General features: G+C 45.7%; 4 protein-coding genes and 2 non-coding genes across 11 annotated transcripts; 3 read left to right on the forward strand and 3 right to left on the reverse strand.

Moving 5' to 3' along the window:
- Window positions 1-6,663: 6,663 nt before the first annotated feature.
- On the reverse strand, window positions 6,664-29,478 carry PNLDC1 (PARN like ribonuclease domain containing exonuclease 1). Of its 3 annotated transcripts, none has more exons than XM_008007733.3 (19): window positions 27,597-29,478; window positions 27,136-27,193; window positions 26,784-26,857; window positions 24,572-24,611; window positions 23,792-23,915; window positions 23,246-23,334; window positions 21,816-21,916; window positions 19,107-19,183; window positions 18,766-18,909; window positions 17,812-17,881; window positions 15,748-15,833; window positions 13,779-13,834; window positions 11,418-11,482; window positions 10,900-10,953; window positions 10,389-10,431; window positions 8,702-8,801; window positions 8,230-8,405; window positions 7,999-8,097; window positions 6,664-6,914 (listed from the first exon to the last, which is right to left on the reverse strand). In XM_008007733.3, the coding sequence occupies exons 1-19, from the start codon at window positions 27,670-27,672 to the stop codon at window positions 6,851-6,853; spliced, it is 1,596 nt and encodes a 531-aa protein (XP_008005924.2). In that variant the 5' UTR covers window positions 27,673-29,478; the 3' UTR covers window positions 6,664-6,850. The 3 variants fall into 3 exon arrangements, with proteins under 3 accessions (XP_008005924.2, XP_072878397.1, XP_072878398.1); XM_073022296.1 differs by lacking the exon at window positions 6,664-6,914 and adding an exon at window positions 6,922-7,081; XM_073022297.1 differs by lacking the exons at window positions 6,664-6,914; window positions 7,999-8,097; window positions 8,230-8,405 and having other exon boundaries at window positions 8,705-9,671.
- A 65-nt stretch (window positions 29,479-29,543) lies between these two features.
- On the reverse strand, window positions 29,544-35,675 carry MRPL18 (mitochondrial ribosomal protein L18). 3 transcript variants are annotated; one of them, XM_073022298.1, is made up of 4 exons: window positions 34,841-35,675; window positions 34,355-34,541; window positions 30,616-30,698; window positions 29,544-29,929 (listed from the first exon to the last, which is right to left on the reverse strand). In XM_073022298.1, exons 1-4 carry the CDS (start codon window positions 34,887-34,889, stop codon window positions 29,862-29,864), a joined length of 387 nt encoding a protein of 128 aa, XP_072878399.1. In that variant the 5' UTR covers window positions 34,890-35,675; the 3' UTR covers window positions 29,544-29,861. The 3 variants fall into 3 exon arrangements, with proteins under 3 accessions (XP_072878399.1, XP_008005923.1, XP_008005922.3); XM_008007732.3 differs by having other exon boundaries at window positions 30,467-30,698; window positions 34,951-35,586; XM_008007731.3 differs by having other exon boundaries at window positions 30,467-30,698; window positions 34,841-35,574.
- Window positions 35,676-35,799: 124 nt separating this feature from the next.
- Window positions 35,800-47,033, forward strand: TCP1 (t-complex 1). The gene is made up of 12 exons (XM_008007728.3): window positions 35,800-36,071; window positions 37,322-37,407; window positions 37,593-37,721; window positions 39,461-39,558; window positions 39,960-40,070; window positions 40,596-40,777; window positions 41,368-41,494; window positions 44,398-44,573; window positions 44,952-45,075; window positions 45,425-45,617; window positions 45,719-45,882; window positions 46,273-47,033. The coding sequence occupies exons 1-12, from the start codon at window positions 36,008-36,010 to the stop codon at window positions 46,487-46,489; spliced, it is 1,671 nt and encodes a 556-aa protein (XP_008005919.1). The 5' UTR covers window positions 35,800-36,007; the 3' UTR covers window positions 46,490-47,033.
- Window positions 39,726-39,865, forward strand: LOC119625517 (small nucleolar RNA SNORA29). Its single transcript, XR_005241710.1, has one exon. It is a non-coding gene; the product is annotated as a small nucleolar RNA SNORA29 (small nucleolar RNA).
- Window positions 45,137-45,268, forward strand: LOC119625510 (small nucleolar RNA SNORA20). Its single transcript, XR_005241702.2, has one exon. It is a non-coding gene; the product is annotated as a small nucleolar RNA SNORA20 (small nucleolar RNA).
- On the reverse strand, window positions 46,483-60,631 carry ACAT2 (acetyl-CoA acetyltransferase 2). Of its 2 annotated transcripts, none has more exons than XM_008007729.3 (9): window positions 60,450-60,631; window positions 59,539-59,673; window positions 55,898-56,079; window positions 54,539-54,656; window positions 50,261-50,404; window positions 49,299-49,421; window positions 48,080-48,234; window positions 47,250-47,360; window positions 46,483-46,873 (listed from the first exon to the last, which is right to left on the reverse strand). In XM_008007729.3, the coding sequence occupies exons 1-9, from the start codon at window positions 60,502-60,504 to the stop codon at window positions 46,703-46,705; spliced, it is 1,194 nt and encodes a 397-aa protein (XP_008005920.3). In that variant the 5' UTR covers window positions 60,505-60,631; the 3' UTR covers window positions 46,483-46,702. The 2 variants fall into 2 exon arrangements, with proteins under 2 accessions (XP_008005920.3, XP_037857103.2); XM_038001175.2 differs by lacking the exon at window positions 60,450-60,631 and adding an exon at window positions 59,813-60,033.
- Window positions 60,632-60,948: the final 317 nt, after the last annotated feature.

Consider the following 60,948-nt stretch of genomic DNA (forward strand, 5'->3'; position numbering starts at 1 on the left):
TTAAACCAGTTTGAAATTACACCATATATATTCACGATAGACAACTCCAATATAAAACAACAACAAAAAAAAATAAGGAAATTGAAATAACTCATGACCCCGCAGGCAGTGTGGCACCAAGAGAAGCTGCCCACCTCCAGCCGGGGCATGCCGAGGCCAAGCACCCACCCTGTGGGTGTCAAGTGTCTCTGTCCTATGCGGGCACAGTGATTGTACTTACTTGGAAGGTCACTGGGCAGTTACCGTATTTACTTGGAAGGTCACTGTGAGAAGCACATAAATTAATAACCACAGAGTACTTTATTCAGCATCTGGTGTGCAATAATTGCTCAGCAATGTCATCCCCTAACATTTTGGGGTGAACCTTCTCAGGGTTTTCCAGTGTACTCATGATCACACTGTATATGGTTGATACAGTTTGAATATTTGTCCCCCCTCAAATTTCACGTTGAACTGTAATCCCCAATGCTGAAGGAAGGTGGGGTCTAGTGGGAGGTGTCCGGCTCATGGGGCAGAGTTCTCATGAACGGCCTGGGCCATCCCCTGGATGATGAGTGAGCTCCGGCTCCGAGTTCACCCAAGATCTGGTTGTTTAGAAGTTATGTGGCACTTTCCCCTCCCCACCCTCTCTTGCTCCTGCATCCACCATGTGAAGCCTGTTCCTGCTTCCCCTTCCGTCATGAGTAAACGCTTCCTGAGGCCTCCCCAGCAGCAGATGCTGGCACCACACTTCCTGTACAGCCTGCAGAACTGTGAGCCAATCAAATCTCTTTTCCTACAAATTACCCAGTCTTGGGTATTTCTTTATAGCAGTGGGAGAACAGACCAACACAGTGGTTTTCCTGTGCTGATGACAAAAACATCCTCCCTGTCACTCATCCTTAGGAACTGTTCTGGATTAGACCCTTGGCAGGGATGCCCCAGCCCCTCCCTAGCCAGGACATGCTGACTTTTATAGCCATTGCTTGTGTACTGTCACCCCACTAGACAGTAGGCAGGGACTGGACCAGCCCCAGGCCCTCAATGATGCTGCCAGCCCACATGAGCAGGAGGCGCCCTGCTCTGGAGCGAAGCTGCATTGTAGAGAGGACACACACTGTGGAGTTAGGGACACAAACCTACCACTCTGTGTTATAAGCACTTGAAAGTACAAGGGGACAGAAGAGAGCTGATTGGCTCTAACCGATGTGAGGAGGCAAAGGAGAGGACGAGAGTCTGCAGACTGCCTGGCCCTGGCTCAGGCTCCTGCTTCTCGTCCACCACCACCAGCATCGTCCTCGTAACCCCCTCCTCAGGGTAAACCGCCAAAAACTAGACTAGGAGTTGCAGTGGCAGCAGAAAGGACACCCCAGTTTTGCCAAAACTGTCCTGCAAGTTAACCCACCGTGACAACGCTTGCTTCCCATGTTCAAGTAGTTTCGGGTGGTTTTTAGTTTTTTAGTTGTAAGTAAGCTTATTTTTCTGTATTTCACCCATTCCAAGATGTACTTTCCCTCCATTTCAACATCTTTGAGATCAGGATGTATCTTAGGATCAGGCAAAAACCTGCCCAGCAGCATTTTTCCCTTAGTGGAACACAAAACGGTGGTCACTCTCCAGATATCTCAGACAACATGAGATTCGGTTGCACCAAATCAATCAACTATTTCATTACCACTTGAGGCTTTTGTTTTCTGCTTAGAAAGCCTTTCTTCATCCCAAGATTAAATCATTTCATTTCATTTTATATGATTTGCCTTTTTTAACCTTAAGTATATGATATGTCTAATTTACTCTGGTGTAAGGACTAAAGAATTGGCTTTTTTTCTAAATGCCTCTTTGTCCCAGATTTCATATGTCACCTTTATCACAGAAAAATTCCCAGACACAGTCTATTTCTTACCTATATTCTATTACTATGCCAATCTCACAATGTATTAATTATAACTTTCTGCCAGTTTCATCAACATGCAATCACAGAGGCACCAGTTTGTGCACATTAAGAAAACACCAATTAAATTAACACACACCATTGACTAAGAAATAACCCAATCTCAGCGATGTGAAAATGGTAGAAAACGCACAGCTTTGATCAATGTACTGCCATACAGCAGGTGGTACAAGTCATCTTCGTCACTTTTCTTTTTCAGAAGTTTCCCAATTGTTATGTTTATTTTTCCCAAATAATTTTTTTTTTTTTTTTAAATGGAGTCTCACTCTGTTGCCCAGGCTGGAATGCAGTGGCATGATCTCAGCTCACTGCAACCTTTGCTTCCCAGGTTCAAGCGATTCTCTGGACTCAGCCTCCCGAGTAGCTGGGAGCACGGGCATGTACATGTCTGAGTAATTTTTATTTTTATATTTATTTTTGAGACGGAGTTTCCCTCCTGTTGCCCAGGCTGGAGTGGAATGGCGCGATCTCGGCTCACTGCAACCTCTGCCTCTTGGGTTCACGTGATTCTCCTGCCTTAGCTCCCTGAGTAGTTGGGATTACAGGTGCCCGCCACCATGCCTGGCTAATTTTTTGTATTTTTGTAGAGATAGGGTTTTACCATGTTGCCCAGGCTGGTCTTGAGCTCCTGACCTCAGGTGATCCACCTGCCTCGGCCTCCCAAAGTGCTGGGATAACAGGTGTGAACCACTCTACCTTGCCTTGCTTCCAGCTAATTTTTGTAGTTTTTGGCAGTGACAGGGGTTCAACATGTTGCCCAGGCTGGTCTCAAACTCCTGACCTCATGTGATCCGCCTGCCTTGGCCTACCAGAGTGCTGGGATTACAAACGTGAGCCACCATGCCTGGCCCCAGATAATTTTTAATTTGGCAAATCACCACCACACACAAAAAATGAGGTTTTAATTAGTATTACAGTGGATTTTCAGACAAACTTATAGAAAATTATACCAAGGATTTTAGTGGTTAGAAAGGAACAGCCTTTTTTTCCCCTTAGTCAGAAAGTATCTCAAAATTTACAACCCCTACCACATATTTCATGCCAAGAAAATTAGTATTGCTGTCTCATGAGCTAAAAAGACCACAGAGAAAGAGAAAAGCTTTCTGTAGTAACAATAAGTGGCATGATCCTCTGTCAACCTCTGTATCTTTCAGAGAAAAGGAAAGATACTTGCTATGGACTGAATGTTCGTGTTTCCCCCAAATTCCTAGGTTGAAATCCTAACCCCTAAGGGGATGGCCTTAGGAGGTGAGGCCTTTGGGAGGTGATGAGGTGATGCAGGTGGGGCCCTCTTATTGGATTAGTGCCCTTATAAGAAGAGATGTGAGACAGATGTTTGCTGTCTCTGCCACGTCAGGACGCAGCAAGAAGGCCACTCTCTGCAAGCCCAGGAAGAGAGCACTCTCCAGGAGCCGGATCAGCTGGTGCCGGATCTCAGAGTTCCCAGCCTCCAGAACTGTGAGAAATAAGATTCTGTTTTTAAAGCCACCCTGTCTATGGTTATTTTTGTTACAGCAGCCCGAACTTAGTGCTTGAAGGATGTAAAGAGAAAGATTCGCTAATTTTAAGATCATTTAAGGCTATTTCTAGTCACTTCTTTCTTATACCAAAAAATCTCATGGAAATAATTTAAACCACAAACAAGAACTAAAATTAGAAGAACAAGGACATGAAATCACATCACTTCTAAGTGATCAGGCTGTGTGGGTCAGTGAGAACACCGTGGGCTGGGGAAGATTTGGAGGCTGCCATTTGTCTTTTCCCTCTGCCGCAGAAGCAGAAGCACATCAGTTACTCAATGCCATTTTCAAAGCACCTCACCTGAGCAGCAGCAACAAACGCAAATCCCTGTCGAAAAACGCAGCAGAGGCTCCAGCCACGGGGAGCACTGTTTTGTGAGGATACGGAGAGCCCCTGCAGGTTCCAGGACTCCAGTGCCCGTCTGTGCAGGGCCAGGCCAGGGGACATTGCCACACAGCACCAAGTACCCCAGCAGGGACAGGCAAGAGACACTCAGAGGCAGGGTGAGCCCCCGACACCTGACAGGTGCAGCAGGCGACAGTGGCCTAGAACCGAGAGGAGATGTCTGCTGAGCTGGGTCTTGAGCAGTGGGTGACTCAGGGAAGAGGAAGAGAAATAAACAGTGAGCCCAAGGACAGACACCCGTGGGGGACCAGAGAGACGGCAGGACCCCAAATGCAGACAGAAAGGGCTTGTGGACTTGGTGCAGAATCCACAGAAGGACCTTGGGCAGGAGAGATGACCAGATTTGCCTTCCGGAGCCCACTTATGTCCGTGAGGGCCACAGCAGCAAAGGGAGACGAGGAGGCAGGCAGGGCTCTCCCAGAGAGGAGAGCCCTGAAACCGTCTCGGTAATGTGAAGGGGGTCTGGACAGCCAGCAGGACTGCAGGAAGACAGAAGCTGCCAGTGAGTGGCTGCTTAGAGGAGGGGCAGGGATGGGGGGAGAGTCTAGGAGCTATAGGTGGCTGGCTGCTCAGAAGCAGGGCAGGGAGGTGGGGAGAATTTAGGAGCTGGAGGCTACAGCTGGGGAGATGCTCACAACCTCCATCAAGGCAGGTGACTTGGAAGGACAGTGATCCATCCTGCCTGTGTGGAGCTTGGCATGTCTGGGAAAATCCAGAGGCTCGGTAGGTGACCTGGGACCCAGGAGACAGACGTTAGCTGAGAACAAACTTCAGAGTCATGCTAGGGCCTGGCACTGTCACGGCAGACGGTGCCAGTTCCTTGAATATCAACATCTAAAGGGCCAGGGGAAGAGCTGAGGGCAACCGAGAAGAGAGTGACCAGAGACTCGGGGAGAACGTCCAGAGCAGCTGCACCATCCAGGGCCGTAGAGGAATAAGAAGGAAGCCAGGGGGTCCTAATGGCTGGCATGGGCCCTGGGCACGCAGGGGCGGGAAAGATGGAAAGCACATGCTCGAAAGCCTGAATGGAAAGGGAAGAGCAGCTGGGCCACAGGGAGAGGGGACAGAGTTAGGGAAGGAGAGAAGAACGGCTGGCTTTTTGCCTTGTTTCGGTTTTATTCATTTAATGATGGGAGAGAGACCTGCAGGTAAAACACAGCCTTGAAGAGCTAGGGGAGCGGGGAGAACACCTTGGGAGAGATTCAGAGCCTGCCTCGTCCCCCTACCACCACCTAGTCAAGGCAAGAGCTGCTAAGGGCAGGGGGCCCCAAACCACTCAGCAATTCTGAGCAGTGCCCTGGTCAGCAGTAAACTCAGAAAGTAAACTTGATCAACAAAGCCTGGCTGTGGCACAGCTTCCAGCTCTTTCAGCTCAGGGGTGCCCTAGGGAGCAGCAGGTGCGATGCAGGGCTGTGGGGTCAGCCAGGTCACCACAGACATGAGGACCCTGCCCACAGTGTGGTGCACGGAAGGGCATACAGCAGGTGTCCAGTGAAGACACGCTGGACAGAGAAGAGGTGAATGAACAAGGCCTTACAAAAGTGCTGTGTGCCTCTGACTCCAGAGCTCAGTGGAAAAGCTTAACGTGCCCGACCCTGCTCCACTGCTGGGATGCCAAACAGCCCTCAAGCCAGGCCTCTGAGAGGGACTTGCAAGATTACTTAATGCAGGGCTTACCCAAACAGTCAAGCCCAAAGTCCAGGAAAGAAAAGTGGAATTACCTTCAGCAAAGCTATATTCAACCAGCCTGGCGTGGTGGCTCGCGCCTGTAATCCCAGCACTTTGGGAGGCTGAGATGGGAGGATGGCTTGAAGCCAGGAGTTCAAGATCAGCCCGGGCAACATAGGGAGACCCCATCACTACGAAAACAATTGTTTTAGATGAGTCATGTGTGGTGGTGTGTACCTGTGGTCCCAGCTACTCGGGAGGCTGAGGTGGGAGCACTGCTTGAGCCCTGGAGGTAGAAGCTGCAGTGAGCCACAATCGTGCCACTGCACTGCAACCTGGGTGACAGAGACCCTGTCTCAAAACAAGTCACATTCAGTGAAAAAAAACCCCAAAAAACAAAAACACCGACACCCTGACACTGCCCCAATGATGCGGTTTGAGCAGGTGAGGAAGCAGCTGCTGTTTGGGGTGTGGCATGGCTGGTTGGATCACGAGCTGCAGAGGATCCTGTGGGGCCACTGGGCCCCTCACCCCTCAGGAAAGGGGTGTGACCTCTGGAATAGCAGTTCCCAAACCCTCCTGTGGACAGCTACCACCACGAATGCTTGTTTGTCTAGAGGAAAAATGTCTTCCAGGCTGAACTTAAATCAGCTTTGCAGAGCCCTCAAAAGTGAAGCTCCAGGCTGAGCAAAGAGTCCAGCCGAGTGTAGATCCCCACAGAGAAAAGCTACTGAGAAAGCTGAGTGTAGTGCAGACCGCTGCGGAGGAGACACAGCGTCCGATGGTGCCGGCATTGAAGGCGCACACTGGGGCTGCCTGCGGGTCACTGTTTCTAAATGCATGTGAACGTTTTACAGTTTATAACGCTTATCAAAAACGTCCCCACTGCACACGACTTTCCCTCTTCCGAGCTTTACCTCCTTCCTTTACTAAACTTAGGAAGGCCATTTCTCAGAACTAAGTCAACAACAGCCAGTAATAAGTCATTAGTTTTTCTCCCAGAAATAACGTTGCCTTTTCTTCATCTGGTGTTCAGCTCCTAGCACAATGACCTGCTTGTGAGACATGAGCTTAAATCCCAAGGTGCTGACTGCTCTGCCTGCATTTACAGAAAGAAAAGTTCTGGCCACACATACAGGTATGATACCCAACTGCTGATTTATCATTGAGAGTGCTGACAGAATTTCGTGTTCAGGGCATAACAGAATTTCTAGAAACAACCAAACAGATCCATCTGCAAACAGAATCTGATTTACACAAACACAGCCAGCACACCTTCCAGAGAACATGGGGACCTGAGGGTGGCCGCAGGAGGCCTCGCTGCACTCAGGGACCAGATCTTCCGAAGATGAACGCGAGAAGGGCCCAGGCAGTCACTATGCCACAGACTCTGCAAGACAATGACACGTATCAGCGGCCGGGGCACCCAGCAGGCTCAGAGGCACCGACGCAGGCTCGCCCCTCTTCCTTCCCAGCCCTGTGCACTCAGATGTTCTTTCTCTTCATCACTCTCCCGGTGCCAACGCTGAACTTCTGCCTCTCAGGGTTAGGCTGGCTCTGGGATGCAAACCGCAGGTTGAAAGAAAAAGGGTTTGCAGCGGACGGAGCTCAGTGTGCTTCTTCAGCAATGCTGTTTTCTAATGGATGTGGCCCCTAACTCACAAGCCAGAACCTCACCAAGTTCAACTGACAGCAACTCTGCCTTTCCAGTTGTTCAGGACCCGAACCCTGGATTCCCACTTGATCCTTCTCTGGTCTGTCACTGACTCCACCCCGCTGCCCCTGGCTGCACTGAGCTGTGACCCAGCTGAAGCATCTCCTTCCTGACTGCTCTCACGGCGTTGCCTCTATGGTCTACCCCACATGGAAGACAACCTGAGTCGGGTCATCGACCTTCTTGCCGTAACTTCCGCGATTCCCTCTCTCCTGAGAGAAGCCCAGTCCTCCCTGGGTGGCCCCCACCTGGGGGGCCCTGGTTCCTTCTCCTGTGTCCCCTCCTTGCTATTCTGCTCACAGCAGCCTCTCCCTGTGACTCTCCTGGCGCCTCCTGACTGAAGGCCCCGCCCCGCTGTCCCCTCTGTCTGGCTCACTCCAAGTCTCTAATGAGGACCCCCATCAGCTCCTCTGAACTGCAGCCTGCCACCCACCCCTGACCCTTCTCTCATTTTTAATAAACACTTGTCACCCAATATGTTACAGGGTACACTTGTTTATCCTGTTTATCTCCCCCAGCACGTAAACTCCATGAGAGCGGGGATCTTCTGTTTCACTGACGAGGCCCCAGAACTACGACGGTGCCCAGCACACCGGTGCCCCACAGACAAGCGGTGAGTATCACTGAATGACGTTCAGGGCACCACGCTTGTCAACAACCCCCTTGGCAACACACACCAGTGAGCGAGCTGTGCTCGAGTCAGACCACGCTGGGATGCTGGGACCCCGGGACAGGCAGGCGGCCTCAGCCCAGCACTTACTGGAGCATGCAGTTGACGTCTGGGGAGTGCCTCCAGTAGCGGTACAGGGAGATGCACAGGGTCGGGTGGCCCCGGTACTCCTTCAGGATGTTCCGCGCGCTGCCAAAACAAGTTTGCTGTGGTCAGCCAGGCAACAGGATCGCGCCGCCTGCTGTGATCAGGCGGGTGGAGTCAGAGAGATACAGGGATGAATGCAGGAGGCGTGGGGGACGCGGACTTAGAGGCACCTACTCCTTAAACTTATTGGTCAGGAGTAAGAACTGGCTTCTTGTGAGTCGCCTGACATCAAACTTGCAGAGATTCTGAAACTTATGGTAGACTTGCTGCTCGCTGACCCCGGGCCACCTTTTGATGCTGAGGATGAGGATGGGAGGTCGGATACTGGGATAATCTAGACCAGAAAAATTCTAGAAAACATGCAGAACACAAGAGATTTGCCATAGTGCTTCCTGACTTCTTATCCAGTACGAAGATCTCAAGAGAAACTAGGAAAGGCTCTGCTTGGGGTGGGGTGGGGAGGGGAAGAGAAGGAAGAATGAGTCCATGTTGGCTTTGGTGGAGAAACATGAGAGGAAAGGAAAAGCCAGCTCTTATTTCTTCAACCACTGAAATCCCTCTCACGAGTCCCAGAGAGCACTGGCCGCTTCTCAGCGAAGGCTCTGAACTCTGAACAGGGCAAGGGGGCTAAATGAGACCGACTCACGATCTTCGGGACCCCCGCGCGGATGAGGTTCACTTGGTTCACGTAAGGAGCCAGCACGTCGAGGTACTGAGGAAAGGACGACTCGGGCACGGGGTCGATGCTGCAAGGACAGAAAACCCCAAAGCTGTCGGGCACATGGAAGTTCATCCATTTCCTCGGTCACAGCCAAGAATCCGGTGACAGAACAGGAGAAGGACACTGCCTCGGACGGCTCTCTCTCCCTCCCGCCCTCACAAGTCTTGGGGCTCTGGTTGGGTGCTTCCCCAGCTGGCCGACCTTAAAGCATTCTCAGTGGCCCACATGGAAGCAGAGCTTCCGGACAGTCACCATCTGGTGGTGATGGCTTGGTGAGGGTCCCACTGCTGACAAACAGCAACAGGCTCAGAGAATCAGCGCGAGACCACGATTCAGAGAAAGCCCCATGCTGTCACCACTTGGCATGACATCAACCTTGATTCCAAAAGGGCATCCCTCATCCCACAGCCTCCTCCCACTGCCAGCGCCCCCTCTGTCCAGGGAGCACACACGCCCGAGCACAGGCCTCAGCAAAACCACGGGCCACACAGTGTCCAGGGAGCACACACGCCTGAGCACAGGCCCCAGCAAAACCACGGGCCACGCAATGTCCAGGGAGCACACATGCCCGACCACAGGCCCCAGCAAAACCACGGGCCACGCAATGTCCAGGGAGCACACACGCCCGAGCACAGGCCCCAGCAAAACCACGGGCCACGCAGACAGGCAGGGAGGGCTTTTAGGCCATGGGGATTAAAAGAAATAGAAGATGTGTGACCCGGGGCACTGAGGTGCTCCACTACTGCCAGCTCCTTCCCTGTCCAGCACACACATACTCACCACGGGGCCCGTAAACAGCCAAACCACAAGAAAGAGGGTGAGGCTGGCGCATTTCTTATTTAAGAAATAAGCTTCCCATCCATGTGTCACAGAACGTTTGTATTTATAACATCCACTGCCAAAATGGACAAATATAGGCAGGACCCAAGTTAATAGATTATAATCCAAAAAGATGTTTCTACATCAATCCCAAAGCACACATTAGAATTCTGACTGGCTCCTTCACCTGGCTGGCTAAGTCCTACATAACAAACGTGCATGCCAAGGACAGTGCTGTAGCGTGTACACTGCAAATGTGTTTCTGGTGCCTATGTGCCCAAGGCTGCAGGCATCAAGGATGGTATTGCCATGGGGAAAGGCACAGAAGATTCCAATGTGGGGTTCCATTCATCTCTCCCCAGCCTATGTGCCCCCCAACAATGGATATGTCATTCATTGACCTGAACACTTTCTCCTCGTACCTCATTGTTGCTTACGTGGCTATAAGAAAACAAGTGAGAAACAGATCAAGCACACACACCAGGCTGGGAAGGACTGAGACAGGTGTCAGAACCTAAGCCTAACCCCACTGCCTTGGCCTCCTGACACCTGTGGGGATGAGGGGCCACGACTCATACAGGCAGGGGCAGGGGTGGTAGGAAGGGCTACTCCTGTGGCACAGGGCCATTTGTGGCCTGCTCTCCAGTCAGGGACAAGATTTCTATACCAGTGACACTTCACATTCTCCATTCTTTGGTAGGACCCTGGGACTGGGGAGGTGCTGGCTTCCAGCAAAGGCTCCATAAATCCTGACCACTGATTGAATAGCAGGATGAAAAGAAAGAACACTTACCCATGTATCTTCTGTAGAATCAAGTGTGCCACTTTCAAAAGAACTAGGACGGAAAAAAGAAGTGCAACAGAGCTTATCAAAATGTGCATGCTCATGCTTTCTCTCATTATGTGCAAGCCAATCTGAAATAAACGCAGAATCCAGGGACAGCAGGGGCATAGTGCCAACAAAAAGTAAGTTTCCAGCTGGGTGTGGTGGCTCATGCCTGTAACCCCAGGACACTGGGAGGCCGAGGCAGGCAGATTGCTTGAACCTGGGAGTCTGAGACCAGCCTGGGCAGCATGGTGAAACCATCTCTACAAAAAATACAAAAATTAGCCAGGTGTAGTGGCATGCACCTGTAGTCCCAGCTACTCGGGAGGATCGCTTGAGCCCAGGAGGTAGAGGTTGCAGTGAGCCGAGATCCTTATCACAGAACTCTAGCCTGGGCAACAAAGTGAGACTGTCTCAAAAAAAAAAAAAAAGAAAGAAAGAAGGACACGTTTCCTTTTAAAGGAACCACAATCCTTACCTGACCCACAGAGGAAGGCATCATACGCAGCTTCGTGGGGGCACTTTGTCTTAACTGAGGCATTTTCCACCAGGAGGAGAGAGAGTTGAGCAGTCATGAGAAACACACCCCATCCTAGCTCACTATCCACGGCAGCGGCAGCTCATACAACCTCCCCATGGTCCTGCACACCCTTCTGCGGGCCCGCACACCAGCTTCACCTTGGTCCTCCCCATGGTGGAGAAAGCCCCAAGCTCAGAGTTGCCTTGTAGACTAAAGACCATGTTAAGGAGGAAACGGACAACTCCCAGGGCTCTTGGATGCATTCTGGGCTTGCTCATTTGGGGCAGGAGTTACATGGAGTAAGCAAAGGAAAACCCCACACAAACCTCCCACTCCATTGCTGTCTGGGGTGGGGATGGGGTGGGGGTGGGGGGCGAGGGGGTGGGTGGGGCGGGGGAACCAGGTCCAGGACAAGCTCAGCTGAGCACCTCAGCACTCTGCCGACCGTGCAAGGAGTGTGGCTCATGGGAACGTACCGTATTTTTCACACCTGCTTGCGTGAACAATCTCTGGTCCAGAATTCTTGGTGGGATTCAAGTCACTATTAGAAAAGAAAAATAGAATAAAAAACAATTTGCTGAAAGTAATCCCTTGTTTTCTCCTCAGTCCCTCAAGTTAATATAAATTTTTTTAAATGTACTGGGGACATATCTTCAAGGTGCGAATCTAGGCATGGACAGGTAACGTCTTGGTAACTGGGCAACAGAACAGGGGAAAGAACAATGGTGCAGGAGGGGCATTTATCAAATGCTTCCCTTGAGCTCAGGCACCAAGACAGACAAGACACTGTCTCCGTCCTCCGGAGCTGTCCAGTGGCCCGTCCAGTGACAACTACAGAGACAATTACGCCTGTCTCTTGTAAACGCAAGGCCTGAGGTATGACAGCCATGCCAGGACCCTGCAGGCTTCTGGAAGCAGACAGCACTCATGGAGATTCCCAAACCACAGGAACCAGCGGGGTTCAAGAAATGGGAAGACAGCAGGCATTTCGAGCAGGCAAAGACAGTGAGGAAAAGAAGGACGTCTGACCCCAGGAGCTGTGAGGTGAGAAGTGGGGCTGAAGCTTCCGTGTGAAGGGAGGGCCAGAGGGTGGGGAAGAGCCCCTACCACAGACAGGAACTTCAGAAGCCACAGAAAGACTCTGACCAGAAAAAACGGCCCATTCACATTCACATTCTAGATCATCATTCAAGGGGTGGTGTGGGGTACGAAGAGGGCAGGCCACAAGGCTGGGACACCACTCCGGGGCTACTACCACAGTTCCATGGTTGGAACAAAAAATAATCATCCTGAGAATGCAGAGAAAGGAGAGGTTTGAGAGATTTACAGGGTCCAGTCCATAAAACTTGACTCAATAGACGTGAGCAGCTCAGCTCTGTGACCGCTTCTAGGTCTTGGCTCCGGGGCCTGGGTGAATGGAGATGGCGTATGACAAGGAAACCTTCATTTCACTGGTTTTCAATAAGATGTTCTGGAACCTCATGCGCTTAGCCTCCTGGAGCCCTAATGTCCCCATCTGTCAAACAGGCATTGTTGCCGTGGGTGTGGCCTGAGCTGTCCGTTAGGATCGGGATAGTTGTCAACAGCGGTAGCTAAGATTCAACAGACCTGGACTCCATGCCAGGGGCTAAGTCCTTCCACATCTACGAATTCATTTAATCCTCACGACAACCTTGGAGTGACACGCGATTTTCTCATCTCACAGATGCTTAAACTGAGGCACAGAGAGATTGAGAAATTCTCTCAAGGTCACTCACAAAACCAGTGAGTGGCAAAGCTGTGATTTAAACCCAGGAAGTCTGGAATCAGAGCCTGTGCATTTACAACGAAACTCCCTCTGCCCTTCACCCTCTCATGCACACACAGCCCCCAGTATCACGCCTGGTACCATCAAGACTTCCAAGTTTCCAGGCACTGGAGTGTGCCTGAGGGACAGACAGGAGTGTCAGGTTGAAGGTGCCCATAAATCATGCAGGGTGGGAGCATCAAGAAGACAGCTGTAAACGCAGTGTCCTAGATGCTGAGGTCTGGACTGCAGCCACACACAGGTGCTGGGAGTTGAAGCCCAGCGGGTGGACGAGGCCACACGGGAGCCTGGGAATGAGCAGGAAGAGGGCTGAGGAGGCGCCCTTAAGAGAAAACTTAGGAGACAGGTAGAGAACACGAACTACAAGGAATGGGTTTAAAAAAATCGCACACACACATCCGGAACAGGGTGCCACCCCTGTTCCAAACGCCTCTCGTGCCTCGTCCTGCTGAGTGGGGACAGACTGGTGGCTCTGGGTGCCGCTGCAGAGAGCAGAAGTGAAGGAGACAAGCCCCTGCCTGCCACAGGCTGTGGGGAAGAGGAGCACGGAGAGTTCAACAGGTTTTGTTGTTAAGTTAGGAGAACACTTGTTGATGTGGAAGGAAATGAGAGGGAGATAAAAAGAGGTGGAGACACCCCAGGAAGGGGCAGGTAGGGGTGGGGAGCCACCAAGCAAGGGTGAAGGTGATGAGTAGGTGGCAGCGCCTCCTGCCTGGCCTCACACAGGGAAGGTGCCCCATTTGCTGGTGACAGGGGCGAGACAATGAAAAAGGGGCGTGTACAACTGTTTGAGAGGCAGGGGTTGAGAGATGTCCTGTCTCTGGCTCCTCTCTCTTTGGAAACTGAGGCAAGAGGGTCATCGGAGGAAGAGGGCCATGAAGTAGGAGGAGCTGGAGGAGACCAAGTCCCAAGCAGGCATCACTGTGAAGGGTGAGCGCGCCTAGAGAGCTCAAAGCCCTGTGGGGCACACGGAGGCCGCCACAGCTGCAGACCCTGCTCCATCAGCAGCTCCAGGAATGGCCGTCCTCACCTGTTCAGGACTTCATAGACTTCAGAAAGATTCGACACCCTCGGGAAATTCATCTCCTACAATGATGGAAAACAAACCAGAGGAAGACATTTGCGCTTTTGTTATTCTCTATTTCAGGCAGGACCAAATGGTCATTAAAACAGCCTGGAAAATGCTCGCTCCTACAACCTCCTCTTTCTCTTCAAATAGTGCAACTATCCTTATTCCTTAGTTAAGAGGTCAGGGTACCCCAGTATCCCTGGGTTTCCTAGAAGGGCTCCCAAAAACCCAGGCTAGAAAAAAACTCTACACACACCATCTCCCTCAGAAGATGTGTTCAAGAGATTATCTATAAACAAAGGAAAGCAAGGCACTAGGACAAAGACCAGGGACATACATGTAGAATACAGTCATTCTAAGGCCTCGAGGGCCTAGGGGCAATGCCTAGTTACTAAACCCTAAAAGTTCACAGTAGCTGGAAATATGCCAAGTACAAATAACAACAGCCTCTGGGCAGACACAGACCACATACCCGACTCCCATCTGTGTGGCTCCCTTCCTGGATAATTCACTCTAAAGGATCACCCTAAGGCTTCACAACATTGATCTGATGCCCCCTTCTCTGTTCCTTGGTTGTTTTTTTTTTTTTTCCCTTGAAACAGGGTCTCCCTGTTGCCCAGGCTGGAGGACAGTGGTGCAATCTCAGCTCACTGCAACCTCTGCCTCCTGGGCTTTAAGCGATCCTCCCACTTACGCCTCCCAAGTACCCAGGACTACAGGCGTGCACCGGCATGCCCCGCTAATGTTTGTACTTTTTGTCGAGATGGAGTTTCACCTACATTGCTCAGACTGGTCTCAAACTCCTGGGCTCAAGCCACTCACCCACCTCAGCCTCCCAAAATGCTGGGATTACAGTTGTGAGCCACTGTGCCTGGCTATTCTCAGTTTCATTTCTAAGCAGCATGTAAACCAGTTGGGTCTCTCTTGTCTACACATGGTGTGTAGCCTCGACCCCACAACAGAATCACCGGGGGAGCTTTAGAAATACCACCTGGTCTCACTCTAGGTCAGACAAGAAGCTGCCAGTGCAGCCTGGCTATCAGCATTTTCAACTTCCCACGTGATTCTAACATGTCGTCAGGGCTGAGAACCCATGACTGGGGGGCTCAAGAAAGAAGAGGTTTTCTCAAGATTCTTCAGGAGGGAACCCCCACCCCTGTGCTCTGTACACATGTCGCAAATATTCCCAAGGCATGCATCAAGTTCTAAAATAAGTTTTTCTGTTGTCTGATCTAAACACAGAAACTCTATACAAATAAGTCAAAATGTGGAAACTGGAATGAGAGGAAGGGAATAAAAGTCATACATAAGCTAATACAATGACCCACAGGTGCCAAAATACAAAAGGCAACTGATACTGGTTTGAAGACAGAAAAGCATCAAGGAACAACTTTAAAAAACACAAGTGGCTGGCCCAGCACGGTGGCTCACCCCTGTAATCCCAGCACTGTGGGAGGCTGGGCACGGCGGCTCACCCCTGTAATCCCAGCACTGTGGGAGGCCGGGCGTGGTGGCTCACCCCTGTAATCCCCGCACCGTGGGAGGCCAAGGCGGGCGGATCATGAGGCCAGGAGATCGAGACCATCCCGGCTAACACGGTGAAACCCTGTCTTTACTAAAAATACAAAAAATTAGCAGGGCATGGTGGTGCGCACCTGTAATCCCAGCTCCTCAGGAGGCTGAGGCAGGAGAATCGCTTGAACAAGGGAGGCGGAGGTTGCAGTGAGCCAAGATCGCACCATTGCACTCCAGCCTGGGTGACAGAGAAAGACTCCCTCTCAAAAAAAAAAAAAAAAAAAAAAAAAAAAAACCACAAAAAAACAGAAAACAAAATAAAACAAAAACAAGAAAAAAAAACCCCACAAGAGAAAGCCAAGTGTTACTGGTATGGAAAAAGCAGTCCTTAACCCGAAGCAATTCTATTCATTACCTTCCAGATATCCTTTGTTACATTCTTGGTATCAATGAGAACAGGAAATAGGCTGTGGATATTCTGCTTAAATTGATTGTAGCTTTCTGAGGGGAAAAACCCAGGTAGTCAAGAGTGAATTTGTTTGTTGGCAAAAATGGGAAGGAACGTCTTGAACCTAGCTAGCTTGCCACTGGCGCTGATTAATAAAGCAAACTGATACAAAACAGGAATTGAAAACACCATTAATCCTAGCCACTAAGGATTTCTAAACTCAGATTAACCGGCCATCACCACTTTTATAGTAAAGGCTGAATGGTTTTCTTTTAAATTCAGGATGCGTTCTACTGCCAACCTTAACGTAGTTTGCGAAGTTCTAGCCGATGGGATAAGACTTAAAAATAGAAGTATTATCAGAAAGGCAGACATGAAATCCTTTGTAAATAACTGCTCAGAGAAAAATCCAAGAAAAAAAATCAAGGAAAAATTATAACTAGCAAAGTGTCCTGATAAAAGAAAATTTATGTAAGAACTCAGTTGGTAAAATTATACCTGCATCTAAAGAGGGTTATTGCAAAACACACACTAAAACAAACACACAACCCTGTGTTCTCTTCCCACTACTCTCCCATTTCCTACTCCCCAAAGGCAACCACTTGCCGTTCCTTTTTTTTTGGTATTTATTCCCATCTCTCCAGCACAAGCGTGGTGCAGCGTCAGACACCTCACTCCTGACCTCCCACCAGCTGACAGGGTAATGACCCCTCTCATTCCACCTCCAACCACGTGCCCATCTCTGACGCCCCCACGCACGTCATTCACAAAAGGCTCTGTGGTGGCTACAATGACTTCTCCTTTCTTGCACAGCTTTTGTTCTCCCAGCGATTATTTTGTCGTACTTAGTTTTTTGGTGAATGCATATTATTAATTTCACCGCTAATTCTCCTCCAACTCTCTCAATATGCCTAAACTCAGGTGTTTTATCGTTTCTTGGGGAAATGTCTCCTAAAACTTTCTTACCCCTTTTAATCTAGATTAGTGTTCTTTGTATATTAATCCATTTAATCTCACAACCACTCTGATATTGGCACTATTATCCCAATCTTACAATTGAGGTAATGTCAACTCGCTGGTGACTACACACGTCGTGAGTGTGCGACGGAGGAGACCACCAAGGCTCGAGTCCCCACTTTTACCCACTAGGCTGCACCACTGCATGTCCAGTAATGGAATCAACCATGAAAGAGCAGGGGACAGCCAGAAGACAGTGTCACATGACACTGAAGCAGCATTTATTAGGTTTTTTTTTTTCATTTTTTTTTTATTTTTTGAGATGGAGTCTCAGTGTGTCTCCCAGGCTGGAGTGCAGTGGCCAGATCTCAGCTCACTGCAAGCTCCGCCTCCCGGGTTCCCGCCATTCTCCTGCCTCAGCCTCCCGAGTAGCTGGGACTACAGGCGTCCGCCACCTCGCCCGGCTAGTTTTTTGTATTTTTTAGTAGAGACGGGGTTTCACCGTGTTAGCCAGGATGGTCTCGATCTCCTGACCTCGTGATCCGCCCATCTCGGCCTCCCAAAGTGCTGGGATTACAGGCTTGAGCCACCACACCCAGCCTATTAGGTTTCTAACAACATAAAATAATGTTTTGGGTAAGTGAAAAAAAGCCAAACAAAAATCAAATCTTTACATACATATTTACATTTTTACATACATTTACATATTTACATACAGTGTAATCAAATATGTAAAAAATTCAGGATACTAGCAGATTAAAGGTGACTTCTGACTTCACGCATTTCTGATTTTGTCAAGTTTTATACAGTAACTCTGAACAGCTTCACTAATGGGGAGAGAGGTATCAATTCAAATTTAATTTTTTTTCCCCTTGACAAAGTCTCCTGGTTTTCCACTCTGTGGAGACAGTAACAGATCAGAGTACAGGCCTCTGCCTGAACTCTCCAGAAACCTGCAGACACTGGGGAGGAATGTACATTTTAGGGGCTGCCTCAGGAGTACGATCCTGGACCCGTCCCTCCGCCAGATGGCAAACTAGCATGAAGGAAGAGAAATGACAGGTTTGCCCCTACCTGGGAGGGGTCTGAAGAACTTCTCATGGAGGTGCAGCAGGTCCATCATCATATTATGTCCCACTAAGGGCTACTTGGGAGTAAATCAACAAGTGAGAGAAAATAAAAAATGTAATACAGACACTACAGACTAACAGTTTCTTGCAAAAGATGTAGCATTAGAACCCACTGCAATTCTGATCACTTGACAGTTCCATCCTAACCTTCCTTTGCCTCCATGAAAGGTAGTTCAACCGCTTAAATGCCAACAAAAAGAAAAAAGAAAATAATTCGCAAGTAGGAGGCACGTAAGGCAGGGTCTGCGCTGGAAATCTATACTGTGAAGCAGGCGCTTGCAGTTTCCCAGGTAGTTTTAGATCAGTTAGTACTGAAATTCCTGCGTTACGGAAAGGAGCAAAGGAAGTAGTACTGTTTCTTATGGATACTCTTGCCTCAAATTAACCTATCATGATTTGGTGAAAGCAAGGTTAGATCCACGAAGCTAGTTATAAATAAGAAGGAAGGCCAGGTGCAGTGGCTCACGCCTGTAATCCCACCATTTTGGGAGGCCAAGGCAGGCAGATTACTTGATCCCAGGAGTTCGAGACCACCCTGGGCAACACTGCAAGATTCCGTCTCTACAAAACAAAAACAAAAACAAAAACAAAAACAAAACAAAAATTAGCCAGGTATAGTGGCATGTGCCTGTAGTCCCAGCTAGTCGGGAAGCTGAGGTGTGAGTCTCACTTAAGCCTGGGAGGTCAAGGCTGCAGTGAGCTGTGTTCGTGCCACTGCGCTCCTTCCTGCCTGGGTGACAGGTGAGACCCTGTCTGAAAGTAAAACGTGAAAAACATTAATGAGAAGGAATCACTTATCTTAAGGAATTTTATCGTGTTGTTGAAGGAGCTTTCAGTATCTCTGACCAGAAATACAGAAGACTGCCTTTAGGCCGAGAAGAGAGACATGTTTTCCTACCTTCTGGGCTTTCACCAGCATTTGGAAAAAGACAGAAAAACCCCTTGCAGAGAGAAGAATCTTTTCCTTCCAACAGCTCTCTCGGTCACAAGAGGTGTTCTGAAGATACCAACGATGTTGTTTACTCACTTTCTTCACTACCACCTGAAAAGCAGGGACAAATGCCCTGAATCCTGGGTTACTGGGAATGAGGCCCAAAGAAACGGCTCTGCATCTCAAAACAAAAGGAAAGGGGGAAAAACTAGCAGCGTGCAAGAGAAAAGCTTTTCAGAGGCCAGATTTGGCCAAATGAGAGAGAAACGATGGAGCCACTGATGCTCTGGTCTCAGGTGAAAACTCACCCCCTCATCTTTCAGCACCGTCCAGATGTCGGGGAGGGCCTGCCTCAGCACCAGTTGGACCTCAAAGGCCTGGAAGCCTGCAGCAGGGACACACAGGGGCACACAGTACCTGGAACCTTGTGGCATGTTCCCAAGAGAAGCCCCGGAGGAGCAGGAGCTGAGAGATGGAGGGGTCAAGTGGAAGGGCAGCTTGAAGGGTGTCTAAGCCCACGAGCCATGTGGCAGGGCCTGGCCTGTCATGACGGGACCTGGGGCAGCATTCTAAGAGTTTTTTATCTCAGGGCCACTCTTAAGTAGGGGATGCCATAGAGTCTGTGTTTATGTGAGTCACAGCTATTGATATTAAGCATGTTAGAAATTAAAACTCTTACATTTAAAAAATGTTTTTTAAATAACAAAAACCCAGTATACAAGAACAAAAGTAACACTTATAAAAAATAACTATCTTCTAAAACAAAAACTTTAGAGAGAAAAGTGACACTGTTTTACATTTTTGCAAATCTCTAACATTTGGCTGGAATGTGATCGTTGAAACAGAAGAAAATCTAGCCTCAAGGCTGGGCGCGGTGGCTCATGCCTGTAATCCCAGCACTTTCAGAGGCTAAGGAGGACAGATCACCTGAGGCAGGAGTTCGAGACCAACATGGCCAACGTGATGAAACCCTGACTCTACTAAAAATACAAAAATTAGCCAGGCATGGTGGCGGGTGCCTGTAATCCCAGCACTCAGGAGGCTGAGGCAGGAGAATCCCTTGAACCTGGGAGGCGGAGGTTGCAGTGAGCCGAGATGGTGCCACTGCACTCCAGCTTGGGCAACAAGAGTGAGACTCCATCTCAAAAAAAAAAAAAAAAAAAGAAAAAGAAAAAGAAAAAGAAAATCCAGCCTCAAGCAGATATGTAGGTGGAAAAGGGAACAGAATTCCAGCCTTATCAAATGACTTTGGATATTCTTTAAAACTGTACCAAATTCAACAAGTGGTAGTTTCTTAAAGATTAATTGCAATGTGGAATCTGAAACCATCATTAAAGAGTTTTCTTGTACTGCTACATTACAATCCACTGGTCTATCTCATACCTAGAATAGATCTCTTATCCATGAGAAAAGATAGTGCACAATAGTAACATCATGTGCTAGTAGTTTGGAAAATACTGGTTGGCGGGGTTATGTAGGTCTCGCAAATGTTTGCACATGTTATTGTGTAATAATAGCTGGAACAACAGAAGATGCTGGAAAATATGATCACTGATCTCATCAGAAAGGTTGTGGCATTGGGAAGCTGTCAAGCTTATGGCGGCACATGTAAATTCTTCAAAATTCCAGTTTTTGATTGAAAGCTGTAATTTTATCACTAGGAAATACTGCAAGTTATCTTCCTTGAAGTGACAGGCTTTTTTTTTTTTTCTTTGAAACAGAGTCTTGTTGTGTTGCTCAGGCTGGAGTGCAGTGGCGTCATCTCGGCTCACTGCCTCGGCCTCCCAAAATGCTGGGATTACAAGCATGAGCCACTGTGCCCGGCCAACAAGTTTTTTTCATTGAGAAAATGATTGTGAAACCTTCAAGTCTGAGCAACCAATCAGTTCTTTCCAGTAAAAATGATATTTCATGGGGCCGGGTGCGGTGGCTCATGCCTGTTATCCCAGCACTTTGGGAGGATCATCTGAGGTCAACAGTTCGAGACCAACCTGGCCACCATGGTTAAACCCCGTCTCTACTAAAAATGCAAAAATTAGCCGGGCATTGTGGCAGGCACCTGTAATCCCAGCCACTCAGGAGGCTGAGGCAGGAGAATCACTTGAACCTGGGAGGCGGAGGTTGCAGTGAGCCAGGATCGTGCCATTGCACTCTATTCTGGGCAACAAGAGCAAAACTTTATCAAAAAAAAAAAAAAAAAAGCAGCTAATTCAGCTCTCAACTCAAAAGACTGCATGCACAAGCACTTTTCCTTGACACAATCACTGTATTTTGGCACACAGCCAAGCAATGTTTTATGCATACTTATTTTTTACATACCTATATTGACATATAATATTTAAAAGATGAGTAATCAAAAGACTGAGATTTAATACAACCAAGAATATTACTTTTTCACTAAGGAGGCTGCTAGTAAGATTGGCTTTTCCGTTTTTAACTGAGAGTAAGTGGTAACGAAGAACATGGTATGATGCTCCTGCCTTAATTTGTGCTGAGGTGCCAACAGCTTTGTCCGACATTGCTTGGGCACCAAAATGGCACAATGACAATAGCAAGTACAGCTGAGGGATGCTTGGAAAACTGTTCTGACCTCATAGACCCATTGGAAAAGGTCCCAGAGACCCTAGGATCCACAGACCAGCCTCTGAGAGCTGCTAAGCTATGGCACATTCACTGTGGCTCCACACCACATGGTGGGGGAAAAGTTTAGAGATTAACAAAAGTCAAAATAATACAGAGTATACAGGACTGAGATAAAAGGGATGGCTCAGGAATGGAACTTGACCTTCTCAGTCTTGAAACCCAAAGTATGTTGAAAGCCTTCAACATGTGAATGCAGGTCAGAGCTTTAACCACAAAGACTATGTATCTCCCAAACAAATGCTGGCTGGCATCAGACTCAGTCATGAGGCATTTGGGACCAGGATCCCAAGAAAGGGTGTGTTTCCCCCAACTCCTGGCAGCTGACAGTGACCTGTCCCAATGCTCCTGCGCTGGGAGGAACAGCCCCTGCCTACCAGCGATCCCAGGAAGAGTCATCCAGTCACCTTCCTTGGCCAGGTCCAGCCACCGTGTCACTTTGTCAATCACCGCCTTGATTTGGTCTTTATGCGGAGAGCTGAAAATGGGCGCATGAAAAGTGAAAATGTCAGAGAAAAACACATCAGAACTGCACGACTATGTTAACACCAGAGCAGTTTCTGAGCCCTCTGGTTTTCATGTTGCAATCTACAAAGAAAATGAACCCAAAGAAGACGATTTCTTCTCTGAGGCTCTTATGCAATAGGAAGCCAAACAATCGGAAGAATAGCCCACACCCTTCCATAGGATCCAGGCATATATTCAATCCCCTCCTGCTTCACTAGGATGTGTGGAGGAAAAGCTATTGGGATCCAGCCAATACCAAGCATTGCTATCAGGACCGTCTTCTTTATTCAGCTTTCAGGGGTGATAAAGTCCCTATCTGGGACAATCAGGAAAAGACAAGGACTTTGGTAAACACATCATCTCTTGCGTCAGATACAGAACCTAATGTCATTTTGAGATAAGGAAAGGGCTTTCTCTAACTCTTGACAATAAAGAAGGTTAAAAATTCAACTTGTTTTTCCCTTACAAAAAGCTACATTTTTATACGAATACCAGCAGGAAAAATACAAAGAGACAAAAATTCCTCTAACGTAACAGCATTATCTGGAAGAGATCATCACTCATCTCATTTCAGTTGTTCATTTAATGTACCCTTTCCTGATAAAGGCAAAGAGCTTCCATGCCTTGTTCAAACCCACACCTAGCTGACAGCACTTGGCTCCAGCCCCAAGGCCCCTGGCCCATCTACCCACAATGCTGTTGCGCTCACTGTGGTCACTCCTGACCCCAGCTCTACAGGAATACGAGGTTTCGGAGACTGGGCCGGCACAGATAACCACAGTAAAAAGGCAGAGTTCCCGGCCTCCGGCCTAGGGCAGCAGGGGCAGGCACGGTGGGGCAGACACAGCCTAACTAGGGCGCACATCTGAAGTCAGTGCCCAGTATGACTGGTACAGTCAAGATTGCCCGTGAGATATCCTTGAAAAATCCCTCAGAAGATCACGTGGGGGATCAACATAACATCTCACAGCAAGTCCAACAGAGCCATTTCTTCCCCTCTAGCACTGGAATGGAATTCTTGTTTCTTTGAGTTCCAGATTAGGAGTCAGTTTCCTTTTCAACATGGAAACTCACTCGACGCAGTAAGAGGTTCATGAGGGAGTGGCACACGATGGAGACAGGTGAAAGCCGTTCTCAGCTCAGCTACATGGAGAGCAGCACCAGCCGCACTGGCGACTGAAGCCATCCCCGCCGGGTACGGATGGAGGTCGCCGCGTTCTGGAAACAGCACGCCCGCCCATGGGAAATGCAGACAACAGCAACAAGGAAACCAAAAGGCACCTGGAGAAACAGGCCATACCTGCGGACTCTCCAGTTCCCAGTCAGGATATCGTGTCGAATTTTCTTCTCCTGTTCTTCATTCATATATGGGATTCCATTCTTGAGAAACTTAAGACAGAAACAGAACAAGGAGACAAGTCAGAGGGATCCTCTGTGCCTGATCTCACGAGGACAGATAGAAAGGGGAAAGGAGACGGGCTGTATAGGCCAGTTAGTCTACATCACTTTTAAGACATTCCCAAGCCGGGTGCGGTGGCTCATGCCTATAATCCCAGCACTTTGGGAGGCCGAGGCAGGTAAATTGCTTGATGTTAGGAGTTCAAGACCAGCCTGACCAACATGGGGAAACCCCGTCTCTACTAAAAATACAAAAAGAATTAGCTGGGCATGGTGGCGGATGCCTGTAATCCCAGCTACTCAGGAGGCTGAAGCAGGAAAATCACTTGAACCTGGGAGGTGAAGATTGTACCACTGCACTCCAGCCTGGACAACAGAGCAAGACTCTATCTCAAAAAACAAACAAACAAACAAAAGACATTCCCGTTCCCCTCCTCCAATGCCATACCTTGTTATAGTTGAAGCCATACTGATTCAAAAACTGAACACTGGAAGCCTGGAAAGAGAATTCTGAGTCCAAAATCCCAAACGTTGTGGGGAAGAGAAAAAAGTTACACGAATGGGCTATATACCTATAATAAAAGAAACATACAGGAAAAAAGTCACAACCATCTAAAAAACCTCTGGTTCCCAGGGCAGGCTTCAGGGTGGGCGCTTTCTTTTAGGGAAGAAGAATCAGAGTGTGCCTGAGTGTCTGCTGTGTTTCAGGAACTATGATTGGCACTGGCGGTGCTAAATGAAAAAGGCAGAGAGCCTGCCTTCAGGGCCAGGGTCTACCACAGAGACAGCCCCTCCACAAGTCGCCCAGGGATGCCAGGTTAGGGCGTGCAGGCTGGCACCCTCAACTACTTATGGGGGATAAGCAGACATCCTGATAGTTGGGGCATCCTTTCTGCCTACTGTGTCAGGCAGTTCAAACATCACTTTCATTATACAACACTGTGTCAGGTGCTTTTATTAATATAGGTGCATACTGGAAACGATAGAAATGGGGACAGGAGCACTTAAGGTACACAGCGAATCTGGCGCGAAAGGTACTGCTTCCAGAGAGACGTCAAAGACAACATGGAATCCACAGAGGGCAGAGCGAGTGGAGGAACAGACCCAGGAGAGAAGACAGAACATCCAGGGCAAAAGTGATCGGGGCACCTGAGGCCGAATTTGAAGGGGGCAGCTGTGGAATGTAAGTGGGCAAGCAACATCCTTTGCAGAAGCTCTTAATACGTACTTGTTTGCTTCTCCTTCAATAGCGGAAAACACAGACAATCCTGAAAGAATGACCGTAGAGGGAATGAATGCCAAGAAAAGCGCCCTGAATTTCACTACAAAGACAAAACAATTCAGACAGTACTTTGGGCCCACAGATACCAGGTGGGCTCTACAACAGGATAACATCTTTAATGACAAACAAACAAGAAAAGACAGACTGGAAGCATGAGAAATGTCAAATTGTAATTCACACTGAATTTGCTAAAATCTAATCGTGGCCTGTTCTTCAAATACAGAAGTAAATATTAAAGTGACATTCTCATAGTTTTAAAACTAACCACAGAAAATACCAAAAACCATTAAGATGTATATATTTAACTCATTTAAAATGTCTATTCATCCCCTCTCAAAGAAAACCATATGCAAAGTAAAAAAAGACTTCAGGCTGGGCACGGTGGTTCACGCCTGTAATCCCGACACTTTGGGAGACTAGGCAGGTGGATCACTTGAGGTCAGGAGTTCGAGACCAGCCTGACCAACATGGTGAAACCCTGTCTCTACTAAAAACACAAAAGTTAGCTAGGTGTGTTGGTGCACGCCTGTAATCCCAGCTACTCAGGAGGCTGAGGCAGGAGAATCATTTGGGCCTGGCGGGTGGGGGTACTGCAGTGAGCCCAGATTGAGCTATTGCACTCCAGCCTGGGCAACAGAGCAAGACTCTGTCTTCTCCCACCACCCTCCAAAACAGGACCTGAAATTTGGGTACAACAATGGAAACATAACTACAACTGTTTCCCATACTTCTCAAAGAGGTCTTACAATTAAAAACAAACAAACAACAACAACAAAAAACCATAACAGAATAGTAGTAAAGGATCAGGATAGAGAGGAACACACACACGTTCAGCATCGTTCACAGTAAAAGCAGGGGTTGGGCATGGCAGCACTCCCAGCTACTTGAGAAACTGAGACTGGAGGATATCCAGAGCCCAAAAGTTTGAGCCCAGCCTGGGCAACATAGCAAAATCCCATGGTGCCAGGGGAGGGCACAGACAAACCCAGAAAAGTAAAATCTGACCCAGGGTCTGTTTCTGTAAATATAACAACATTTTACTGGAATGGAGCCATGCTCACTTGTTCATGTATTATCTACAGCTAATTTCACATTACAAAAGCAGGATTGAATAGTTGTAAAAGAAACCACAATGTGCAACTGTTAACAGCTCTGTCTTGACCAGCCTGGCCAACAATGGTGAAACCCCATGGCTACTAAAAATACAAGAATTAGCCGGGCCTGGTCGCTGATGCCTGTAATCCCAGCTGCTCGGGAGGCTGAGGCAGGAGAATTGCCTGAACCTGGGAGGTGGAGGTTGCAGTGAGCCCACATCACGCTACTGCACTCCAGCCTGGGCAACAGAGCGAGACTCCATCTCAGAAAATAAATAAATAAATCAACAAACAGACCTGTATGAGCTGATATAGAAAGATCTCCAAACCCCATCAAGGAAAAAAAAAAAGTTTCTGAAGCTGGGATGACCTTAAAAAAATTATTTTTGTGTGTAAATTTTCTTAAAAGAAAAAAATCACAGGCTACGTGTGGTTGCTCACGCTTATAATTCCACCACTTTGAGAGGCAGAGGCAGAAAGATTGCTTGAGCCCAGGAAGTCAACACCAGCCTGGGCAACATGGCAAAAACCCACCTGAAAAAATTTAAAAATTAGCTGGGGGTGGTGGTGAGCCTGTAGTCTCTGTTTACTCAGGAGGCTGACATGCTAGGATCACTTGAGCCCAGGAGGTCTAGGCTGCAGTGAGCTGAGACCATGCTACTGCACTCCAGCCTTGGTGACAGAGCAAGACCCTGTCTCAAAAAAATAAAATAAAATAAAAATCGCACACACACAGTTTTACTTGAAAGAGTAACAGTGATTGTTCCTTAACACTGACTTATTTAAGCATGGAAACAATGCCGCTAAAGTTTGTTTGCTCCGAAGTATTGATTCCATATGTATAAAATGGCCCAAAACATTCCATATGTATAAAATGGCCCAAAACAAAACAAGCATACAAAATGATACTCAATATCCTTGAAAAATCTCAGAGCTGTTTTTACAGTAGGAAACGCAAAGTCAATGTATTCTTGAAAAATCTCAGAGCTGTTTTTACAGTAGGAAACACAAAGACAATAAAAATACCTTCTTGAAAAACTCTAACAGCTGGATATTAAACTCACCAATCTGACAGATTGTAAATTGCTGAACGCTCTGACGGGTCTTTAGGTACCACTCCGATGGCAAATCAAAAAGACTGTGAACAAACAGGCATCTCATTCCACGAGCAATGACATCCCATCCCAGCACTATGGCCTCCGCGGCAGGATCACCACTCTCAACCGGGGAGGATTTTTTCCTTGTTACAACAACTAGGGAACACTACCATCATTGAGTGGAAAAAGCAAGGTTCCCCAACATGTAGGAGCAAGCCACACAAAACGTCCTGCCCCCCAAATGCCAACAGGCTGCTGGCCAGAAACAATGCTGGTCTGGCCAGGATCTCATACAGAGGGGACACAGTTTTAGTTTTACCTGATCTGCTGGGGTCCAGACAGGTTAGATCGAAGGCCCGTGAACTCTATGTCCAGACCTGCCGGGAAGGCAAAAAATACCAGTCCTCGGGTGCAGAACATCGCCAGCACTCCACACACTGTAGATCTGCAGGCGGCCGAGGCCCCCGGGCTCACCCCTGTGCTCAAGAAGCCAGGGGAGGTCAGGAAGGGAAAATGCAGGAACCGAGGCAAGGAGCAGCCAGGCACCTCCGCCCCGGGTTGCACCTGGGCGCACCGGGCTCTGGCCAAAAGACACGTGGGGCTCGGAGTGTACTTGCTGCTCAAAGTCCCACCGCCCCGGGGCTGGAGAAGGAAGCCCCCGTCCTTCCTGAGGCCCTCTCTGAGCCCCTGTGGCCTGGCAACCGTCCCGCCACCCCCTCCCCATGCTCGCCCGGAGCAAGGGGCTCTGTCCGGCACAGCCGCGAATCCCAGGCACCTCACCCACGAAGTCCGCCTCCTGGACGAGCTCCTGCAGCAGAGGGAGGCTCTCCTCGAACTCGTCGGCGCCCAAGTCCATGGCCGCGCAGCTCTGCCGAGTCGCGCAGAGCTATCACGTGCTGCCCACGCGCTGCCGTCGCGCAGCCGGGTCTTAAAGGGCCCGCGCGTGGAAACCAGGCAGGCGCCTCCGCCCCACGTGCATAGCTCCCCGGTTTGCGGCTGGCGTCGCCCACACCTGCTTGCGGGTGTTTTAATTGTACGGTTTGCTACAGAGGTTTGATTGCAATTGCAATCAATGCCTGTTTACCTGGCTCCTCAGCAATTTCTTTGCAGCCCTTAACGTGAAAATGTCATTTACGTGGACTTAGAATGTTAAGAGGCGTGGCAAGAGAGGAAGACAGAGTCCCCAGAAAGGGTGAAAGCAGAAAAGTGGAGCACGAACAACCCCGAACGCAACTGCAACAAGCAGATTCTTTGCTGCAGCTCACGGTCTTCTAAATCACCTCTTCCCAACTTCTCCATCACTTCCAATATTAGTCTGTCCCCATTCCCTCTCCCACGCCCCTGAACATCTTTTTCCTCATTCTGCTGTCCACCTTACCACTGTCTTAACACCTGCAATCAAACTTTGCAAAGCCTCAAGAACTGCCCATTAAATTGAAGGAATCCTTGGTCCCCAGGGATTATCTCGTGCACTCACTCCTTGCAGAAATCCCTACCTACACCTTCACTTACATGTGAACTTAATTTTTACTTTTGTTACTGTTTCCAGTGCAACTAGTCTATGGTCTTCCTTACAGTGTCCTGCCTTTAATTCTAGGCTTCTATTATTTTGGAACTATGGTCCTCAAAGTGAGGTGCTCAAATCAATCTTTAAGGTTAGGGGAGAAAACATTACCATTATACTTTTTTATTTTTTCCTTTTGAGACAGTCTCCCTCTGCCACCCAGGCTGGAGTGCAGTGGTGCCATCTTGGCTCACTGCAACCTCCACCTCCTGAGTTCAAGCGATTCTCCCAGCTAAGCCTCCGGAACATCTGGGATTATAGGCATGCACCACCACGCCCAACTCATTTTTGTTTTTAGTAGAGATACGGTTAAACCATATTGGCCAGACTGGTCTCGAACTCCTGGCCTCGAGTGATTCAACTGCCTCAGCCTCCTAAAGTGCTGTGATTACAGGTGTGAGGCACTGCATCCGATCTTCAGTTATACTTTTAAATGCCTCCCCGGGACATTAAGTAAGCAAAAGGGGAGTATTAAGCCATATGATTCTGAGGCCTCTCAGAACCAATCCTACTTCATAGAGATTTGTATTCTATTTAAAATAACACAATGAATACTCAAATTGGCAGAAGTAACATACTTCACTTCTAAACAAATGTGTAATTGGGGTATACATTTAAAAAATTGGAAGATAATGCTCTAGAAGCTACCTTAACTGCCTACAGGTTTTTTCCTCACATTTATCAAATAGCCAAAAATTAACACCTTCATCAGCTCCTTTCAGAGAACTGCCATGATTCCCATCGACCCAAGCTCAAAGTTTAGATTAACTTGCATGCATTTCAAGTTTCATCTCCTAATAAAATGTTCACTTCATGGCAAATTGAGCGCCCACTAACCCCATCCATTCCACCTCTGCTTTCAGTTCCTCATGCCACCTCCTTCCACTTTCAAATTTGTTTCTCTTACTGTTGGGAACCAGGAGTCCAAGTGAGGTTGGCATTTGGTCCTTTCATCTTCACATACTGACTGTTCTATAATAAGCTTAGACTGATGTTGACATTTCCTATTTTAAAAAACACCCCACATTCTGAGCAGCAAACAACTATTATTCACTGAGATCACTCGCCATGAGCTAGACATGGTAATAAGTACTTTACATAAACCTCGTATATGCTCCACTGCCACAGTGAGCTCAGACACAAGATGTCATATAACCAGAAAATAAGAGTTCATAAGATGCCTTTATTTTGTAATTTATAAACAACTTCTGACTTGCCCTTTGAAAGTTAATTATAATTGATGACTGCTTTTCTTAGAGGCTTCTGAAGCCCAAGACAGGGGCAGAATGTAGTTCTTGATTTAAAAAAACAGAAAGGGGAGGAGGATGACCTTAACTACAAGTAATATTCCACTGCAACATTATTGCTGTAAAACTTCCAAGCTGGCTGTTCTTCCAGATGCTCTCTTTTGATGGCTGTAGTGGCTGACAGTTTTATATTTACATGTTCAAAACAATTAATGCTTCCATTTATTCATTTATTCATAGATTCTCTGAGGTTCCCGTAGAACCACACCACCTTCTGTCATGGCACTTTGTAGTCGTTTCATCTGGTTTTGAAGATCAGAAAAAAAAGGAAAAGATTAAGTCAGCAGCACCAGTAGGCTGAAAATACTTTCACTTTCCAAAAGACAGAAATAAATTGATTTGTTCTTGCTAACTTCCCAGCCTACAATGGTTTTTCAGAAAGTAATCTTAATAATGACATAATTAAGTAAAAAGGAAATGTAGAGATGTCAAGGTTCAGTAGCATTTCAAAATATCGTATGGACAAGATGTCAATATATGAACAGGAAATATAGTGGCTGACATCATGGACTACAGATTCAGTCACCCTGGGTTTGAAATCCACCATACATTGACTCTGGGCAAGTAAGCCTCAGTTTATTTCTGTATAGAATGAGAATACTAGTCCCTACCCCATGGACTGATGTGAGGATTAAATTAAGTAGCACTGTTGAGTACTCACCAAAGGGTCTGACACATGGAAAGTATTTGCTAAGTAAAACCTGTTATTATTATGTAAGTTATCTAATGCCAAGAATTAACACAATACCTTTTCAATAAGTACATGAAAACAAAAATACCGAGTCTGAGGCTGCCTCCCATGGGGTTGGTTGGTAGACCATGAAGTTGATTCCCGCCTCTAAGCATCTCTGTGCCAGTACTCGTCCTATACTCTCACAAGCCACCACATTTCTGGTACTATAAAGGTGCTTTTTAATAGCCCATTCACGAGTGGATGCCGAAACCACAACCTTGCCATTTTGATGCTCCACAAGTGCTTCTACATGATGCTGAGTCCTTATAACTCGCAACCTAAATGGGGTGAGAAGATAATAAAATCACAGAAGAATCTGTATCCTAAAGTTACATTAATTCAGGTGAATAAATGACTAAATATTTTTCAACAATCCAGCGTTTGGTTAATTTACTTCAACATATTTAACTTGGATTTTGCTTGGGAAGTGTTTTTCCTCTGCCTTTATGAGAATATACTCAATAATAACAAACTAGTTCAATTATCATGAAGAAATTTGTTTCTGAAGAGCTGAGTTTTTACTTACAGATCTACTTCAAAAAGAGATTTGAAGAGGCAGACCTAAGTTACTGAACCTACGCATGATGTGGATATACTTACTCCTTGCTTTTATTTTACAGCTAGTACCAAAATAAATATAAGACGGAGCAAAAATTTAAATGTAAAAACTGAAATCATAACAGTACTAGCAGAAAACATTAGATTTTTAAAAAATAATCTCAGGTATGCATATTTAAATATGACATCAAACCATGTCATATGGCTTTATTTTTCAGAGACAGGGTCTCTCACTGTCACCCAATTTGGAGTACAGTAGTGCAACCACAGCTCATTGTAGCCTCAAACTCCTAGGCTCAAGCAACTCTCCTTCCTTAGTTTCCCAAGCAGTTGGCATTACAGGTGCATGCCACTGCACCAAGCTAATTTTTATTTTGAAGAGACAAGATCTCACTATGTTACCCAGGCTGGTATCAAACTCTTGGCCTCAAGCGACCCACCCTTCTCAACTTCCCAAAGCACCAGGATTACAGGCATGAGCCACTGTGTCCAGCTTCATATGGTCTTTTTTTTTTTTTTTTTTGAGACAGGGTCTGTCTGTGTCTTAGGGTAGAGAAAAATCACAACCTCTTAAACCAGGAGTCAACGATCTTTTTCCACAAAGTGCCAAATAGTAAATATTTTAGGCTTTCTAAGCCACACAGCTTCTGTTGAAACTGTTCAACTCAGCCACTGTAGTGCTAGAACAGCCAAGTGATGTGTAAACAAATGAGAATGGGTACAGCTATGTCCTAACTGTGTTCTAAGAACTTGCGGGCAATGAAATTTGGTTTTCATTTAATTTTCACAAGTCAAAAAATATTATTTTGATTTTTTTTTAACTTAAAAAAGTAAAAACTATTTTTTAGCTCACAAGCTATCTTTGGCCCATGGGCCATAGTTTGCTGACCCATCTTAAACCATTTGTTCAATGAAGGGCCTGATTCATTATGTCAAAGGTCATTTCCTACTATAACATTCTGAAATTCTCTGCTTTTAATATTGCGAGTAGGGCAGACAGAGAAAAAAAAGAAAATATATCTCTAGTTATTTAAATGATCCAAATATTAAGTGAAAGTAATACGTTGGGCCTGGGCGCAGTGGTTCATGCCTGTAATCACAGCACTTTGGGAGGCTGAGCCACGCAGATCTCTTGAGCTCACAAGTTCGAGACCAGCCTGGGCAGTGGTGAAACCCCATCTCTAAAAAAAATAGCAAAATAATAATAATAAATAAATAAATGAATTAGCCGGCCATGGTGGTGCGTGCCTGCAGTTCCAGATGCTCAGGAGGCTGAGATGGGAGAATCGCTTGAGCCTGGGAGGCAGAGGTCACAGTGAGCTGATACTACACCACTGCACTCCAGCCTGGGTGACACAGCCAGACCTTGTCTCAAACAAAATAAAACAAATTAGCATGCGCCTGTAGTCCCAGTCACTCAGGAGGCTGAGGTGGGAGGATTGCTTGAGCCCAGGGGAAGTCAAGGATGCAGCAAGCAGGTTATCATACCACTGCATTCTAGCCTGGGCAACAGACCCAGACCCTGTCTCAAAAACAAACAAAAAAGAAAGTAGGCCGGGCGCGGTGGCTCAAGCCTGTAATCCCAGCACTTTGGGAGGCCGAGACAGGTGGATCACGAGGTCAGGAGATCGAGACCATCCTGGCTAACATGGTGAAACCCCGTCTCTACTAAAAAATACAAAACACTAGCCGGGCGATGTGGCGGACGCCTGTAGTCCCAGCTACTCGGGAGGCTGAGGCAGGAGAATGGCGTGAACCCGGGAGGCGGAGCTTGCAGTGAGCTGAGATCCGGCCACTGCACTCCAGCCTGGGCGACAGAGCGAGACTCCGTCTCAAAAAAAAAAAAAAGAAAGTAATAGGTTGGGTGTTTCAAAAGATCTTTAGCCTGAAGATCCAGATTATTTAAAAATTGAACTGCCTCTCCCTTTCTTGAAAGACTCCCTCCTCTATGAGTAAAAATGTATCAGAGCAACTGTAACACATCATTATCCCCATTCCACTTTCCACTATGAGGTGACAGGGATAACTTCTACTTTATCTTTGTACCTCCTGAATCTAACACAATGCCCAGCAAGTGATATAGGTACAATGTTTGGTCAATAAATAAATAATACATCACATAGTTATGATTTCCAACTTACTCTTATAACTTTATATAGCCCTTAGAGTCCTTAAGAAATTCTAACAAATCCTCACCAAGGAGATCAGCAGCAGAGAAACCTGATAAACACCTACATATAGTCGTAATAACTTAACGTCCTGGCTCTGAGGCCAGTCAGAACATACATGAATCTTAGCTCTGGCACTTATTAATCATGTCTCCCTAAACCTCAATTTCTTTGCTCCTGTAAAATGGGGGAAATAACTGCTTCATGATGTAATTTTAAGGATTAAATGAGAAAATATAAAGCAAGTAGCATAATTCCTGGCATATATAAGTGTTCATTAAACAATCACCTTTATAACAAAGTATCTCATGTCATGCTAGATTCCTAGCTGGTCTTTCTTCTATTCCTGTTCCCTTAAAAATTTAGTCTTCCAAAAACCAGCCAGAATGATTATTTATTTATTTATTTATTTTTTAAAGACAGAATCTTGCCCTGTCGCCCAGGCTGGAGTGCACTGGTGCGATCTCAGATCTCTGCAACCTCCACCTCCTGGGTTCAAGTGATTCTCGTGCCTCAGCCACTGGGGTAGCTGGGATTACAGCGTGCACCACTATGCCCATCTAATTTTTGTATTTTTAGTAGAGACGGGGTTTCACCATGTTGGCCAGGCTGGTCTCAAACTCCTGACCTCAGATGATTCGCCTTCCCTGGCTGGCTTCCTAAAGTGCTGGGATTACAGGCATGAGACACCACGCCCAGTCAGAAAGATCTTGCAAAACTAGTTCGGGGTCAAGCTTTAAATCCTCTCGTCGTTTCCCACTACAATGAAAATAAAGTCTAAAGTGCTCATCCTGACTTACAAAGTTAATGATCTGTCGCCTCCTTACCCCTCCATGTTCATCTTAGGCCATTCACCCTCTGCCCATTGAGCTTCACATCCACAAGCCCTTCAGTTCCTCAAACACCCCAGCAGTTTCCTCTGCTAGGAATGCTCTTTCTGGCAGATGACTCGGCTTCTTCCTTTCAGATCTCAGCTTCTTAAATGTCACCTCCTCAGACAGGCCTTAGTAGGTATCCTGTCCGCTACTCTAATGTCCTCTTTAAATATCCGCCATCACACCTATTTGCTGTTTGCTCCAGCCCCTCCGCGAACCCTGCCTCTACCCGCCGCATGGCAGCTACCTGGGAGAGAGCCTGGCGTTGAACGAATTAAAATAGTCCGTAGGGTGCAGGGTCCTTCTCTGTCAATCACAAGCAGATTTAATTACCTGTGCCAGAACTCACGGGAGGGCCACACCGTCCGCCAGCCCCGCTCTTTCCTGGCTACAGATAGAAGCTCCAGGTTCCGGGGGTTCCGATTGGTGAACTCTGGGGCGACAGCTTCATTTTCCACAGGGTGCACTTCAGGCTTCGCCGCCGGCTGGGAGCTGGTTGAGAGGGCTGCGAACCTGCACCCTGGGCAACGGAAACAACCGCACGAGGCTTAAAAATGACGGATACGGAGAGCGCACGAACTCGCTCTAACGTCTATCCCCTTTCACACCCCCAGTCTTCAGGCCCAGGGGACGAAAAATACGTGTGCCCACAGGGTGGAATCAGCACTGACCCCGTCCTTAACTTCCTACCGAGGTGTTCGCAGTGCCGCGAACTCTATTTCGACCCGGCACGTCGAATACACAATAGAATCCGCACGTTCCAAAGTACTGTGCAGACCCTGGCCAATCAGCTGGGCGAAGGGGGCCAAGACTAATTACCAGGGTTCCTGCAAGCGGAGAACTCCCAGAACCGCGACCGAAGCGCCATCGCTGAGACGATCTCGGAAAAGCCTTGCCTCTTTTTCCTCACGCACGACTCACTGGCTCGCCTGCCGCAATCATACGAAGTCAGGGAAAAGCCTTTGGTTGCTGTAGATCCCCAAACTCTCCACGCCAGACGCCCCCGACCCGGAAGTAGCAAGTCCTCCGCCACTGAGTGGCCACGAGGAGGATCTGTTATCCAGCAACGCCAATCACCGCTCACGTGGAGGGGCACGCAGGCCCTGGAACGCACCAATCACCTCGTAGCTACGCCCACGACCACGCTTTTTGCTGAAGTCCAGGGTCAAAGGCACCCACAACTTCACCTAACCATATTTGAGTTGTCTACTGAGAGATCTTGGGCGGTCATTGACTGGTCCATACACACCCCTACTGGGCACCGCGTAGAAATGAGGCAGGGCACGGTGCAGTTTTCTCCTTAAAAAGGGTAGTTGTCTTCCTCGAACCAAAAATTTTCCCGTGTGGCCCGCTGGAAAAACTGCCCCGTCCCACCCAGGTTCGCGCCCCTAAACTTATACTCCTGAGGCCTGGAGCAAAGCCGGCCCATTTGCCTTACGCTCCCCGAGCAGGGACAAGGAAAAGACATTAAAGCTAAAACGCAAGACTCGCTCAGAACCTCAACTCTACCTTGGAAAAGGGCCCGCCCCTCCAGTTACACCCCAGCTCCAAGCTCCACCCGCCTACAACCTTTCTAGAAGGCACTAGAATGGCCCACTGCGTCTGCGCAAGGTTGTTTGCAGCGAAGGTTCCGCCTCTTTCCAGGGGTCCAAGATCCGACTTCCGTTCTCCGCTTTCGCCCCCTTCCCATCGGCTATCTAATTGGATAAAAATGCCGATCCCGCCCCTTCCCGAGAGCCTCACTTCCGGCACACTCCCGTTTCTCTTCCTGTTGCCGCCGCCTCTTTTTCCTTCCCGCCGTGCCCCGCGGCCTGGCCGGGGCAGCCGGGAAGCGGGTAGGGCGGTGTTACCCAGCAGCTCCTGGGGCATCGCTCGGGTACCCTCCACGCCGTCGCAGCCACTGTTGTGGTCGCCGGTCAGCCGAGGGACCGCGATACTGGTTGCCCGCGTTGTGAGCAGAATTCAACGTGTATCGCTGCCGCGAAGATGGAGGGGCCTTTGTCCGTGTTCGGTGACCGCAGCACTGGGGAAGCGATCCGCTCCCAGAACGGTAAGGGAGGGCCGGGCCTGGGTCGGGCTCGCGGGCTGGGAGGGCCGAGTCCCATCGCGACCGGACCCGGGCTGACCGCTTCGTGCCTCTCTTCCTTTACCTCTGCAGAAAGGGCCTCGAGGCCCCGCAGCCGGACCCGGCCCACCCGCCGTTCTCTGGGGCAGGGCGTTGTCGACCCCTCTCCCCACAGCGGGGAGGAGCCCCGGAGCGCGCAGCAGGGTTTTGAGACCGGCACCGCGTGGATGTGGTGTCCGGGGCGGCGCTGGAAACGCGCCGCCTTCCGCGGGAAAGCGGGCCTCCCGGACTTGCACGTGCGGGCCACGCCTCGTATCCTCTTTTGTTTCAGGGCGGCCCCCTGAGCGTCCCTGTTAAACGCCGGGTTTCGTTTCAGGACCATTTACCAGAAAAAGTAGGTTCATCCGCGCCCCTGCGGATGAGCCCAGTGCCCTTTCCGCCCGTAGCTGTAGTCGGGGTCGGGCGCCCGGCGTCCGGCTCTCTCTCGGTTAATAGCATCTTAAAGTAGAGTTAGCACAGGAAACGCCACTGGAGTGCAGTTGACCCCAGGAGACGGCAGCGACAACTTAGCAGAGCGTTTGCTGTCGGGCCTTTGTATACCTACAGAGCGCACTGGTTTTTGATAGATTCGTAATTTTTTTTCGTAAACAAATCTGAAAGTACCTTCCCCGTTGGCTACCGATTTCTCTCCTCACAGATAAAAAGAGTTTTAATGAGCAAAAAACTTGCAGGATCAAGGCTGGCATAGCTGTACGAAGTGGCAGAGCATGAAATTGTGGTTATTACTTTTTTTCTCCCGCCATCAGATTCCACTCCCTCATCAAAGCTGTGCCAAATAGGCTCGCTTTATTTAGGGACAGGGTGCCACTTGTCGCCCAGACGGGAGTGCCAGCATAGCTCACTGCAGTCTCCAAGCACAGGCCCGCGCCACCACATCCGGCTTTGTTTTTATTTTTTGTAGAAATGGGTTTCGCTATGTTGCCCAAGGGGGTCTCGAACTCCTGGCATCAAGCTATCCTCCTGCCTCAGCGTCTCAGTGTTGGGATTACAGATGTGAGCCACAGTGTCCGCCCCATTTAGGTTCCTAGTAGGTGGTTTTTAAATAATTAACGCAGATTTGTAGATTTGGGAAATACAGGGGTTGTTGGATGTCATTTACCTTTAGGCTGAAATTACTGTCTTTCAGAATTGTGGATTCTTATTTCTTGTTTATTTGTGTTTTTAATTGTCTACAGTTATGGCTGCAGCTTCGATTGCCAATATTGTAAAAAGTTCTCTTGGTCCTGTTGGCTTGGATAAAATGCTGGTGGATGATATCGGTGTAAGTACACGTTAACTGTTGTGTTAGTTGCCTTAAAGTAAAACTATTTTCAGTGTTTTGCTGTGTTCATTCTTTGATTTTATCAGAATCCAGGTACTGGAAGGTGATATTAAAGGTGAATGTATTATAATGGGGCTGTGTTGATTTCTATGAGTGGTTCATATTTTTTCCTGCTAATTTCTTAGGATGTGACCATTACTAACGATGGTGCAACCATCCTCAAGTTACTGGAAGTTGAACATCCTGCAGCTAAAGTTCTTTGTGAGCTGGCTGATCTGCAAGACAAAGAAGTTGGAGATGGAACTACATCAGTGGTAGGTAGACTGGCTAAAGAATGATCATTTTTCTAAAAACAACCGACTTTCAGAAAGTTGAAGCCATAAGTGGGTCATTTGTGCTGGGTCAGAAATAAGTTACATATTCTGAATGCCCAGATGATTGAGCAAAAAGAAAAAACAAAGTTACACATTTAAGAGGGAAAATAGGCTTCTTAGGTACAGATTCAGAAACACAATTTGTAAGTTGGTAGTTATAGCTTGTTTGTACAGTTTAAGTAGGAAAGAATTTGAGTTCATTTAACATAGCCCCATTGTTTTAAATGTTGGTATTCACAGGTTTTGAGGGCTTATTTTTCCCTTTATGGCAGTGTTCAGACATCACACAGATTTTTTTATGGTCTCTCAAAAATCTTGTTTCCTCCCGCATCACCCCTTGAGACTTGGAAAGCTCTAAAGTGTTGTAATTATTTAGAGAACAAAATGTTACCAGTTTGGGGGAGAAACAATGTTTTTGTGTTATTTTTTTAAGAGACCATGTGTAGCACAGGCTGAAGTGCTGCAGTGCTGTCATATCTCACTGCAGCCTAGAACACCTGGGCTCAAGTAATCCTCCCACCTTAGCCTCCCAGTGTGCTTGGGATTGCTGGCATATGCCACCACAACCAAATAATTAAAAATCTTTTTTTTTTTTTTTTTTTTTCTTTTTTTTCGGTAGAGACAGGGTCTCACGATGTTGCCCAGGCTGGTCTTGAGCTCCTGGCCTCAAGTGATCCTTCTCAGCCTCTGTAGTGCTGGGATTACAAGCATGAGCTGCTGCACTAAGCCTGTTTTATTTTTTAAATCCTGACAGGTAATCTCAGGAATTCAAAATGGGAGTGTGAGAAATTAATAAATACATCATGATAGGACAGTGTGATCTTTTCGAGTCAGTAAACGTGATATACAGTATAAACTTCATAGATCATCCAGCATGCTGGTATAGTAGAAACACTTGTTTGGTGAGAAAGATGTTAATTCTGGAGAAACAAGAGATAGTTTGTGGGGAACATGTATTTCTAGATTAAACTTCAGCCATGAAAGAATGGAATGTACTCCTAAAATATGAATATGATCTTTGTCTAACTTATGATAATGTGACTTAACAAGTGTAATTTTCTTCCCATAAGAAGCTGACAAGATTTTAAGTCTTCTTAGTTTAAAAGTATTTGTTACTGTTTCATATCAACTTATAAGAACTGTTTTTAATAATATAATAGCCTAATATAGGTCATATGAATAGTCAACACACGGTTTAGCTTCTATTGAGCACTCCCTCTAAAGGTAATAGGTGTGTTGTCTTTCACGATTGTATTGGGTGTACTAGTTTCTTAGAATGTTTTTCTGGCTCCTACCCAGTTTTGGCCATTTGCATTTATAATACAGTAAGACCTCACTCCACAATGTATTCGTGGAAACCGACTTTAAGAGGAAAAACGATGTATAAAAAAATAAATTTTCCTCCCCTCATCAGCGTTAACAATAAACAACTGGATTTGAGAAATTGCTGTCCGTTGTTTTGCTTAAAGTGGCACTTTCCAAGAATTTATGAGTAACATTGAGGACTTCAAGTGTTTTGTAGCATTCTTCTCCCTTCACCCCCCCAGGTTTCTAATAACCAGTTAATTCATTTCACCACCACCATTTTGGCTAATAGATGGCCATTTTAGTGTCATTTCATGTGTATTGCGCATGTTGAATATCTGGCATACTCAGATCAGTGAATGTTTTCTCAACAGGTTATTATTGCCGCAGAACTCCTAAAAAATGCAGATGAATTAGTCAAACAGAAAATTCATCCCACATCAGTTATTAGTGGCTATCGACTTGCTTGCAAGTAAGATTGTTTGCATAGAGAGAAAATTTTTTTTGATGTAATAGTTGTAAAGTGTGTTGTCTTAATGTTTTGATTAATAACTAAATTTTAATTTGAAAACATTCCATTTAAATGTTTTAGCATTTAAGTAGTAATATTTGAAGTTAAAAACTTGGTCCGGTATCTTTTTTCCCATTTGACTACCACATTTTCTCCTAATGATAGATTTTAGTGGCTATGCTTATGGGATAGATTAAACTTGCCATGATCTGAAGAGGGAGGGTTTTTTCATGTCCTCCTCCTATATGAAATGGCTGAACAGATATTACTTACGACATTTTGGCTCTGTGTTAAGCATGATGATTGCAAAGAGTTTGAGTAGTGACTTTGTAAACGTTTTTCTCCCCCACACTTTTAAACAGGGAAGCAGTGCGTTATATCAATGAAAACCTAATTGTTAACACAGATGAACTGGGAAGAGATTGCCTGATTAATGCTGCTAAGACATCCATGTCTTCCAAAATCATTGGAATGTATCCTTGTGGTTGTCAGATAAAATTTAGGCTTTTTAAAACATAGGACTTTGAGATGGTCATGGTGGTGTGTGCCTGTAGTCCCAGCTACTATGGAGGCTGAGGCAGGAGGATTAATTGAACCCAGGAGTTTCAGTCCAATGTGGGCAACGTCGCAAGACCCTGTCTTGGGAGTGGGGGTGTGTGCATAAGCGCGCGCCTGTAGTAGCAGTAGCAATCAATTTTGTGCAGTAAAATTTTAAATACCAATTTTATGCAAATTGATATCAATAGGGAGGAGTAATGCTGTATTGAAATTGCCTGTTGCTTTCCCTGCTTTTTTAGGGTGAAAAGGTAATAAAAAGCATGTCTAAAAGTGATAAGAATTGCAGATAGTGATAATGTTGTAATATTTTGGTGACGTAATGCGTGCTTCTTTAATAGGTTAGGTTACTAAAAGGAAGTCCTTTCAAATTATCCTTGATTTTTCACTTGTGTACCCTTTGTCCATTCCAAGCCTGTTACCGTCCTTAACTTTTGGCTTAGAAATGGTGATTTCTTTGCTAACATGGTGGTAGATGCTGTACTTGCTATTAAATACACAGACACAAGAGGCCAGCCACGCTATCCAGTCAATTCTGTTAATATTTTGAAAGCCCATGGGAGAAGTCAAACGGAGAGTATGCTCATCAGTGGCTATGCACTCAACTGTGTGGTGGGATCCCAGGGTAAGGTTTGGGATTTGGTTTATACAATGAGATAGCTACAGATTAAAACTAACTTTTTTTTTTCTTCGGCGGGACGCAGTGCTTCGTGCCTGTAATCCCAGCACTTTGGGAGGCCGAGGCAGGTGGATCATGAGGTCGGGAGTTTGAGACCAGCCTGTCCGATGCGGTGAAACCCCATCTCTAGTAAAAAATACAAAAATCAGCTAGGCATAGTGGCGCGTATCTGTAGTCCCAGCTACCCCAGAGACTGAGGCAGGAAAATCACTTGAACGTGGGAGGCAGAGATTGCAGTGAGCCAAGATCACACCACTGCACTCTAGCCTGGGCCACAGAGTGAGACTCCGTCTCAAAAAAAAACTAACTTGTGGATTATGTGCAGTACATCTTTTTGTAATTTAAAGCACATACAACATGTTAGAAGGAATGTGAATTAAAAGAAATTACGTGCATGTAATGCCATAAAGTTTTTCTAAGAGAAAATGTAATGAATTACAGTCTAAATTTGTGTGTTTACATACAATCAATTATGGGTACTCTTTATTATGCTTTTAAGGACAGACGTATTAACTTAATCTTATGTTCTATTGTAGGCATGCCCAAGAGAATCGTAAATGCAAAAATTGCTTGCCTTGACTTTAGCCTGCAAAAAACAAAAATGAAGCTTGGTGTACAGGTGGTCATTACAGACCCTGAAAAACTGGACCAAATTAGACAGAGGTATGTTGAAAGATTATTTTTGGGCTTTTAAGTGTGAGTGTCTTGGAGGACTTTAACATTTTTAGCCAAGTCAAACTATTTTACTTAAACTTCCAGAAAAATTAGTCTTGTGGTGTTTTTAGAGGGATTTGGGGTTATACAACCTATATGAAAATTGTCTTTTTGTGAAATTTTGATTGTATGAGTCTGTTAATATTAAAGATATAAAAGACAGGAATCTAATTTCCTCAAAGCAGTACAGAACTCAGCAGTGTGGTATTGACTGTAGCCTACTGTTTGCTAGATACTGGAGGTACAGGTGATATTAGTGGTTGAAGAGCTAATGGTGAAGGTAGTGTGACCGCTGCTATAGATTTGACTGCCTAATAGTCACTTAAAACAATAAATGGTTTAGGCTGGGCACAGTGGCTCATGCCTGTAATCGCAACACTTTGAGAGGCTGAGGTGGTAAGAATCTGAAGCCCAGGAGGTCGAGGCTGCAGTGAGCTGTGATTGGACCACTGCACTCCAACCTGGATGACAGCGAGAACCTGTCTAAAAAAAACAAACAAAAAAACCCACAATGAATAGTTTAAACAGTAGTTAAACCAAACCTACAAGAAAGCTTTGCCGAGGGTAAGAAATGTGCTCTCATCTTTTAAATCAATCTGCATGCGTATTCTTTTTTCCTTCCTTCCTGATACAACAAAGTGTCCTTTCTTCCATCAAAGCCAGTCGCTCTACAGTAAGTGTTCCAGAATCTGTTTCTTTCTGCTCTAGAGCCTTGTCTTTGATTCTTCTTTCATACCTACTAATTATGCTCTTTCCTGGAATCTTCATGTGGCTCTTTTGTCCCTTCAGGCTTCTTCGTACATCCTCCTGCTGTAGGTACTCCCTATCCTACATCCTTACAGCCAGATATCATGAGTGATTTACTACACAAAACTTTTCTGGTGCTTTTCTTCTCATCCCTTTTCAGCCCTGTTCTCCATTTGAGGGACTGCATGTTAAGGTCTCTAGTGTGAAATTCAGAAGACATTTTCAGCCTTCCTCTTACTTGACCTTTAGCAACCCTTTGATTACGTTCTTCTTGAAATGATTTGTGATACTGCTTTGTCTGGGCCACCATCTCACAATATTCTCCAGAATAGCCCCTTGTTCCCATGACTTCATGTATTATCTCTCTATGCCAGAGACTGTTTAAGCTGTTTCTCTGAGCTCCAAAGTCACACACCTCTATCTAATAGAATGCTTTTCAAGCATCTCAAAGTAAACATGTCTCTGAACTTGTGATAATACCGCAAATCTGCTCTTGACCATTTTAGTGATGGGGACTTCTCCACACAGGCAGAAAACTAGGAAATGTCCTTAACTCCTCCTTTTTACCAACACCTTTTCTCCTAATCTGTCACCAACACCACTTGATTTCTACCTCCAAATTAAATTTACCTACATTTCATTTTCTTGCCTAGACTGTTGTAGAAACACACCCAAGCTAGTCTCTTAGAGAAACTTTTCTTTCTTCTTTAATCTAAATTATATTCTTTCGTAACTTCCTGTATTTTATCTTCCTGGCGCTTACTACAGTTTTTACTGTGAGTTTATACAACTCATGAGTTGTAAGCTCTAATGGTAGAGACAGAATGATTCCATTGGCATCGTAGCCCCATCCTTAGTACAGTGTATAGCACACAGTACTTGTTCAGTAGATAAGCTGCCTTTGAGGTTGATCTGTAATTCATTTTACTTGAAAAATTATTCGAATGATCTATTCACATGGCTTCACTCATATTGTCTCTTCAAATCTGTATCTCCCATAGTTTGTGGTTTCCTTGATGTTAAGTGACTACCTTCTGGGAGCTTCATCTGAGTAACAACAGAGACTTCAAACTTAATCTTGTCCCAAACTGAACTCTGATTTCCCATCCTGCCCCCCGAACTGTTGCTATTTATTTTACTCCAGGAGTCACCCAAGCCATTAAGTTTGACTTCTGTTTAGGTTGTCTGTCAGCTTATATCTCATGTTACTATCTCCTTGTCTTAAGCCATTCAGTGCAATTTCCACATTGATACCAGGGAATCCTTTTGAAAACGCAGATAACATTATACTAGTCTTAAAATGTTAAGCTTCTTAGTATCTAGACTGTTTGGTGTAACCTACAAGGTTTTTCACTTTTCTGGTTCTATCTTCTTTTGCGCTTCCAACTCTGAACTCCTGGTGTTTTTTTGTTTTTTTTTTTTTTTTGAGAAGGAGTTTTGCGCTTGTTGCCCAGGCTGGAGTACAGTGGCACGATCTCAGCTCACTGTGACCTCTGCCTCCTGGGTTTAAGTGATTATCCTGCCTCAGTCTCCTGAGTATCTGGGATTACAGGCGCCCACCACCAGACCCGACTAATTTTTTGTATTTTTAGTAGAGAGTGTTTAATCGTGTTGGCCAGGCTAGTCTCGAACTCCTGACCTCAGGTGATCTGCCCACTTCAGCCTCCCAAAGTGCTGGGATTACAGGTGTGAGCCACTGCACTCGGCCTGGACTCCTCTTGACTTCATTATCTGCCTCCTAGGCTAAATTTATGTCTTTTATGTGCTTGTAGTCTCTGCATACCACTTCAGTGACGCTTGCCCTGGAGTGTGATTGGTAATCCCTCTCCCCACTGGATCCTTGAAGGCAGGCAGGACCTGTGTTCCCTGTTTTACCATAGTTCTCAATTAGTAATTCAAATTCAGGTTGCGTAGAGCTAAGTGGTAATTTTTAATTCCTTCTAATATTCCATGAATTGGACTAATGTAAATTCTGGTCAGAGATAACAAAGGTTAATACAATTTAGTCTATGATTATTTTGTGATAAATACTTAATGGAAGTTAAAGCTAAATTATTTTTTAAAAGTCACAGAAGGTAACTCTGGGTTACAAAAATACTTTGCAGAGAATCAGATATTACCAAGGAGAGAATTCAGAAGATCCTGGCGACTGGTGCCAATGTTATTCTAACCACTGGTGGAATTGATGATATGTGTCTGAAGTATTTTGTGGAGGCTGGTGCTATGGCAGTTAGAAGAGTTTTAAAAAGGGACCTTAAACGCATTGCGAAAGCTTCTGGAGGTATGTCTTGTGCTGGCTGTCACGTAAAAGACTTTCATTATACCTGACCCCATCAAAGGTCTTTTTACATTGGAATATTGATAAGAAACAGCTTCAAAAACGTTTATATCCTCTTAATGCTTTGTGCTGCCAACACATTTATAGAGCCATTTTTCATGTAACTGGAGAAATTCATTAAGTTTGTTGGAAATTCATGAACTGAATTTGTTCACTTCACAAATGACATAGTTCTATCTTAGGATAAAAGGAGTTAGTGTGTGCTGCCTAACTAAATTCTAAACTTGTAATATAGCACTTTTATCACAAATGCTACTGAGTCTAAAGGATATTAAAATCACGAAAGAGCGATACTTACAGATCCCTTGTAACTCTTAATAGCAACTATTCTGTCAACCCTGGCCAATTTGGAAGGTGAAGAAACTTTTGAAGCTGCAATGTTGGGACAGGCAGAAGAAGTGGTACAGGAGAGAATTTGTGATGATGAGCTGATCTTAATCAAAAAGTAAGAGCTACTTTCTAAAATTGTAAAGTTATACAGATTTTGTTAAGTAAAAGTAGGTTTTCTTCCCATTTATTTGCTGCTTGTAGTCTCACAGTGATACGAGCAGTTATACGCGTGGGATAAAATAACATTGGGTCACTGTGAATTGAGATGAAGTAACCATTTTCATCTCTTCTGCATAGACTAGACATTGTTTCTGTATAGTGTATCTAAATATCCTGTGTAGGCAGGACTTAAGGGCACTTTATGTAGACTTATTAAAATGCCTTTTTTGGAGAAATTGATGGTGTTGGAAAAAAAAACATTTAAAAAATGCTGTTACAAGAATTTCACTTTTTTTTTTGAACAGCACTAAGGCTCGTACATCTGCATCGATTATCTTACGTGGGGCAAATGATTTCATGTGTGATGAGATGGAGCGCTCTTTACATGATGCACTTTGTGTAGTGAAGAGAGTTTTGGAGTCAAAATCCGTGGTTCCCGGTGGAGGTGCTGTAGAAGCAGCCCTTTCCATATACCTTGAAAACTATGCAACCAGCATGGTAAGAACAGTTATTCCTTGTCTTAGAGGCCCGAGAGCAGTAGCTGTGGGCTTTAATTTTTTTTCCCTTTTGTGAAGTCACCTAACTGTCTTTTTTCCTAGGGGTCTCGGGAACAGCTTGCTATTGCAGAGTTTGCAAGATCACTTCTTGTTATTCCCAATACACTAGCAGTTAATGCTGCCCAGGACTCCACAGATCTGGTTGCAAAATTAAGAGCTTTTCATAATGAGGCTCAGGTTAACCCAGAACGTAAAAATCTAAAATGGTAAGCATACAATTTCCCTCTTTTTAGACATCTTTTTAGCCCTTTGTTAACCTCTGCAAAACAGTTTCCATTAAAAAGGATAGTAGTCAGTTACATGTCAGCAAACATAAATAACAGACTTGTCAACTACTTAACATGAAAAACTTCACAGCAAGCATTTGTTGTTAGTCACTGTAATTCAAGGGATAATGACTAATTATTAGCACTGGTGTGCCTTAGTTAACAACTCTGATTGCTAATCTCTCCCTGCTGCTTTGGGTAGAAAGACAACCTACAAGATCTCGAGTCTGACTTAAAAATCAAGCTTAATACTTGAATGAAATGCTGGAGTTAATGGGTCACCTAATTAAGTTGTAAGCGGCCATTTTAATAGTTCTTTTTTAATTGCAGGATTGGTCTTGATTTGAGCAATGGTAAACCTCGAGACAACAAACAAGCAGGGGTGTTTGAACCAACCATAGTTAAAGTTAAGAGTTTGAAATTTGCAACAGAAGCTGCAATTACCATTCTTCGAATTGATGATCTTATTAAATTACATCCAGAAAGTAAAGATGATAAACATGGAAGTTATGAAGATGCTGTTCACTCTGGAGCCCTTAATGATTGATCTGATGTCTCTTTTATTTATAACAATGTTAAATGCAATTGTCTTGTACCTTGACTTAAGTATTACACATTAAAGTACAACAAGCTGTAAACTTGGGTTTTTGTGATATAGGAAATGGTTTCCATCTGTGTTTTGGTCCTCTGATTTCACATATAACAACCTAGTACTTTATTAGTTTAAAAAGAAATTGAGGTGGTTCAAAGTTTAAGCAATTCATCCTCTCTGAACACACATTGCTATTCCCATCCCACCCCCAATGCACAGGGCCGCAACACCACGAATTCCGCCTGTTCTCTCCAGTGTGTGTAACAGGGTCACAAGAATTCGACAGCCAGATGCTCCAAGAGGGTGGCCCAAGGCTATAGCCCCTCCTTCAATGTTGACCTAAGGGGGAGAAAAGATTTAGATTGTTTATTCTTCCGTGGGCACAGTTTAAAATCCTAAACTTGTCTTTTTCCTCTTAATGTATCAGCATGCTACCCTTTCAAACTCAAATTTTCATTTTAACTGTTTAGGAATAAATTTACACCTTTGTGAAAATTCATCCCTGCCTATGTTACCTTATTCTCTTAATGCCAAGTAAGCTTTTTTTTTTTTTTTTTTTTTTTTTTTAACCATGGGAAGTAACAAAATACGTGAACTCAGTCCTAGTAACTAGTATTTCTTTATTACCCACATGGCCAACACCTGGAAGATAGTATCTTAAAATAGCATTGTGAAATTCACTGGTAAGCACTCAGGGTTACTTGTGCATCTTTACCTTCTGTGGGTTTAATCCAAGTTCTTTAACTATTGCAACAGAGAGGGCTGCAAAGGCTTCATTGATTTCAAATACATCAACATCCTCCAGTGACCAACCTGCTTTTGTAACCTAGAAGACAGATTCATAGAAAAGATGTCTAAACTTGGGCAGAAAGGCCAAAACATCCTTTGTCAACACAAATATGAAATATGCTGCATGATACTGATCTCTTAATTGCTACTTTCGTTTGTTCTTAGGTTAATACAGTGACATTCTCACACATTTTTGCCTTAGTGATACCTATTCCATCCAAAAGGTTAAGGATGTGATCTAAAAGATCCCTTAGAAATTCTAAATTGTCTTAAATTTTGAACCAGTAGCATCTGTTATATGTATCTAAGGGTAATGTAACACAATCAGTTCCCCTAAAAAGCATATGATCTAAATGCTTTCAGTGGCTGGGGGTATTGGCTCACACCTGAAATCTCAACACTTCGGGAGCCTAAGGCCAGAGGATCACTTGAACTGAGAAGTTCAAAACTAGCCTGGGCAACATAGTGAGACCTTGTCTCTACAAAATTAAGAAGTTAGGCATGGTGGTGCACCTGTAGTTCAAGGTAACTTGGGAAGCTGAGGCAGGAGGAATATTTGAGCCCAGGAGTTTTGAGTCTGCAGTGAGCTGTGATGATGCCACTGCACTCCAGCCTGGGCAACAGAGCAAGACCTTGTGTCAAAAATAGAAATAAATGCTCTTGGTTACTCTGGTAGGGAAAGGTAACTACATGAATAAGCTCATTTAAGGCTAACAGGAAGACAAATTTCATAAAGGGGAACAGGGTTATACTCACAGCTTGCTTTATGGCTGGAATTGGTCCTATTCCCATAATGGAAGGCTCCACACCCACTTGGGACCAGGAAACTATTTGTGCTAAAGGTGTAAGCCCACGTTTATCAGCTTCTGACTTCTTCATAAGAACCACAGCTGCAGCACCATCATTTATTCCTGTAAAATATGAGTGACTTGATTTCTACAGTGCTTATTAACTTCAGTTACATATCTGTGTCTTTACCACCTGAAGACATGAGCTAAATGGTTTTACCTGTTGGCTGAGGCATTTACTGTAACTGAACAGACTTTATACATAGAAATCATGTTTGGCAATTATAGTGACCACAAAACTTTCCAACTAGAGAAAGTGATAGGATTATAGTAGTCAGGGCTGGGCGTGGTGGCTCACGCCTGTTATCCCAGCACTTTGGGAGGTGGGGGAGAATGGATCACCCGAAGTCAGGAGTTTGAGACCAGCCTGGCCAATATGGTGAAACCTGTCTCTACTGAAAATAGAAAAATTAGCCAGTGTGGTGGCGTGCGCCTGTAGTCCCAGCCACTCAGGAGGCTGAGACAGGAGAATTGCTTGATCCTGGGAGGCTGACGTTGCAGTGAGCCAAGATTGTGCAACTGCACTCCAGCCTGGGTGACAGAGCAAGACTCCATCTCCAAAAAAAAAAAAGAAAAAAAAATTATATATATAAAAAAAAAAAAAAAAACAGCAGTTGGGGAGGAGAGATCTCTGACAGGAAATGGAAGAATAAGCCTGGGCCTCACAAGTATTGGGAGTTTCTGGTACTGGAAAAATACAAAGGTAGATAAACTTAAGTTCCCTAATTTACTTCTTCATTTGCAAGTCTAGTTGGGATGTCAAGAAACCAAATTAATTCTTTCAGTATAGGTTAAGTCAGTGATCAAATACAGAGAAATGATACGTTTCCTTAAACTGTTTTAAGAATAATTTTGCATATAAATATGAGTTGGGTGTGGTGGCTCATGCCTGTAGTCCCCCAGCTACTTGGGAGGTTAAGGCAGGGGCTCACTTGAGCCCAGCCAGGAGTTTGAGACTGCGAGTGAGCAAAGATCATATTGCTGCACTCCAGCCTGGCTGGCAGAGTGAGTCCCTGTCTCAAAAAAACAGTACTTTTGTATATAAATACAGAGAAAAATATTCACTTGGTAGACCTTATAGAACGTAGTATTCCCCCAGATGAAGTATTTCCTTCAGAAAATCTAACCTGAAGCATTGGCTGGGGTGACGGTTCCTGTTCCATCAGTAAGAAAGTAAGGCTTTAGCTTGGACATGTCTTCTATGTTGCTCCCATGGCGAGGAAACTCATCTGTTTTAACTTCAATAAGACCTAAACAAAGGAAAACCAATTACTCAAGATTAGTCCAGGGACAGAAGTGTGCTGGGAATGGTGGGTTTCTCTGACCTGACATGAAACAGGATTCATATTTAGCAGAAAAGTTTTAATATATAACCACTTTGATTACAACAGGAGGAAAGTACACACAAGAATTATTGTACATGAAAACAATGTATGAGTATGTCCTTATAAGACACCTGTGTTTTCCAAATCCATAGGCCTTCCTGAGGAAAGTAGCTACCAGGGACCTGTTTGTGCCAAATTCTGCTATGGTTTGGGTCATAGTACTTGACTAGTTACAAGTGAGTGGATCAGGGAGTCTCAAAGTCAATCCTGCACTGCTGGCTGGACATAAGAGATGTCAGTTATCAATAAGGGAGCTTGATGGAAGCACTCTGTATTAGGAAATAGCAAGTGACCCCAAAAGATCCACCCTTTAGAAATGGGAAAGGGAGATCACACAGAAGCAGCAAGAAGTAATGGGTGTCCACTTCTGAGGAGGTTGAGCCTACACAGGAAACAGGTCAGCTGGTGCCTCCTAACAACCATGAGCCAGTGCTCCAGTGTCTCATGAAACCTGCTGTATGTGCACAGCAGTCATGGACACTCTGGAACCAAGGGTGCCTGAGTGCTGACACAGTTCCCATGTTACTGTGTCCTGTAAACCCAGCATACCCCCTCCCTACCTTCATGTATCCAGGACATATCTTTGCAACCTGAAAAATATAACTAAGATATAATTTCTAAAGATACCTACATATTACTCTTTTAGATGTTACTCTTACCTATAAATAGGTTGATGTTTAATTAAACCATTATGATATACTCACCTTTTCTAGATGACACCAAAACTGGTACAATCTCTTTGTCAAAATGGCCAGCTTTCTGTGCATTCTCTGTCCTATTCTGAGACAGAACTGCAACTTTGTCCTGATCTTCTCTACTCACTTGCCATTTTTTGGCTACATTTTCAGCTGGGAAAGGAGAAAAAGAGCAAAAAACCAACATTTTCATGAACTGGCATTTGATAGATCAAGTTGCCCATATTTGACCAAGCACTGACTGACCACACATGCTAGCAGGCTCATGGTGGCCTGTGCAATGCTCTGTGTGGGGTGGCCCTGCCTGCCACCGACAGTGGGTCTAGAAGTGTTGCGGAGACTCTCAGGAGTCATACTTCTCTCCTTCCCTTTCTATATAATTGTAAACTTAACAGACATTTCCTTCACCTAGAGTCACCAGGTATATTTCCCCTCCATTTGCTTTAACATTTTCTTTCTGAACCATTTGAGAGAAAGTTGGAGATACAATGCCTTTTTACTCTTAAATTTTAATTTCAGTGTATACTTCCCCAAAACAAGGCCACTTTTTTACATAAGCACAGTTATAAAACTCAGGAAATTGGGCGAAGTGTGGTGGGTCACACCTGTAATCCCAGCACTTTGGGAGGCTGAGGCAGTAGGATCACTTGAGCCCAGGAGTTTGAGACCAGCCTGGGCACGGTGAGACTCTGTCTCCATTAAAAATAAACTTATCTGGGCACGGTGTGTGTGCCATGTAGCTAGCAGTCCCAGCTGCTTGGGAGGCTAAGGCAGGAGGATCACTTGGGCCTAGGAGTTCAAAGCTGCAGCAAGCCATGATTGCGCCTCTGTACTCCAGCCTGGGTGACCCCGTCTCACAAAACAAAACAAAAATCAGGAAATTTAACATGAATCAAACACTATTATCTAATCTTTGGTCCACATTCAAATTTCACCTATTATCCCAGTAATGTCCTTCTAGCTCCTTTATTTGTTCAGTCCAGGAGCCAATAAAGAAGCATGCATTGTACTCAACTACCAATCTCTCTAGTTTGCTTTTATCTGTAACAGTTCTTCAGACTATGCTTCCTAAGCTTGATATTTTTGAAGAACATGGACCAGTTCTTTTGTTAAGGATATCAATTTTGATTTGTCTGATGTTTCCTCAGGATTACATTAAGATTCTGCCAAAAGGGAGGTATACCACTGAATGATAGTATGCTTTTTCTCAGTGAATCTTTTTTTTTTTTTTTTTTTTTTTTGAGACGGAGTCTGGCTCTGTCACCCAGGCTGGAGTGCAGTGGCGCGATCTCCACTCACTGCAAGCTCCACCTCCCGGGTTCATGCCATTCTCCTGCCTCAGCCTCCTGAGTAGCTGGGACTACAGGCGCCCGCCACCAGGCCTGGCTAATTTTTTTATTTTTAGTAGAGACAGGGTTTCACCGTGTTAGCCAGGATGGTCTTGATCTCCTGACCTCGTGATCTGCCCGTCTCGGCCTCCCAAAGTGCTGGGATTACAGGCTTAAGCCCCACGCCTGGCCTTCTCAGTGAATCTTATTAGGACATAAATGACAATCAGTTTATCCCAGGTGATGTCATCTTTGATCACTTGGTTAAAACAGTTTGGTATTCACCAGGTTTCTAGCTTTTAAAGGTACCATTTTTTCATTTATAAGTAATCAATAATTTATGGGAGGCTCTTTTTAGATTATCAAAATATATTCTTCCCCATCATATTTTCACCCACTAGTTTTAGCATTCATTTATGATTTTCTAACTCCAACATTCCTTCTATTGGTAAGGTATTAATTGCATTTTACCATAAAAAAAAGCTGTTCCTTTTCTCCTATTTATTCAGTTATTTATATCAGGATGGACTCATACATTTTCATTTTATTGAATAAGTTATAACTCATTACTATCATTACTTACTTTGATGCTGAAATTGTTCAAAACTTGGGCAGTTATAACCCATTAGTATCATTACTTACTTGCATGCTCAAATTGTTCAAAATTTGGGCAGTTATAACCCGTTACTATCATTACTGACTTTGATGTTCACATTGTTCAAAATTCCACTACAGGAAAGTGGAAGCCCTGTAGGCCGCCTCCTGTGTACTTTCGACATGTCCCCGAGCATGTCCTTAATTTTTTAGCATTTTTTTCCCAGCCTTGGAAAGTTTGGTCATTTCTCCAAACAACCTTAGTTCCTTTTAGTGGAGAAATGTTTTTAGAAGATCTGGGGGTCAGGACCGCTTGTGGTGAATGGTTTGTCATTGTTTCTAGGTCTCTTCAGTGGAAACTTCCATATGTGTAATTTATCATTTTACATATGCACACACACTCACCTTGAGTTCATACTGCATTTTGAGTTCTCCAAAATGCAACCGCACACCACAAGCTACATTCTTCTCTCTTTCCACATTTGTAACTCTCTTCTACAAATGTGAGAATTGATCAGGTGTGGTGGGTCACACCTGTAATCCTAGCACTTTGGGAGCCTGAGGCAGGAGGATCCCTTGAGCTCAGGAGTTTGAGGCCAGCCTGGGCAACATGGTGAAACCCTATTTCTACAAAAAGTACAAAAAATTAGCCAGGCATGGTGGTGTGCACCTGTGGTCCCAGCTACTCAGGAGGCTGAGGTGGCTCAGGGGGTTGCAGTGAGCCAACATTGAGCAACTGCACTTCAATCTGGGTGACAGAGTGAGACCCCTGTCTCCACCAAAAAATAAAAAAGTTATTGCTTTGCGTTCCATGTCTTGTCTTTACTTACCAAGCTATTCTTCCTCTTTTTTTTTTTTTTTTGGATGAGGACTCACTATGTTGACCAGGCTGGAGTGTAGCAGCTAACAGGCAAAATCATAGTATACTACACAACCTCAAACTGCTGGCCTCAAGTGATCCTCCCACCACAGCCTCCCTAGTAGCTGGGACTATAGGCACCTGCCACTGCACCCTATAAAAGCTATCATCTATAAAATCTCCAGTTCACCTCTCCCTTGCAGCTCTTTTCTACTAGGCCTTATAAGCTGTTATCTACAAGTTTAGTATTTGATCAAAGACTTAAGGGGACCCTTCTGCAGATTTCTGGGGTTCTTTTTTCTTCTCCCCCTTATTCTGCCCCACAAACTCCAGCCATCTCAGAAGCCTCAAATTCTCTGCCTCTTCAGATCACTGAGACCACTGTTCCCAGCTTAGGCTCTGCCTCTCCATAAGTTTGGGAAGTGTCCCAGGTAGAGACAGTGACAGTGGGGTTTTCCTTTCTCTCAAGATCTCAGTCTTACATGAGTATTAGTCAAAACCTGAAAGCAGTGGCTTCATATATTTTCACAAATTTTATGCTTGTTTATAGTAGGAAGTCTGATCTTTGTCAATTCCTCCATCATGACCTGAGCTTTTTTTTTTTTTTTTTTTTTCTCTAAACGAGCAATTTATTTTCTCACAGTTCTGGAGGCTGGAAGAGTACAATTCAATCCACAGTACACCTTGGAAAGGGCTCGGGATCAGCATTTTTAATGACCATCTCTAGTTATGGTTGAGGCAGTTGGTCACACAGTATCTTTCATGGTCTGCTTTTGTTCTCATAGCCTTCTCTGTTGTGGCTCTAAATTGAGAAGTGGTCAAGATGCCTTGAGCTTCTCACTGCTTCCCATATCTCTAAGCCCTTCCTTCCTTCCTTGCATTCATGCACACAGTTCCCTCTTCTTGGAATCTTGTACTTTTCTCCATTACCTTTTTCATATATTTATGTTACATAGAACCAGAACCATTGCTGCAAACATTTGAGCAAGGTGCTTAAGTTCTCAGGGTTTGATTCTTTAACTCTAAAATGTCTATTCTGTTTCCTAACTTTTATATGTATACTAAAGAAATGAGTTCTTTTGATTTCCCAGTTGCTTTGCCATTAAACCTAGACCACAGGACCCTTCAACATGAATGACCAATAACCCAACTGTATAGTACAAAAAATACAGTTAGGTATCAAAAAAAACCAAAACCAAAACCAAAAACAAAAACTGGTTTATCTCTGTTACTACCTCTCACTATTTGTGGGCCCTGTTCCTTCATTTGGTAAAATGAGGGGGTGATCCAGAAGAACTCTGAGGTACTTCCCACTTCTAACATTCTCTGATTATCAAGGGTTCACAAAGAAGAGAATACTCACTTCACTTCAGTTAATCAAAGAAGAGATACAAAAATCCTTAAGACAGTCTCTGGCAATAAGGACAAAGGCACCTAAGAAGCATATTATTATATGGTCTTTTAACCTTTTTAAAGTGAATATAGTTTCAGCTATGTCTGCCTTACCTGTAATACCCATATGATAGTTGTGAAATGCATCTGTAAGACCATCACAGAGTATACTGTCAGTCAGCGGCATCTCACCTATCTTTACTCCTGTTCTCAAGTGAGCCAAGTGAGGAGCCTAGAAGTCAGAAATAAAAATGGATTTAGGCTTAGTTGTAATTAGTCTTTTCCCCAGAACACAACTCAAAACTATCTAATATTTCCTAAGTCTTCATCTAGGCCCCTTTGCAGCCCTTCTCCCCAGTTCCAGGTTCTTAGCCAGGCCAGGGTCTACAGACCCCTGGAATTAGCAGACTTCATCTTTCCTGTTGTTGGGAACCATTAGTCTCCTACCTACCCATCTCCAGTTCTCCCTCAAAACTACCCATTCTGTGTCCTGTTTCCTTAAGAGTCCCATTTATTCTTTCCATCGAGGCAGTTAATTATCGGTTAAATGAAGAAACCTTCTAAGGGCTTAAGTAAAGCCAGCAATGCGTTACCCGTTTTAATGGATGATATGATATCTACAGTGAGAATAACCAGGCTGCCTAACTAAATGATGGGGAGGGATTTCTGAGTAGCGGCCAGTCTTAACTCTCACCAACTCAATCGCAGGTATATTAGAATGGAAAGAGTTATTGATGGGACTTACAGTTGGGAGAGTTGTATTTGAATGCTGGCTCTAGGCCTCAGTTTCCTAACCTGTAAACTGGGAATGATATCATCTACCCTATATGGGGATGTTGTGAATACATGTACAAGAGCACCTGGTAAAGTGCTACACAGATGTCAGTGTCATCCCATTAAAATCATTCCGATGATTTTTGCTACCTGCCTCCTCCTGAACCTCAGCAATGGCTGGGCTGAATCAGCTTCTATCTAGGGAATGTGCTGCTCAGCCCCTGAGCTGCCTCAGTAGGACGGAGGGAATATACTTTTTCTTTCAACTGCTATGCCAGTTTGAGGTATGGAACTTGGTGAAACAAATCGTGCCTGGCAAACGTACTGGAGAAGGGCACCAAGAAGGTAAGTGGCAACATTTGTGTTTTGCCTTTTACTCACAATGGGAAAGAAATTTAAAACCAAGGACATCAGGCAACTCATATTATGAATTTAATTCAGAAACTATTATATGCTTCATTAATAGTTTAGAAAAAGTATATTGGATTCCAATCACACTGGTTGATACACTTTTTCATCAACCTAGATTTCCCACCCACACTGAAGAATAATTCACATCAAGTAAGGATCAAGGTTGTCATTTCCGTGCATTTGTTCACTGGTTCCAGCTTTGATATGCATCAGTTTACTCTGTTCTGGCACAGACATGAGTTTCTTGGCATGAGGTCAGTGAAAGCCATCTCATCAGAGAGGCCTTACCTTGCTCATATTTTCCATGCCTCCGGCAACCACAATGCTGGAGTCTCCTATCGCTATTGACTGGGCTGCAAGGCACACAGCTTTTAGGCCTGACCCACAGATCATCTGGCAGCTCCATGCTGGCACAGAGTAGGGAATTCCTGCACCCACACTGGCTTGTCTAACAGGATTCTGCCCACAGCCTAGAAAGAGGAACACAGAGGAACACAGAGAACTCTTAGCAATCAGGGAGAAAGACAAAATGTCACAGTGAAAGTGTGTGTAAAATTACCAGTTGGGTTACCTGCCACTTCTGAAAGCCTACAGGTCAGGTAAGTGCCCACTGGAGGCAAAAAGGCCTGTCTACAATCTCCACCTGTCATACTCTAGCCCTTGAATATATACTGTCTTGTGCTGCTCTGTAGGTATTTCATAGATATAAGCTTTCTCCTCCATAAAGAAGTCATTAATACCTTAAGAAAGAGGTGTCATCCTCATCTTTTGATAGGGTTTAAATAGCCAGGCGCGGTGGCTCACGCCTGTAATCCTAGCACTTTGGGAGGCCAAGGAGGGCAGATCACCTGAGGTCGGGAGTTCAAGACCAGCCTGACCAACATGGAGAAACTCTGTTTCTACTAAAAATACAAAATTAGCCAGGCGTGGTGGCGCATGCCTTTAATCTCAGTTACTTGGGAGGCTGAGGCAGGAGAATTGCTTGAACCCAGTAGGCGGAGGTTGTGGTGAGCCGAGATTGCGCCACTGCACTCCAACCTGGGCAACAAGACTGAAACTCCGTCTTAAAAAAAGGAAAAAAAAAAAAAAAAAAAAAGATAGGGCTTAAATAAGCATTATCAAACCTATGTCTAATAAACACAGGATATAACCTAGGCATTATCAGTGTTTTTAACTAGCGCCATTTGCTCCCAGGATCATGGCTTAAGACACTTAAGAAGAAGAGGTTACTTAAAAAGGAAAACCTTTGACAATAAGCAGTTCTGTTCTTGCTTAGTATCCACCACACTATGCTTAAATGGTTATATAACAAGATATATACAAACTCAGAATTCACAAATACCTTTTTTTTCTTATTCTGAGTACTGAAACACAAATACCTTTTTATAATTCAACTACGGGACTTCCTTTAGTTGGGAAAAATACATAATTTACTTAAAGTAGCACAGAATAGAATGGAGTTAAAAGTTTCAAATATTCTCAATCACTATTGTCTGTTATCAGAGTCAACGGTAAATGTCTATACAGTGATTACTCTATTCCAAGTTTCAGATATATTCATACCTACCACCCATCCTTGGTGAGTTTGTGGGGAAGAACTAGCAAATAAGTCACTGACAAAAACTTAGAGATTATATTCATCACAATGTTATAAATCTGGGATTAGGCTGGAAACTAAAAACAGGTAAGGTTACTTGAGACTGAAAATATATGCAGGATCATATATATATTAAAAAGACAGGCCGGGCGCAGTGCCTCAGGCTGGGAGCAGTGGCTCACGCCTGTAATCCCAGCACCTTGGGAGGCCAACCGGGGCAGATTACTTGAGGTCAGGAGTTCGAAACCAGCCTGGCCAACATGGTGAAACCCGTCTCTACTACAAATACAAAAATTAGCTGGGCATGGTGGTAAGTGCCTGTAATCCCAGCTACTCAGGAGGCTGAGGCAAGAGAACTGTTTGAACCTGAGAGACGGAGGTTGCAGTGAGCTAAGATCGTACGGCTACACTCCACCAGCTTAGGCAACAGAGTGTGACTCCATCTCAAAAAAAAAAAAAAAAAATGAGGTGCTAACATAATTAATAATGCTAGCATTTAGCATACTATGAGCTTCATGAGAATGAGAATTTCTGTCTGATATGAGCATCGCTTATCTCCAGCTGCTAAAATAGTGCCTGGCACAAAGTAGGTGCTCAATAAACATTTGTTACATGATTATAGAAGGTATCTGGCTTAAGGAATAAGACCGATCTAAGTTCAAGTGCTAGCTCCACTTCAAACTGTGACCCTGGTAAGTCATTTAACCTCTCAAACTCTCATTTATTCATTTGTAAAATGAAGCTAATAGGATATAACAGACTTGTGGGGAAGATTAAATGAGGTAATGAAAGGAAAGCACTTAGTGCTTTAAAAGCCTTAAACTTAGTAGACATGCACCGGTAGTCCCAGTTAGTTCAGAAGTTCAAGGCCATGGTGCACCATGATTGTGCCTGTGAACAGCCACTGCACGCGTGCCTTGGCAACAGACAGAGACTCCACTTCTACAAAAAATTTTTAAAAATTAACCAGGCATGGTGGCCTGCTCTTGTAATCCCAGCTATTCCAGAGGCTCAGGTGGGAGGATACCTTGAGTCCAGGAGTTTGAGGTTATAGTGGGCTCTGATTTATTACATCACTGCATTCCAGCCTGAATGACAGAGTAAGACCCTGTCTCTTTAAATAATAATATTAATTAATTAATTAGGAGTGTTGAAACCCAAAGAATCAGAAGATGGGGGCACTCTCAGGACTCAGTTATATTCCTCTAGGGAGTATTATGCCCCATTTGCAAGGGGCATGATGTGGCACCTGTTTTCCAAGCTCAGAACTGAGTTCTAAGAGGCGCAGGGAACTTACCTGTATTGGTGGAGCCATACTCCCAGCACTAAGCACAATATGGGGCACACAGGAGGAACTGAATAAGTTTTTGGTGAATGAGTGACACTCTGAGGTAATAAGGAGGAGCAGGCATACTTTCCTATGCATCAGGCTGGCCCTGTTTGTTTTTTTTTTTTGAGACAGAGTCTCACTGTGTCGCCTAGACTGGAGTGCAGGGGCACAATCTCAGCTCAGTGCAAGCTCTGCCTCCCGGGTTCACCCCATTCTCCTGCCTCAGCCTCCCGAGTAGCTGGGACTACAGGCGCCCACCACCATGCCCGGCTAAATTTTTGTAGTTTTAGTAGACACGGGGTTTCACCGTGTTAGCCAGGATGGTCTTGATCTCCTGACCTCGTGGTCCACCCGCCTTGGCCTCCCAGAGTGCTGGGATTACAGGCGTGAGCCACCATGCCTGGCTGGCCCTGCGTCTTAAGAATGAAAAGGCAGTATAGGTCAGTGGTCTAAGTTCATTCACAAAAAGCATACTAATGAAGTGAAGTCTTTTTGTTTGTTTAGAGAAAGGGTCTCAGTCTGTCACCCAGGATGGAATGCAGTGAGTGACACAATCACTGCAGCTTCAAACTCCTGGGCTCAAGTGATCCTCCCACCTCAGCCTCTCCAGTAGCTGGGAGGCACAGACCATCATGCCTGGCTAATTATTTTATTTTTTGTAGAGACAGGGTCTTGCTTTGTTGCCCAGGCTGATCTCAAACTTCTGGCCTCAAGTGATCCTTCCTCCTCGGCCTCCCAAAGTGCTGGGATTACAGGGGGGAGCCACCCTGCCTGGCCAAGAAGTTGAGTCTCAAACTGGATAGAAGCTACTGACAGGGCTGGAAGAAGGGGACACAAGAGGAATCTTAACAGAGGGAACTCTGAGCAAAAGCATGGAGGCAAGAACTTGAGTGAGAGTGTGTGTGTGTGTGTGTGTGTGTGTGTGTGTGTGTGTGTGCGTGTGCGCGTGTTTATGGGCTGTTTCTAATAAGCTTGACTTCTCCTGGAATCACTGAGAGTTACCTGCTGCCAAAACATGTCCAAAGATGACCTCAGACACATCTTCTGGAACCACAGTGGCCCTTTTCAAGACTTCTTTGATGACAGTTGCGCCCAGGTCCTGGACAGGAACAGTAGCTAAGGCACCATTGAAGGAACCTGCAGTAGAAAGGCGGAGAGCGCGGACATCACAAACCTGTGGGTAATGTAGAAACCACCCAGGAGCAGCGGGGCCTCATGACACTGTTTGGCAAGGCCACCGCGAGGAGGCAGTGCCCCTCCTCCCACATGTTCCCACACCTGCTGGTCTGAGCAAAGGTCAAGGTGGGTGCCAGGACTCGCAGTGGCCGAGGGCCAGACAAGCGACCTTCGAAACGGCCTAGGGACGCCGCTGTAACCCTTCTATTTCCCCAAATCCGAAGGACTGGATGCGGCCCCATGGTTCCCAAACAAAAGGAACCGGCGGATCAAGGGCTTTGAAAACCATGTGGCACGAAGGAGACGAGGTCGCGACTTCCAGCCATTGTGTGACAGCCCGACCCCAGTCCAAAGCCCGGCTCAGACCACCTAGCAGTTCCGCCCCTGCCACAGGCATTACCGATGGCGCCTCCCGGAGTCGGCCAATCAGGGGACCCGCAGAAGAACGCCTTCCTAAGCCAACCAATGGGAGACGTAGGCCACGCGATGGCTCTACCCTGGGAGCCAATCAGAGCACGAGGGACGGAGTGCGCACATCGGGAGAGGAGAAGGTGGGGCTGTCGCGCCAGGTCAGGGAACGCGGGAGGCCCGGGGTTCCAAGGATCCCGCAGGTCCTCCAGGCTTGGCCTGAGCGGCTTCCTCCACATACGCTCCTCTCCTACACAAGTCCAGCCCTCGGCGCTCCTGCCGAAGCAGCAGGCGCCTTGGACTCTGCGCGAGGCCCGCCGGCCGCTTACCTATGATGGTCCGCGCCGCCGAGACTATGACCACGGGATCTGAGCCTGCATTCATCCTGCCCACGACCGCTTCTCCTGCCGCCGTCTGCCCTGCGCTGCCTGCAAGTTAGGCAAGGCTCCTCCTCGCAGCCCACAGGCCGCGCCACGGGCGGGACCTGAAGTAGCCCCGCCCCCTGTCCCCACCTCCTCGCGCATCCCACTGTGCGCAGGCGCAAGGCCAGAGCCGGGGCTGGCCGGGGTCGAGGGGCGCAGGGCGGAAGTGAGGTTGGGATCTGGGGCTGCGGGCAGAACCGGGGACCTCGGACGCATGTGCAGAGCTTCTGAAGACCTCAGTGTTTCTAGACACCCCAGTGTTGGAGTCCCCCGTCTTGACGTTTTGGGCTTTTTTGGTTTTTTTTGTTTGTTTTTTTTTTTTTTTTTTTTTTTTTTTTTGAGACGGAGTCTTGCTCTGTAGCCCGGGCTGGAGTGCAGTGACCGGATCTCAGCTCACTGCAAGCTC

The sequence above is a fragment of the Chlorocebus sabaeus genome, chromosome 13 (assembly GCF_047675955.1).
Source record: "Chlorocebus sabaeus isolate Y175 chromosome 13, mChlSab1.0.hap1, whole genome shotgun sequence".
NCBI lineage: Eukaryota > Metazoa > Chordata > Mammalia > Primates > Cercopithecidae > Chlorocebus > Chlorocebus sabaeus.

Coding starts and splice junctions, on each gene's coding strand:
- PNLDC1 (XM_008007733.3), bottom strand. CDS start 27,672: ATGGACTTGGGCGCCGACGAGTTCGAGGAGAGCCTCCCTCTGCTGCAG. Junction 10,432..10,899: donor TGCCTTCCTCTGTGGGTCAG/GTAAGGATTGTG, acceptor TTTCCGTCCTAG/TTCTTTTGAAAGTGGCACAC. Junction 8,406..8,701: donor GCGCGGGGGTCCCGAAGATC/GTGAGTCGGTCT, acceptor CATGTTTTCTAG/AATTTTTCTGGTCTAGATTA.
- MRPL18 (XM_008007731.3), bottom strand. CDS start 34,889: ATGGCGCTTCGGTCGCGGTTCTGGGAGTTCTCCGCTTGCAGGAACCCT. Junction 34,542..34,840: donor CTCCGCTTGCAGGAACCCTG/GTAATTAGTCTT, acceptor TCCGTTGCCCAG/GGTGCAGGTTCGCAGCCCTC. Junction 30,699..34,354: donor TCCCGTGAGTTCTGGCACAG/GTAATTAAATCT, acceptor CACCCCATTTAG/GTTGCGAGTTATAAGGACTC.
- TCP1 (XM_008007728.3), top strand. CDS start 36,008: ATGGAGGGGCCTTTGTCCGTGTTCGGTGACCGCAGCACTGGGGAAGCG. Junction 36,072..37,321: donor AGCGATCCGCTCCCAGAACG/GTAAGGGAGGGC, acceptor AATTGTCTACAG/TTATGGCTGCAGCTTCGATT. Junction 41,495..44,397: donor CTGGACCAAATTAGACAGAG/GTATGTTGAAAG, acceptor AATACTTTGCAG/AGAATCAGATATTACCAAGG.
- ACAT2 (XM_038001175.2), bottom strand. CDS start 59,954: ATGGGGCCGCATCCAGTCCTTCGGATTTGGGGAAATAGAAGGGTTACA. Junction 59,674..59,812: donor CTTTGCTCAGACCAGCAGGT/GTGGGAACATGT, acceptor TTTCTACTGCAG/GTTCCTTCAATGGTGCCTTA. Junction 46,874..47,249: donor TTGGATTAAACCCACAGAAG/GTAAAGATGCAC, acceptor TCTCCCCCTTAG/GTCAACATTGAAGGAGGGGC.